Raw genomic sequence first — 69,305 nt, 5'->3', positions numbered from 1 at the left:
TTATTTGTTGCATTTTTTGTTGTTGTCCCTCTGTTTCTACCTTCTTGCTTTCTATGTAGTTAATCAACTACTGTTCTACTATTCCATTTTAATTCCTCTATTGACTTTTTATCTATACTTCTTTGTGTTACTTTCAGTAGTTATTGTAAACATTACAACATGCATCCCAAACTCACCAGAAACTGTCAATTTAACGTTATACCACTTCACATAAAATGTAAAAACCTCGTAACAGTGTAATTAATTGTATTAACCCTCCCTTCTTATCATTGTTATATATATTATACCTATATATATTATTAGTGCCAAAATAAAATGTTATTTTTGCTTTAAAGAGGCAGTTGTATTTTAAAAAAATTTAGATTAAAAACAAAAAAGAGTCTTTTACACATATGCAAATATTGATCATTTCCAGTGTTCTTTATCCCTTCTTTTGTATTTGAGATGCCCTTTAAGGCCATTTCCTTTCAGCCTGAAGAAATTCCTGTTTCATTTCTTGCAGTTCATTCTGCTTGGAACAAATTCCTTCAGCTTTCGTTTCCCTCAAAATATATTCTTAATTTTTTTCTATTATTAAAAAAAATACTTTCTCTGGATATAGATGTCTGTTTTTTATTTAATGTTATTTATTTTTTATTGGATATAGCATTCTGGTTGAATTTTTTTCTTCAAGCACTTTTTAAATGTCATTCCACTGTCTCTGGGTCTCCATTATATCTGTTGAGAAGTCAGCCATAATGCATACCATTATTTTCTGAAATGCCTTCCCCGCCACACACTGCTTTTAAGATTTTCTCTCTACCTTTGGTTCTCAGCAGTTTGACTTTGATGTGCCTGGGTGTAGTTTTCTTTGTGTTTTCCTATTTGTTGTTCATTGAGCTTCATACCTATAAAGTGATGGTTTTCACCATTGGGAACTTTTCAGCCATTATTTCTTCAAAATCTTTTTCTCCTCCTTTTCCTCCAATCCTTCTAAGACATCAATTACGCATATATAAGATCACTTGATATTGTCCCACCTGTCACTGAAGGCTATTCACTTTTTCCAATCTTCTTTTCTCCTTATTCTCTAATTTGGATAATTTATATTGATTTGTCTTTAAAATTCACTGACCTTTTCTTCTGCCGATTCCAAGCTACTGCTACTGTTAAGTTTATCCAGTGAATTTTTTATTTCTGTTATTGTATTTTACAGTTTTAGAATTTCATTTGGTTCTTTTTTATTGTTTTTATTTCTCCAATTTGGTTCTCCATCACTCATTTTAATAGGTTTTTTTTTTAATTTAAGTTCGTGAACATGATTATAATACCTTTTTCAAAGTTCCTGTCTGCAAATTTTCATCTGTTTCTATTTCCTGCTTTCTTTCCAGACCTTAGCTCACATGTTATTGCTTATTTTTGCGTATCTTATCATTTTTATTATGTATTGAACATTATGAATGGTATATTTTACAGAATCTGGACTCTGTTATCCCCTACAAAATATTGTTGATTTTTATTTTACCAGGCAGTTAAATTACTGGCTTATCTTGAACTCATGGAGGCTTGGTCTTATACTTTGTCGGGGTGGATCTGTTTTGATTTGTCCTTAGTCTTAGGATTAATCTTAGTCCTGTGACAACATCTTAGCACGCTAGTCATGCCATTCCTAGAGTTTCAGTGGAAATCCCAAAGTACTAGCCAAACCTATGTAACTTGGCAGGATTCAAACTCCAAACTCTGTCTCCCCTTTTGTAGGCAAGAGCTTAAATCTCTGCCCACATTTTTCAGCTTGCTAGCTTTTGCTTTCCACTAGAATCTTTGGCTGCTCCTCGGTGCAAGTTCAATTTAGGGATTAGTCAAAGATGTAAGGGGAGATTATACACAGATTTGTATGCATTTATGAGATGCATCTATAGGATTTGAGGGGAGATTATATGCAGCCACATCTGTGACTCCTTCCTCTCCAGCCACTCTTGTATCTCCTAATTCAATCTTTTGATACCTCTAGCCAATACGATGCCAGCTTTCAGTTTGAATTTTAGCATAGACTGGAGAATACCTTCAGAGGAAAAAAAAAAAAACTATACAAACTTGGATCTTACCCAGTGTGGTTCCCTTCTTTCAGGAGTCAAAGCCAGTGTCTGCAACCTTTTCGTCACTTTCTAGTGCCTTCAAATAGTTATTTTGTTAATGTTTTGACAAACATTTACAATTTACATATGTAGGAGGGTTAGTCCAATCCAAGCCGCTCTGCCATCACTAAAACTGGAAATCTGCTATGTATACTGTTTGGTAATTTGCTTTATTCACCTAACCATGTAGCTCGAACGAAAGTTTCCTTTATTGTTAGGATTTTCTTCTACGATATAATTTTTCAGATTCAAGCTTTTATTTTTTCCAAATAAACCTTACTACATTTGTGTCTGAATCATGGAAACTGCTTAAATACATAATTTTAGTTTTCTCAAGATTACAATAACAGTCCGGTTTGCGGCATCATGGACGTGGTGAGAAAATATTAGGTAACCTCTTGTGAAAATTCAGAACTTCACAAGGTATTCCACTGAGAGTTCAAATAACTTGTGTGATTTCTGTCTTCTGGCTGTACCTCAACTGATATACCAACCTTAGGGATATTCAAAAACTGTGACTCAGGTTCTAAGAGGACCCCCCTCAGAAAAAGGAAATGCTCTGTGCACCTTTCGGATTGGCTTCCTCGTGGGAGCTCTAGGTAAAGGTGTGGGAAGAAAAATTCGGCACAAATGGCAACCCTTTATCACACATCAGAGCTCACCATCACTTTGCATTTCAGACATACTCCGATTTACAAACACGGTAAAACAAGAGAGCTTGACAGGACGTTCTAAGTCTGTGGGGGACTCTTCATATGTAATACTGACTGATAAACACCTTATATATTCAAAGACAAACCGGGGTGCTGTTCTTAATACACTCTGCCAGCTCTCACCACTTAGAATAGAAAAAGATTTCAAGCATTAGTTAACAGGTCTGACAAGATTTATATTCAGGTTTTCTTTTTTTAATTCCAGAGTTTTCTAGGCAATTACATATCCTGGGGAAAAAAAAAAAATCTCTTTACACTTTTATGGCTGTGTGTTATTCACCATGGAGAGAAAACAGCTGAAATGAAATGACTACAAAATGAGGTTTCTCTGTAGTCATCAGAATGTGGAATGAAGCTTTTCTTGGATTATTCTGCTCTTGGCGTTCAGAAATGGAGCTGTAGTTGTCTTTACTCAAGACACCTGAGCCCCTGAATTAAGAATCTAAGCATACTGGAAAATACAAGATTCCCCGGGCCTCAAATCATTAGATACCCAGCACCAGACAGTGCAAGGATGCTACTGCAGTTCTTCATCTCTTGGATAGACATGATGACCGAAAATTTAAGTAATAAATTTGATAAAGTATGCCATGGTACTTACTCAAAGCCGTTTTAATAAAAAACTTCTATGTCGAGAGACAAAGGGCGTGTTTATTTTTATTTCAATCAACACAATTTCCCATAGCCACAAATGCTGAGGAGTGGCTTGGACTAAACACACCGCTACCCAGAGGTAAAGTAGATGAATTGCAAGTGAGAAAGTAATTTTATTTAAGGACGAATAAAACACCTTTAATTGGATTCATCAACCTTTAAGTTATCACGTCATCGATAAGGAAAAGCAGACACCTTTCTGGTGACCACTCGAGTAGCCTGTTCTCTGAATTTTTCAGGCACTGTAGTCAAAGCTCTTATAATTCTCAGAATTTTTCTCAGCCCGCCCTCAGGAAGAAGTTTGATTTTTATGTACAAGAATGATCTTTAAGTACTCACTCAGCAACAAGAAGCAGGCTGAAGTAAATAAGAGAGATGAAAAAATGATGCAAATAACATATTTCAGCCAAAGACAGAATGTTCTGAATAGGCAATTAGTGACATTTGAAAAGGAGGAGTAATGAAAATGATTGAAAATGAAGACCACTATAGGAAAGGCAAGGACAAGTGATTGGGTAAACAAGACCCTCAAATCAGTAAAATTAGATGAAAGTTGGGCTCACAGATGCAATAATTCCACATGAGTTATAAGAGAGAGAAAAAGAATCTGAGATGGTTGTGGATGAAGATGAGAGACAAACCTGGATGTTAGACAGTGGCCCAATGTAAATGCTGTACTGTCACAAAATAGTTTGCGTCAGTTCACGGTTCCTAAAAGAGATGGTCAGATGTAATTGAGAGAAGGGGCAGAGGAAAGATCTCATATGTTCCCAAGAAGTTTCTGAGGCCAGTGTGGGCCTACCGTGTATAGTGATATGGCTACCATATCTTCCGAGGGTCTGGAAGATTCCCTTCCTAAAATAGAAAGAGTATGGCATTTAAGAAATGCTTACTATGAATTGGGAGCTTTACATGGTATTTCACTCCGTTTTCTTTTTTAAACAAGTGTATTGTATTCATTTTTTAAATATCGAACTGAAGCTTGACTATCATTTATTAAGCTCTTACTGTGCGCAATGCACTGAACTAAACACTTAACAAGCATTATCTCATTTTATCTTTACGACAACCCTTCAAGTAGGTATTACGATCTGCAGTTTACATATAATACAAGTATTAGCTGGGATGACCCTTCCTTTTGAGATATATATAAGCTTGGTGTGAAGCTCCACTTATGAAAAACCTATGCTAGCCCCATGATTTCTAAAACTTTCCTAGGGACTTACTTTCTCATGGTTTCCCCTGCCTCTGAGCTCTTGCTGTTACAGAATGGGTTTAGCTTAGTGACTGTCTGATCGTTCCAGATTTTACCTTTTCCATTCCGTTCTACTCTAAACATTGGGCCATTCCCTTTACTTAATTCACACACAAACACACACACATACACACACATAAATCCAACCAAGCCAGTTGTGTTTACAGCAAATTTTACCAAAGGTTTGGAAAGACGGAGTAGGTCTACAAACAGAGTAACAGAACTAACTTGAGACTAATATTAGGTCTCTCTGTTCCTAGGGTCTTTTTGGCTGCCCCAATATTCTCTGTAGCCTCTGCCTTTCTTACTGGCTCCTCTTTCTCCTTCTCCTTCACTCCTTCTCATCAGGGCTAACAATAAATGAAGAGTTTCTCCTATGTTCTTATAGAAAATGGCCCTTCCTGTATTCTGCATTTCCTTTCCAGACCCTTTTCTGAAGCCTCTATTTTCATAGCCAAGTTATCCATCAGGGTATTTTCCCAAACAAAGAGATTCTGATACCAGCCAATAAGAAATACAGATGAGAGAATCGAGGCCCAAAGAAGCTTAGAAATTCGTCCCAGGTTAAGTGGATAGTAAGTGGCAGAATCAAGATTCATTCTCTACAACTGCACTGTCCAATATGGAAGCCACTAGCCTCATGTTGCTACTTAAATCTAAATCATATTTAAAGAAAATTAAAGAAAATTAAAACTTGAGTTCCTCACTCTCACTAGCCATATTTCAAGCTCATGTGGCTGGTGGCTATTGTACTAGGCAGCGCAGATACAGAACAGTTCTATCAGCCAAGTACTTCTGCAGATGCTGTACCGTCCCCAGACTCTGCCATCTCCTGCCTAGCTGCCACATTGGGGATGGTCACAGATCCATCTCATTCTTTTTATGTTGAACTGCCATTTATAAATGAGAAGAAACATGACACGTAGTTCCAAGTACGGAATCTATGAAAAATCAGCAGAGTTTCTCTGTCGTCTGTGCGAAGGCCACTTCTCCCTCTACACAGGTGTCTGGCCTTTCAGTGAAGAAATCACCAGACCGTGCCCTTCCCATGTTTCTGCTGGCCCTGGGGGACTATTGACACTGCTTATCTTCCGGAAACAAAGGCCTCGTTTCATAATCAAGGCACTGGCTGCTTTATGAACATGACAGAAACAGCAGGCCTTTTAAAGAGCGGTTGTGTTTCGGGGCTTCCACTCCCTTAGGTGATAAAGTACAACTGTCTCTGAGAGAAAGTGCGCTTCATGGTGCTGCATTGATAATGACGCGCCTACTCCCTGTACGGCTACCCGCTCTCAATCCTTTCTTCCGTTCTCTCGGTTCTCTTGAATTCTCTGGTTCCGTTATTCAAACTATGACCATTTCTTCATTTTGAGCTTGGATAGCAAGAAGGACGGTCCATCAAGATTGAATGGCTTTAAGCCAGTGGTTCTCAGCGTGGCTGCCCATTGCAATCACCTGGGGACCTTGGAAAAATCCCAGAGCTCAGGTCCCCCGAAGACCAATGATGGAATCTCTAGGGATGGGACCGTGTATCAGCTTTATTAGCAGTCCTCAGATGATTCTGGCGTGCAGCCGGGTCATCCGGCACCACTGAGTTTAGTGTAGTGACTACACGGTAGAGGTTTCAAACCTGGCTGTGCACGAGCATTGCCCCGGAAGCTTTGTAAAAATACAGATTCCCAGGCTCCTCAGCTACCAACTGAATCACAGTCTTGGGACCTGGAGTGTCAAGCTATTCATATTAGTCTAAAGAAGCACAAGAGATTCCAGCTTTGCAAACACTTGCCTAGGGCCAATTTCCACCCTATGGGGACCAGGGCAGAATTGCTCTGTGACATCAGTGTGCCTCCCTCCTGCGCTCTGGCCCTCTGACAGGCTTCCTGCTCCTCCCTAGCACTGCAAACACCTCAGCTCCACACCTGCTCTCGTGCTGGGCAAACACCCCCAGGGCCCCTTCTGCTTCCAGCACGTTTGGGTTTTATCTTTGCTCTCTAAAAAGGGAAAGTAAAATAAGGCTGTGTCTAGAAAATCCAGTTAGGGGATTCCTTTGGGGTTGGCCTTTTTGCTTTTCTTATTTTACTTTTTTTGCTTCAGGTTTGTTTTTTTTTTTCCTTGGCCCCCACCCCTTTTTCCGTTTGGTTTCTGGTTCCCGGCTTTTTGGTTTTTTTGCGTTTTTTCTTCAAAAATTTTTTGATTTTGATTGTCAATTTTGCAAAGTTTTTCCTTTTTTCTTATTTTGCCTTTTTTTGTTTTTTTTAAAGATCTGGGGTTTTTTACAGTCAAAAAAAAGTCCCTATTGTGACAATCAAATCAGTTCAGTGGCACTTCTTTGCATACAGAAGTGGTAAAGTAGAACTTAGGGAAATTATTTAAATTAGCAGAAGATGGACCCTGTGAGCTGTTTAATTAATGCATTGGGAATTAATGTCACTCCAATTTGAAATCAATTTTCTGAAGTAAGTGGAAAAGCCCACTGAAACTTTCTTCCACATATTTGTAGGAATTTTGTTCTAAAACACATATCAACAAAACAGAAGACCAAAGAAAATAGAAACAAATGTTATTTTTCTCCAAGGAGATTTCCATGAAGAAACCCAGCAGTTTCAGAGCTCATAGGCTGTGGGGCATTTATTAGAACTGCCCGTGGGTGGTTCTTCTCAGGCTCAACCACTGGAAGTGTTCAAATCTGCTAATGATTCAAAGATGCTCATCCGGGGACTCTGTAGAAAGAGGCAATGAGTATTGCCAGGCAGGGAGATTTTTCCTTCCTTCCTTTTGCTTAGATTTCCTGGGGTTATTTTATACAATAAAAATCTATTTTTAGGAAATAATAAATGTAAGTGTCCCAGCTCAATAGTGAATATTAGGAAATCTGTGTTTATTCAAGTGGAAATTAGAGAGGACCTTTCCATCTCTATTCAAAGACGGATTAGATGGCCCAACTAGTGCTCACTGCTTGGTTGGAATCCTCGTTATTGGGAGCTTTCTGCCACTTTAAATGTTTGAAGATAAATATTAATCCATGATAGACTACTTTCTCCATCACACAAACTTTTCCAGTTGCATATTCTTTTATGAATTCTTCAAGAATAAAGAAAGACTTCAAAATGGATCTTGAAAGTAGCTTAAGAAAGTAATCCAAACATTAGAAAATCTGTATGCAGGAAAATCTATAATGGTAAAAATTTGGAGACAAGTGTCCGCAGATAAAAGAATGGTCTAGCAAATTATAATACATCCATTTGAAAAAATATTTGAAGCCATTTTATTGGTTAATTATGAAAGACTGCAACCTGGAAGATGCATATCAAATACGTTTTTAAAAAGAAATATAGAATCAACGCCACAGTGATATACCCCTACATACTCACTAGGTTGGCTAGAATCAAAAAGACAGGTAATAACAAGTGTTGGCTAGGATGTGGAGAAATTTGAATACACATACGTTACTGAGGGGAATGTAAAATGGTATAACTGCCTTGGAAAACATTCCGGCACTTTCTCCAAAAGTTAAACATAGAATTACCGTGTGACCCAGCAGTTCCACTCCTGGATATATACCCAAAGTAACTGAAAACAGGTGTTTGCACAAATGCTTGTATGTGAATATTCACAGCAGCCCTATTCACCATAGCCCAAGGGTAGGAACAACCCAATGTCCATCATCTGCTGAACGGATAAACAAAATATGGTCTGTCCACACAATGAGATATTATTCAGCCATAAATAGGGATGAAGTTCTGGCATGTGGTAAAAATGTGGATGAACCTCAAAAGAAGCCAGACACAAAAGACCACATATTGAATTAATTTATTCATATGAAATGTCCAGAATAGGCAAATTTCTAGAGACAGAAAATCTCTAGGGCTGGAAGGGTTGGGGGGAAATGGGGAGTGACAACTAATGGGCACAGGGGTTCTTTTGAGGGTGATGAAAATGTTCTAAAATTGATTGTGGCGATGATTGCTCAATTTGTGAATATACTAAAAATGATTGAATTATATACTTCGAGTGGGTGAATTGTATGACATGTGAATTATATCTCGACAAAGTTGTTATTTAAAAACATCTAGTTATATGCACACTGTGACTAGAGAAAAGCATATGAACAGGAAAAAAATAAAATTTTAAAAGAATGTTTAATACGATCATGTAATTATAATGACAAAAATTAAAAATGAATCCAATTAATGTAGAACCATCAGTGCAGGAATTTCCAAGCTAGTTTTGTGAGTATTCCACATTGTCTTCAGTAATCATTTACTTTATTGGTTTCAAGCCAGATTTACAAGACTTGAGGTTTAGGATTGAGAGCAGGAGGCGACTCTCCCTAAACGAGAGATGTAGTATAATAGATCAGAAAAGTGACTGGCAAGCGCACAGTAGGTCTGCAGTAAGTATTAGCTGAGCATATATTTCTTGGGTTCTATCCTGAGCTCCCTTCTCTCTTCTCCCTACACCCTTCCTTGCATTTTCATTCTCTCCCATAACTTGACTCCTTCTGTAATAATGATTCCCAAATCTGTTTCCGGCACAGAGCTCTTTTCTGAGTTTCAGACTCCTATAGCTACCTACCCCTTGTTAATAATAAAGACAAAGTTTATTCGTAAATGGTGTTCATTGTTATTAAGCTCCCTTCCCTTTGAATCAGCACCTACAAGAATATGTTTGACTTTTTATTTGAGCCAATACAGGCTTGTTTACTTGAACACTCCACCTCAACACAAGTGTGACGCTCGAATAATAAAGTGGGAGAGGAACGTGTAAGCTGGGGAGGGAAAGTCAGTGTCTGCAGGACTGTCTTCTCGGAATTTCCACTTAGAATCCAAAGCAAGTACATATTCAAAGACAACCCCACCCTTCAACCCCTCTCTCCCTCCTACCACTGAGTCATGAAATATTAGTGCTGAGATAGTCGAGAAGAGGGTCAAACAAATGATCTCAAGGACCCTGACAAGAGGCCATAAATGTCCAAGAATAGAAGGAGATATATTTTGGTGATAAATAGCTACCTGGCACTATCTTAAGACTCCACATGCATAAATCCATTTAAACCTCACATCGACTCCAAGGTGAGTGCTAATAATGTTTACATTTTCAGATGGATTCAGGCAGGAATAGTAAGTTGCTCAAAGTTACACAGTTAGGGAGTCGAGGAACAAGAATTTGAATACATACAGACTCCAGAGATCAGGGTTCCTTCACCCCAGCACTAGTGACATTTGCAGCCAGATAATTCGGTACTGTGGAGGCTGCCCTGTGCACCATAGGATGTTTAGCAGCATCACTGGCCTCTACCCACTAGACGTCAAAAGCAACCCCCAAGTGATAACAATCAAAAATGTCTCCAACAGTGCTGACTGTCTCCTAGGTCGTAAAATCACCTCCAGTTGAGAACCACTGCTATCGATGGTTGGGGGAGGGGACCTAATTTAGAGATTAAATAAGTTGCCAATCAATGACAAGTATTACATAGCCCAATCTGTAGTCACACCTAGGATGACCTGATCACAACTATATTATGCTATATTGATCAACATGGCAGAAAAACAAAGAGCAAAGGGAAAGAAAGGAGGAACGAAAGAAAACAAATAAAATTACTCTTTTAGAATGATTTGCTTTTGTTTAAAGCAAAAGAAACAAAACAGAAATGGTCGCTAAAGACTGTTAAAGAAACAGACTGTTAAAGATTGTTAAAGAAAGAGTCCCTAATGTATTTAAATTTAACTCAGAGCAAGCAGGGATAGTCTATAAAGCAGTGTTTCCCAGATTCGGCTACATATTAGAATCACCTAGTGAGCTTTAAAAGTACTGACATCTGAGTCCCAGCCCCAAGAGATTCTAATTTATTTGGTCTGGGATGTGGCCTGGATTTAGGGTTTTTAAAAGCTCTCCAAGTGCTGCTAATATGAATCTAAAGCTAAGAACCATTGCTATAAACAAAGTAGTCTTGTCAATTATGCATATTAAATTAATATATCTGTTTAGCTTAATAGACAATGAAATGGTTACCTAATAACCTGAGTACATACATTATTCTCAACATTTATTGAACTACCGATCATCAAATTTATAGATGTTCATAGCATCCTATTGCCAGAAGGGAAAGTATTCTCTAGTTCCCAACCTTTAAGCCACCTTGTCTCCCATCATCACTTCGAATAGAAAAAAAGCAAAAAAAAAAAAAAAAAAGGAAAGGATATATTGGTTATTTCATAATTTTTCACAACATCGTATAAATGTGATGGAAGCATTTTTTTAAATTATTGGGTAAAATGTGGTTTGGAATGGTTTCAGGGCTCTAAACATTTTCTTTTAGAATATTCCAATATGTTTGATTAGGTGATTTTTTTAAAAAATTAAATTTGTACCTACTACCATGAATAATCTAGAACAAATGCATCAGTTTCCAATACGCGATTTATATAGAAGACAATTGAACATTGTAGGTTTTCATTAATACAGCCTTCAAACTATGGAAAATAACTATTCTCTCAACTAGTTTTCTATCAAAATGACCAGCAAATCTTGTCTAATGCAGACACGACACTGCCGTTTGCTCCTAATATACTTCCTTTCCTTCTCTGGAGAGTCTACACCTCCATGTAAGCAACAAAACAGTGTGGACTTTCTGATCATTTCTTAGTACTGATGACTAGTACTAATCACACTGAACAAAGATTTGTTCAGCAATTTACATTGATTCTCAAAAGATGATCGTTTCTCATACATTGATCTAAGTGTAGGTTATTTCTCACACACTATAAGGTTCTTCAGAATTAAAAGAAACCAAAAATTATGTCCCATTACAAGTTATCTTTCAATCACTACTCTGAAGATTAAGGAGCGGCTTTGCTTATTTTGATTTGTGGTTATTGCCTATTTTGTTGGGTATTTTTCTGGAATAAGGAGAAGGCTGGAAAGTGTAAAAAGTTTTCTAAGCCCCAGAAGTACATAAATACCTTCAAGAGTGGGGTAGAGTGCAATAAAATACGGTAGAAACGCTCTTCAAAAGAGTGCCTATATATCCATAACGACCAGTGTTGGAGTCTTACTTTAGACACCAGAACTAAAAGCAAATATCACTGACCCTGGGTACCAGAAATATCTGAATTTATATAACACCTAGATCCCCAGAGTTATGTGTAATTTAATTTAATTACATTTAATTCTATTTTAATTGCATACATTTCGTACTCGACTACAGTTAATTCTTTTGCAAAAAAAAAAAAAATGAATATAGGGAGCATAAACGCCTATTTCTTTTGAGTCTCCACAGCATCTGGCAACCTACTTGATATGTTTAAAATATGTCTTTTATGTTCAAAATATGTGCTATTTACTGGTTGGCTAAAGAGAAAAATCCTTGCATCACAGAAATTATAATTCTCTAATTTATTTTGTATAATTACTGCTTCTCCTCGTTCCATTGCTCTTTTCTAAACTGGAGGTAAATTTGGACCAGGATGAAGTCTATGAATGGAAAGGAAGAAATGACACAGAAAAAGAATGGAGCAGATGCAAGCGTGGGTTTTTTGATGACTATTGATTGCTTGACTCTGCTTTCAGTTCCCATTGATTTGTTGGGGTTGACTGGATTTACTGCTACTATGCTTTGTTTCTGAGAGCCAGTATTTTATTTTCCCTGCAGTACCATGTCCCTTGTGCATAGGTCATTCCCCTGAGACGTCAACATATCCAAGAAACAGCCAAGGGCTGAGGAATAAACCAAAACACCTCTGAGCAACCAAAATAGATGTGACCATGCCTCCACTGTCCAAGCACTTATATAAAGTGGAAGGGCCTTTGGAACTGTCTGTCCATAATTCTAGTAAACTCGATCGTGTGATTTTCTAACAAGGCATGTTAGAAGCAGCAAATGTGTTAGGAGTTTAGAAAAACAAGGCTGCCAAAAGCTAGGACACTGGCAACCATGAAAATGACACGTAATGGACTGCAAAAGATAAAAAGACCAAACAACAAAAAAAGAAAACCTGTTAAAAATTTAGGAATCAAAACTCAGAGGAGATCTAATCATGCCTTGTAAAGGCAAATAACCCTATTAGTGAACTGCATGTGAGGACATTGCTGTATTCCAGTGTGGGAGAGAAACTGACAAGTCATCGTGACAAACCTGAGACCTGGCTTTGTCCACACACGCACACACAAAAGAGTAAGATATGTTCAGGCAACTGTTGGAGAAAGCAAGAAAGTATGCAATGCATTTTAGAGAGCTTTCTAGTTAATATGGTTTTGTTGTTGTTGTTCTTGTGTTTAAATGAGTAAAGATTAGAGAAAATGATCCTTTAACTTTTCATCTTTTAATCAGTTAAAATTTTTTAACGAAAAATCAGATTCATAGTCATTTAAATATGCCACTTCCCTAACATGCCAGATACATTAGGCATTACTATACTTCAAACAAAGCATGAAATCTCTTTAGAAGTGTTGTGTTCTGTAAATATCACTATAATAGCACTAATGTGATTTAGGAAGGAGAGATGCAGAGAGAGAGTAAGATACAGAAAGACAGAGACTCCTGACTCTCCATGTCAGAGGTTATTACCATTCCATCTTTCTTGCCATTTTTTTCCCAGCCACATATGCTTTCGATTTTGACATAGTTATTAATGTGACACATAATTCATTCTGCTTTTATTTTACTTATCATTCATCAGACTTACTTTCCACGCACCTCTATAATCATCATAATTTTCATTCTGATGGCTGCCTGATAATCCATATTCCAAAATTGCTTCCATAAACAATACGGTAATAAATATCTATACATATATAACTGTTATGTCCTTTTATAGTTTTGAATCACTACTAAGAATAAATTCCCTGAAATGGAATTAGAAATGTACCTAAAGTAAGAAACATACCCGATGACTGAGCAGCTTTACGAGGTTGTGGTAAAAACAAGGTTGAAACACTAATCAAGGCGCTTCTCCCCAGATTAGCAGAAATCTAACCTTTGGAGACCTCTTCTTCTCACGCCTCTACATTGCCCAAGAACCTGCAGATCCATTCAGTCAAGTTCTTCACAGAGGGAAAACTAGACTGACCACCATCTGGTGGACACTTCATGATGGCTGCATTGCTTCAGTTACTCCTGTACTACGGCACAGACGACCCGGTGATCTGATGGGTGATGGCCATAGCTCTTACTCCGTGAGCACACATCGCCCATCTGTGAAGTGTTCCCACTGGGCATTATCATTCTTCTGTTAACAGATGAAGACAGAGAGGCTCTGAGAAGTAGTTACTTGACCAAGGTGTCACAACCAGTAAGAGACAAAGCCAGATCTTCCATTCCCTAGAACAGGCCTGTGTCCATTTCACCACGTGAGCTCATCGTGTCCAAACCCATGCCAATCAAAATATGGATGTATGGTTACACTCATGACATTTGATAACGTGTCACCACAGCACATGGCTGTGACATTAATGTACTTCCCATTGGCTTTTGAAAGTATTTCTCCAGCAATAACTATGTACAGCTGTGCCCTCTGCTGGACGAAAATGGGTACTATTTTGTGGAGCTTTACATAGACAGTGAGTTATAATCAATTCTAAGCAGAAATTTTCATTACGTGAATTATCAGTGATATTAACCAGATTTTTTCTTAAACTATGAGGACACTGTACAGTATACATAGGTGTGCTTCTATGTCATGACCTATAAAATATCTTGAGATAATGGGAAACATACCATAAGTGAAATTATTCTCTAAAAAACCCTTACACGTTGTTAGGCTCAAATGATATTAGCCAGTAAAAATTAATTGTATTATTTAGAGATTAACCTAATCCTGAATTTGTTGAAGATATAATTTAAAATACAATGTGAAATAGTGGGACGTGTAGTCTTGCAGTGTACAGACAGCACATTATTGAACTTCAGATAGTTACATTCATTTATATGTGATAAAATATGTTACTACAGCATGTGGCTGTGACATTAATGCACTTTCTGTTTGCTTTTGAAAGTTTTTCTCCATCAATAACTATATACAGCTGTGCCCTCTGCTGGACGAAAATGGGTACTATTTTGTGGACTTTCTTTACATTAGTGAGTTATCATCACATCTATTTAAGCAGAAATTTACCTTACTTGAATTGTGAGTAATATTTTATAAATTAGCTCTATCCCATACCAATCCTCTTTATAAGTTACTGATAAAGAATCTCATCTACTAAAGATTCAAAACACTGTTAAATATTAGCTTAGTACTGTTTAGTATTATCAGCTGATAGTGACTCATTACTTCTGAAAAAGTATCGTAATTTATATAATAATGTAAATATGGAGTAATCTTTGGGGAGTTTCCCGCCTCTCAAGAAAATGTATAATGAAGGCTTTTGTTATAGTATTTAAGTTTGCAACGATCCCAATGACCACAATTGTCCCATTTCATTGAACCAGTATTCCTATGTGGTATGCTATGTTTTGCTGACACAGAACTAAATAAGGAGTTTTATCATTGAGTGGAAGATGCTGAGAAGCAAATGAACACGTGTCACACGTGTTGTGAACACTGGGTTGGCCCAGATCTCCCTTCAATGAAGGCCTTGTGGCTCCAGCCTCAGAGAGCCACCTCACCCAAAGCCATGTCCTCTCCCAGAAGCCCATGTCCAGTGACTACGCTATATGGGAGAATAAAGTTCCCGCCATCTAAGCCCAACTTTGACAACTCAGGAGGGCCGGTCTAGCTCCTGAAATGCCTGTGGGGTCCGTGATAACAATTAGGCAATGTCCAAGTTCAGCTCTTCTCTGCGCAGGTGGTTTAGCACCACCTCCTTGACTCACGCGAGGGGACCTAACCCATTTCTCCACGGCACTCAGGGGGCAGAGGGATACCAGAAGGATCCAAAAAGCCCAGTAAGACCAGCTATGGCTTCCCACTCCTGTACACCTCGGAAGGGAACTTGAGGGGCCAGTATCATAGTCTGGGATGATTCTTTGCTACTTCCTGCTTTAGGTAATGGCCTCTGTAGATTTCTTTGCCATGGGATTTAAAGAAACTCTGCATCCTCTCAGCAGGCTTTTTGGCATCCCTGCATCAATCGCATCTCCAGCTGTTGGGACAAGCAGGAGCAGAGTTCTCCAGAGTATAAAAAAGAGGACACATCATGCTGTAGCCAGATGTGTCGTTTTCGCCATCTCTGTCTTCCCATCGCTCAGACACGCCTCTCCCACCCCCAGGATACACTGCTATGAGATTACTGTGGCATATGGCCTTATTAGACCATAAGATTTTTAGGGGCTTTGTTTAAAGGAATGGTTTTCAACTGTGGGCAATTTTGCCTTCCTGCCCAAGGAAGATCTGGCAATCTTTGCTAAACATCCTACAATGCACAGGGCGGCCCCCACGACGAAGAATTATCCAGCCCTAAATGTCAATAGTGTCAAGAGTGAGAAACCCTGATTTAAAGAGTTCCTCATCTGCAAGGACCTTTGAAAGTTTTGCTAAAATCCACATAAGGGTTATTTATAATTTGAGGTTAATGCCTGAGACAAATCAATTGAATACCAGACAAGAGAGTGAGGAATGGTCAGATTTATAAATTTCCACCAGATGGCGCCAAAACACAAGTAAAAATATCCAACCTTCTCTGGCCTCCATTTCAGAACCCAATTTCTCACCCCGGTCAGTTCTTTGTGGTAACAACGCCCATCCTTTTCAAAAGAGATGGTTACTTTTCCGGTGCTTAGTGTTCCCCACCACCACTATTTTCACACAAGTGAATTGAAATGATTAATGACTAAAACTCAGCCTAGCAGCTGAAAAGAACAGAAGCACCTTCTCAATCAGCTGGGGAGTTTCCACTCCCTGTGACATGAGAATCTGCTAGCTTCTTGCCCTACTCTTTAGCTAACCGTTAACTGGGTACCTGGCCAGCAGACAATTCCAAGACTCCATTCCCCTTAAGATAGCCCAGTGAGGAGCCTCTGGCCATTAGTGGGATTTAAGCAAAAGTTTTGTTGGAGATTCCTGAGTAGTACCCTTAAAGCAGCGCTTCTCAACTGGGGATGGGGCGGGGGGTGACTCTGACCCTAGGGGACATCTGGCAATGTCTGGGACATTTTTAATGGTCACAACTGGAGGATGCTACTAGCATCTAGTGGGTAGAACCCAGGGATGCTGCTCAACATCCTACAACGCAAAAGAGAGCCTCCAAAACAGAGATTATGCAGCTTCAAATGTGAATTGTGCCAAGATGGAGAAACCCTACCTTAGAGGGAAGGGCCAGGCCCTGGCTTCCCCTTTCTCTCTTCCCACTGGCTGAAAGGAAGGTGCAGTGATGTGCTACCTTGGGCCACGTGGGTCAAGGCAACAAACCAAGGAGCATGAAGCTACAAGATAGGTGGAATTTGAGTCCTTGGCCTGGTGGATCTCCCCTACGCTACCACCTGAGAGACAGAATATATACCACGCTCATAACATTACGGTACATGTACTCATAGTACTCCAGTAACTGCTCTACGGATCCACTCTTGGCTCGCTTTGTTCTGCCTTTCCTAGGGGCCCCCTCAGCTCTTTCTCCCTGGTATCTTACCCCTCTTCTTTTCTCTTTCCTTTGTCCCCTGAAGCAGTTTCTTCCCTAAGGCAGAGATTTCACCAGGCCCCAATTTATGTATCGGCTTCAGTTCATTCCTGACTTTTCCCAGAAGACACCACACTCCTACCATTCCTCACCCCACCCCCCATTCTAGCCATGGATATCTCTTTCCTCCCACATCCATTTTCCAAACAGTGGAGGGAGACTCTTGTCTAAAATAATTCCCCTCAATATACATGCACTTTCTGGCCCTTACCCTGCAAGATTTTCTTCATATAATTTACCACGATGTGTGGTTATATTATCTGTTTGTCTCTGCTCTAGTCAAGTGTTAACTTTATGAGGTCAAAAACTGTCTTGCTCACCACTGTATATCTGGCGATGAACTGTCCAATAGATACATATATAAATATATAATGCATGCCACACATATCATTTTAAATGTTCTAGTAGCCACGTTAATAAAGTAAAAAGATAAAGGTGAAGTTAATTTTAATCTTTTATTTAACCTAAACGGTCCTTTTCTAACATGTCATCACTATTTAAAAACGAGATATTTTATATTCTTTGTGTCATACTAATTCTTCAAAATCCACCGTGTAATTGACCCTTAAAGCACATCTCAGTTCAGCTACCGCAAGCTGCGAACATTACAAGCTGTGAACAGCCACATGTGGCTGGCGACCGCAATGGACAGTGTAGGTATAGAATAATACTTGAAGGTAGTAGGCACCAGCACATCTTTGTTAAAGTTAATTCTTCTGTACTGTTTGAGTTTTCTGTAGTATAGGAATAGCAGGGTAATAACGTCTGCCCCATTAATTTAGCCTAGTTATCTCTTATTGAGCATGTTTCGTTTTTCCCTTCTTGAAATAACTCCAATGAGCATCCAGTTTACATCTGTTACTCCTTGGAATAAATTCCCAGAAGTGAAAATTCTAAGACAAAGTTATGCCCCCTTTTAGGGCTCTTGCCATATTTTGTCTACTCCAGAAAAAAAATATGCCGCTTAGACTTTGAGTGGTTTATACGTATTAACTAATCCTCCGCCACGCAAACAGGGCGAGTATTATGGATGCTGATTGTGATGGTAAAAATGTTACTAGGCACTATTTGTCTGATGCGGATTACGATAGTAAAACTGTTACTAGGCACTGTTTATTTGTCTGCTCTCACTAAAGCACCAGGCACTGTGCACTAGGTATCATTATCCACATCTTATGGGCGAGAACCCAAGGCTAGGGGAGGTTGATAAACTAAGCGCTAGAATGGAACTCAAACTCAGATCTGAGTGACTATTTCCAAAGCCGCCGAGCCGTTTCCTCCTGAGCCACGACCATCCTCCGTTAAGAGAAGAGCAAAAAGTCAAGGAGCTGTTGTGGGGACAGAGGTCTTGCAGAAACGACCCTCGTCTTCCCGCCCCGCCACACCCGTCGGCGCAGACACCACCGCCCAACCTGGGAGGGGGGGGGTCCGTGTCCCCGCCCTGGTGCCACCAGCCGAGCTCTACCCCAAGTCCCCCGCCTCCGCTACCCACCGTCCCAAATTCCCACGCTCCGCCCAGGAGGCGGATCTTAATCCCGCGTGCGTCCCCTGAGTGGTGCAGAACGCGGTGCGGAAGTGGCGTAGGCCGCGTCGAGAGCGGGACTTCCGGCGCGTAGCTATCACGTGACCAGATCCGGCCGCCCACTTCTAGTCGCCCCGGCAACATCTCCCTCCCTCACGTGCCTTCTGTCTCCCCACCTTGGAATAGGTCCCTGCTAGCCCGCGACCCAGGACCTGCAAGCTACGCGCCCACGAGGTGACTCCGGGGACGGCCGGGTGTTCTTTGGGAAGTGAAGGTGGAGCCTGGAGGCCGCGGAGCCTGGCTTCCTCTGAGGCCCGGAGAGCCGAGGGTGTGGGTACCACGTTGTCGGAATTGTCATCCGGCGGCAAAAAGTGGGGCCAGAGGCCCAAGAGAGTCCTTAATCATTGCTGATTATTTGTGAGAAGGGACTGGTTCCACGGGCTCTCTGCTCTGCCGTATCAGAATCACTGGATGACTTTAAAAATTCTGATGCTTGGGCCTCCGTCCCAGTTATATTCGAATCTCCAGAAGTGGGGCCCAGGCATCGGTATTTTTGACATAGCTCCCCATGTGGTTCTTATGTGCCAGGAACATGCGATAAGCTAGGTCTGGAAGGTGAACTTCACCCATCCGGTCCAGTATCTAAACAGAAGGTCGCCCAAGGCGGCCTCATCCTTAGAGGGATGTTTAGGATATTGGCCCGTCTACTTAAGATTTGGGGTATTCTTTCTTTTCCCTCGCACTTGGACCTCCGTGGGAGGTTAGGGGTTTTGATGGAAGTTGTCTAGAGAGCATTTGCATCTGCGGTCTTTTATGGGCCTTACCTTTGGAGGTGGAGAATGGCTTTACCCACTTTTCTTTCTCAGTAATTGAGTTGAACCAGTAGCCAACGAACTACCTTTTAGCTTTGAAATCCAGAGAGTCCCTTAGTACAGATCAGGTGGTTCTGAACAACTTCATTTTTTTTCCGAGAATGATTTTTAAAGTTGTTTCACAGGCTGGGTTCTGTATTCAGCTGTTTTGCGCCTGAAGGCAGACGACATTACTGGAAAGTCCAGACAAAAGATTAATAACACCAAGAACACTTCTGGGGTTACTCACTCTCCGGGTTTCCATGAATCGCAGGGTAGCATAACCTTTAAAAATGCAATTTACACTTGTAACAGTCCCTTTGGGATGGCAATGCGAACGCAAAACTGTATGCTTTAAAAGATTGTTAGTAACTTCGGATAGGCGTGACTGAAGGCAGGTTCACAGTAAGGTGTGCAAATTCCCCATGTGTTTATTGCTGTGCTGGGAAGGTATACAAACTACAGCTCCAGAGAGGTTTTCGTCCTAAAACTTTTTCATTTTTTCAGATGGTGAAAGGTTATTGTGGTTTTTTAGAATCCACCGTTGAAGAATAGGGCGAGATGAGAAGGATGGGAGTGGAAATTGAACAAGCAAGGCTACAGTAGAGGTTGGAGAGTTTCCTAACTAGCTGCAGAAATCACGGAACTATTGCTGTACAGTAGGAAATCCGGCTACAGAACGGTGAAAAGAGTGAACGGGTGAAAAATGTATAACTTAGTTGCTCAGATGAGTTGAAAAAGTCTTTGGAAACAATGTATTTAAATGTCTGCTTTCTGAAAAGATTTGGAGCTTTATAGTCAGAGTTATTTGTGATTTTAGGGACGGTAGGGGTAGGAGGAGAGAGTTATCAGGAAACAATCTCAACAGCATCCAAGGGCAGGAAATATTAGCTATGATTTTTATGCTAGAAGGAAAACAGGAAATTTAAAAGAAATAGATTGCAGAATCCATGCCTACCAGTAATTGGTTAAATATCCAAATGAATGGGGCACAGTGAGTGCCATATGCATTCAGAAAAGAGAGATTAACATGGAATTACCGTGCATGTGTTTATAGAAGTAAAATTTGGAAAAAGGCGCCTGAAATCTCCTTGTGGTCTTAACTTCTTTAAACTGGTCATGGTTTTTGCTGGTAGCTTTTTAACTTGTATTACTGCCCGTTTAACCGTATTCCTTTATGGTCACACTAGGTTTTGCTGTATGAAAGATATACTTGCAGAGAAGCGATCCTTATCTGCTTCCTCTTTGAGTTGTATTATTATTATGTCCCTCTCAGTTATCCCAATTTTCAGCTATGCCATTGCCCGTTGTGTGCATGAGTCAGAGGTAACTTTGTTTCGCTTCTTATTGCAACATCCAGAAGAGAGTAAATTGGAGGTTGGAGCTGAGAGAATGAAAAGAAAATAAAACAGTTCGGGGGCTTCCTTTCCCATTGGTTTTAACAGTGGAGAGGTGCGGGCCTTCTAAACACACGGTAGGTTGCGCACTTGTGGGAGGCCCGTGTCCAGCCAAAAGGTGGAACTTGGACTTGAAGGTGGAAAAAGGCCCTTCAGACTTGACCCGTCTTTGATGTCCAGATCATTAAGCAGGAACCATGCAAAGCCACAGGAGGGAGCCCACGAGGGCATCAAGCCAGATGAACTTGCCAGCCTTATCATGCAGCTGCGGAGGGTGGGGGACAGGAAGCAGTGCTCTCAAAAAACTCTCATTTCGTCATTTATCTTAGTTGAGGAAGTTCCTACGGGTGTGTGCGTTATCGGAAGACATCTTCTCCGATAGGGTTGTTACTGCACTTACAGAGATTGCTAAGAACCGCATGTGACTCAATTTACGTTATTCACATTTCTCACCGTACTTTCGTTCATTTGACCAATCTCCAGCAGACCCCCTTCCTTCTACCTTGAAACTGTGTACTGAAGGCCTAATTAGATCCCCCAAATTATCTGATTGGCCCAGAGAACCAACTCGGTGGGAGCCTTAACAGGAAAGGTTCTTACAGGGCTTTAACCAGCATACTTTATTTAATGGCTGACTTTGTGTGTGTGTCCATGCAAAACTCAAAGCATGTGCGTTTTCATGTATTCCATTTTCCGAATTCTAGTGGAAAAGGAAAATGGAGAGGAAAATCCAGTTACATTATCATTTTGAAGGGAATTTGTGACTTTTTTATTTATCCGGTTGCTCTGACATATCCTAGATCTTATATTTATAAGAATATAAATATGCAATGAAAAGAAGTTATGCATCGTCACTGCCTTTCAACTAAGCACATTACTTATTTGTAGAATTCTTTTTAATAACTTGACAGAAATAGTCACAGTGGATCCATTGAAAACCACAAAGCTCCTGCCTGTCATCGTTCATATATATTTATGCATTTAAAAGCGTATCTCCCAGGATAAGCAGATTCGATGAAGAATCGGTGCGTTTTTTTTGCAAAAGGCTTTATGGGAAAATATATCACTGAAGACTCAGAAGCCCTGTTTTGCCTTTGGGCCTCGGCAGTGTTTAGCGAATGACCTCAATGCTGTTTTTTTCCTTCCTTCTCTACAGATTGAAGACAGACAATGAATTCAGCCACTGTACTTGCCTGGGCTCAGCTGGGTAGTGCTGTGGATCTCGGCCTGCCCTGACATTGCCAGTCTCTTTTCTTTCAGCTCCATCATCCATTAGGAAGACACTTGCCGCACAATCCACGAAGTGTGCCAGAAAAGAGTAGGAGGCTCTCCTAGGGAGGTGGGGAATGAAATACAAAATTAAAGACCACTGAAAGGACATCTAAGTCTGCTGTGACCGTAAGCTTTCTTTTCTTTGAGATCGTGCTGGTGTCACATGGTGGTGTTGCTCTAAGTCTAGAATTCATGTTGGCCTCTCAGAAACCCGGGCCTTTTTTTTTTTTATTAGGCCCTTAAGCATTGTGTGTGGAAAGAGGAACCAGCTTTGAAAAGCTTAACAAGACTCACCTTCCCTTGGGTGGTGATGCGGTAGCAGGAAAGGGTATGGCTTCCTTCTTCCAGGGAATCGACGCTCGGGACTCTCTCCTGCTTCCCGTCCTTGTTGGGTCACTGTCTAGCACATGGCAGCTAGTGGGGTCTCCATCAGAAATCATGGCACTGCATGTGACGTTCTAAGCGCTGTCGATCGATACAGTTTTGCGGGAGTTCAGGGGTTTTTTTCCTTAAGTTTTTATTTTTATTATTATTATTATTTTTTGTGCTTACAGCACCTGGTCTTCCTAGGTGGTCTCCCATCCAAGTACTAACCAGGCCTGACCCTGCTTAGCTTGCAAGGGTCAGACGGGATCGGGTACGTTCAGGGTGGCTTGGCCGTAGACTCTTAAGTCTTTAAATGTCTATGTAGATCTTTAAGAAATGGTCCAATTTGCTTTAAATCATGAACATGATTCTTTTATCCCAAGTATTAGGAATTGGTCACCAAGATTGCTGTTGGTCATAATCCCAGTTCTCTTGCTTCCACTAGTCCTGTTCCAAGTGTGAGAATCTCGAGGTTTCTCCACTGATTTCCAAGGGGAAAGCGAGGAACAATTAGGATGCTCAGCGTATTGAGGGCAGAGTCTGTACAGCTTAATGATATGTTAACGTGAAATAGCGGCGGACAAATGGCCCTCAGCTTGTTTTTCGTACTGACCGGGAGCTAAGGATGGTGTTTACATTTTTAAAGGTTTTTTTTCCCCCCTGTTTGGAAATTGTTCACTTCTCCTCCCCCAGCCCCTGGCTTTATTGAAATATAATAGACAATTAGTTGCTCATATTTTAAAAGTTTTTTTTTTAAGAGTATGAAGAATATGGGCCAGAGGCTGTATGTGGCCCAGAAGCCCCAAATGTTTACTGTTTAGCCCTTCACAGAAAAAATTGCTGGCATAAAATATCAGGAAATAAATCCTGGAAATAGGGAGCTAATAATAATTATAAAGTTCTAGGCAAGCTGCTCTCCTTTTAGGTTTGTTTTTCTATACTTTATCTTATTTGATTTTTGAGATATGATTATTCATTCTCGGGAACTGTTTTTAGTTGGCTATAGGATGTTAGGAATCTTAAAATTACTTAAAATGCAAAAGGATATAATACATAGTTTGGGGAACTTGAAGAGGGAAAATAAAGCCAAAGATGAAATGAGCATATTTGACATACAACTCCAGGACTGTAAACTTCCTGGGGGATGGCAACAGACTCTATTATAAGTGTCCCAGTGGCCAAGACAGTGCAGAAAGTGTAATCAGACTGAAATTGATGACATGGTTGCCCATATCCCATCATTAATATGAATTCATCTTTCCTTAACGACCTGGGTCTTCAAAGAGTCTAGTGCTTTAGCTGATTACTTGATATACTTTATAGATATACTTTATCTACTGGTTGATTTACTTTATACGGAGTTGGCACACTGGGCTGAAACAGAGCTGCTTCTGGTCCAAATGCTGGAATTGGCTTTGTTCAGTCATCTCAGCTCATTGTCCTGGCTTCTTGATTGCAGAAGTGCTCAGAGTGTGCCTTGTGAGATCTCTGAGGCAATGTAACATGGCAGCCCTTCTATCAAATTATTTGTTGAATCGAAGGCATAAATAAGTAACCGCTCCTCAAATTAGTGCTCCCTCCCCCTTTTAAATCACAGCCATTGACATTTGAGCAGCCTGGCGTACGTAATGGAGTACACTTGAACTTCTCAGACAGTTGCCTGCTTTGTCGCATCTGCCTACATTTCTCACTCTGCCGAGTGGAGCCTCTCATAAGGCATCTCATGCATTTTCAGAATATTGGTACTACTACTATTAAAGGCGGGCTGGTGTTTCCCAGTTATAAATAAAAACAGGATATTCTGCGGTCTACAGTAGCGTTCAATCACAATAACGTTTATTGCATATTTGAGGCTGTCAGGCTTTCCAGTTTGGGATAATTAATATTCACGTTAATCTGGTTCTAAGTACATTTATAAGGCATTGAAGTCTGAATTCAAAACTCTTCATCTCCAGAAGACACACAGATGTCTCCTAGCCTTTTCTAATTTATTTCTTATGCTACTTGTTAATCTCTAAAACAAATTTGATTAAGACGCACACGGAGTTCACTTTAATGTCATTGTGTGTTGCAGACTCAGAAAGCTATTCAGATTTTCAGTGACAGATGCAACCTGGTGGAGGCGAATTAGCCACTTAAAGGTCACACCTTACAGTTCAGCGCTCAAGTGTGGACTGATTTCTTCCATGATTTCATTTGTGTTTGTTTTACTTCTCTGGCTGGTCAGACCCTAGATTGTATTGACTGTTTTATATTTCTTCAGGAGCCTGTAAAGCACATAGCACTTAGCCAGATTTTCAGCTAATTGCTCATGTTTTAAACCTTCAAATTATAGTTTAAATGTAACGTACACTTAATTTGTATTTATATTTTCATTGCATTTGTTCACTTTTTTCTGTTTACATTCACTGCGTGTGTGTGTGTGTGTGTGTGTGTGTTCCCTAATTTAGAACAGTGTACAGGAAGTGTGAGCTATGTTTAAGATAAATTTACAGAAGGTCATGTCAGCCCTCTTGGAATGCCCTATTTGAAAGCTTATGTTTAAAAAGAATGTGAATGGTTCTCTTTAGGCTAAATCTTCAAACAAGTGGTCGTTTTAATATCTCAATTTTCAACATTAACCATAGCAAAACATCTGATACAGATTATAAAATAGGTCAAATTTATTGCTTAAGGCTTGAAGATCTTTAAATTCTACCCTGCAATTAAGGGAAGTTAGGAAAAATAGGACCCCTTCAGTGTCTGATTTCCAAAGTTTCAAACCCTTAGTAACTGCTCAGCATCACGGTGCGTAATAGGTTTCGTCTCACAGATGCTTAAATTGCCATGCATTTTAGGATATTATTTTCATTTAACTTTTTAGAGTACATTCTGGTGTAGGCTGGCATTTTAGTGGCTCTGAACTCCTCAACAGGAGGGAAGAATATTAAAAGTCTGTTTTTAAAAGGTTGTAAAAGGCGCAGCTGCAGATTGAACTTTCCCTGTAGGTATTTCCTGCCACGTGGGTAAATCACAGGCAGGTAGGCGGGGGCGGGGAGGAGTGAATCTGGGCAGAGCGAGGCTGTCGGGCAAGGGTGTTCTACATGCTGGCTTGGTGGAGCATCTCCATGGACCAGTTTCTCCTCCTGTAAAGACAGAGTGGTTAGACAGGGAGAGCGCGTTGTCACACGCTGGCTGCGGGACGGCTCATTGCAATCCAAGCCAAAATAAGGTCTGTTTGGGAGACTTAAAGTGCAGGGCACAACCCAGGCTGGAGAGATGCTACTGTAGGGAGGTTTCTCCGAGTCCAAGTCCTAAGGCAAGATGCAGTGACAGTTTCCAGTGCGTTGGGGAGAGGTACTGTATTGTGTTCAGGCCTTGGGGACATCCAGGGTTCATTTAAATAGGCAATGGCATGAGTTAAGGATTGGTAAGTAAAATAATAGTCGTCAATTTTAGTTCATGCTCTGTATGTTATTTTTTGTATGGTTCTCTTCGTGGACTTTACTTTCAATAGGGAAACAAGTTCTGTGAAATCTCTAGATGTCAGTGCGTTTTAAAGTCATGACCATTATGCTCGTGGGGGCATCATGGACGTCTTTCATGCCGATTTAAAAAAAATAGGGAAACCAGTAGTTGAAAACGGGAGTGTCCTTTGGGCCACTCAGTCATACCTAAGGGGAGCCCTCCTTTTCAGACCACAAGGTCATGCTCAGGTGCAGGGTCCCCTGGTGGTAAGTTATGTGAGGACCAGGCACAGTACTGGGAAGAGGTGGCCTCTGAGGAGCTGCTTTGCAAACCAGAAAATAGGCACCAGTATGACACAGCTGTACTGACCAGATGTTTGCACTGTGATGGTTCTTTCCTAGTTTCGGTGCCCATTTGGATTTTCACAGTCGGAGATGGAAGCAAAGGTAAGATTGTTTTCCTTAACTCATAAGAGAAAAAAGTAAATTTTAGTCTTTAAAGCCTCGGTGTTCTTGTTCCGTGATGGAGAAGACCAGAGAAAGACATCAGGAAATGAAAAGTAAAAGCACCAGCGGGCGCATAGCTCCCCATCTTTCGTCCGAGGCACTGGGGAGCGGGCTGGGCCGGCAGGCAGGGCGGGACGGCGGAACATCACACTCACTAGTCTGTGTGGTCCTTGGCGGGCCGTGGGTGACTTGGAACTAGGCGCCTAATTACAGTGGGTAGTTGCAGCCGAGATGATGGACGTTGGGTCCTCAGCTCTCCCTGCATCTTATCTAAAAATGAGCCACGTTTTAACGGCCATAACCTTAAATTAATTGTCCTGTGCGTACCTCATGTACGCGTACTTCAGAGCAAGTATGCGTACACTTGGTGACCATCATGGGCATGGACCTGTCATCTCTTCTTTGACCCAGTAGGACCCTACTGTAGAGTCGGGTTTGAGCAGATAGTAAGTCAGTCCGTGTCGATTAGGTGAGTATACACTTCTGCTGAGGGTGAACTGTAGCGTCTAGCCTCCCCCTCCCCTTATTTTGTAGGCGGCATCGTCGAAAACTACCGAGTCTTGGGCTTCCCATCCGGTATATGCAAGATACTGGCAGCATTACTATCAAGCGATGGCTTGGATGCGAAGCCACCAGAATGCCTATCAGAAGGCGGTGGCGGCCTATTTCAGCTTCCCATGGTACTTCCCTCCTGCAGCTCACTCCCAGAGCGCCTATGCCCAGGAGGGCCGATCGCCTCGGGCCTCCTCTGACCAGGACTCCGCGTCCCCTCACTGCGGTTACTCGCATCCTCCAAGGTCTGGGCAGCACCCGCACGTCGGCAGAGAAGACCAAGAGTCGGCCGAGGAGGACGAGGACGAGGAAGAGGAAGAGGAAGAGGAAGAGGAGGAGGAGGACGAGGAGGAGGAGGAGACGGAGAGCGATTCAGATGGCGGGGTGGAGTGCGACCTGAGCAACATGGAGATCACGGAGGAGCTCCGCCAGTTCTTTGCCGAGACCGAGAGGCACCGGGAAGAGCGGCGTAAGTGCGGGCCATGTCCAGCGCTTTCTGTCCTTGCTGGCCCCTTAACAGTTCTGTCTCCCCTGATCTGTGAAGCTGTCCTCTGACTCCTGGGTTGGGTACAGATAATATTCCAATCCGGTCCTAAGCCCGGAAAAGCTACGGCGATGTCGCACCTCAGTTGTCTTAGTTTCTGGAGCTGCTTTAACAAATGTAGCATTTTTTCTTTAGTTCTAGAACAAAGCTTTTCCTAATAGTGTCTCTGCCATTTAGTGAATGGTAGGGACTCCACCAGATGGAGAATGTGTGTGCGCATGCGTATGTGTGCAGGCACATGTTCCTTAACCTATAACAGCCCCTCAAGGCATTAAACCCATTTTACAGACCAAGAAGGTGAGCCTTGAGAAGGTTAATTGACTCGTTCCATGGTACACAGCTAGTGATTTGCTGTTAGGATTCAAACCAAGGTCTGCCTGACTCCAATTCCTGTGTTCCTTCCTCAAGCACAAGCTTAGGGATTGGGTTTTGTCCCTAAAATACTGTTGCCAGCCCACTGGTCACAGCTCAGACTTCCCTGCTGCTCCCAAGCTGCCAAATCTTCAATATTAAGGTCCCTTCAGAGTCGAGATCAGTGTGAACCTCAGTAGAATCACAAGGTGCCTCGTGCTTAAGCTTCCCGATTTGACCCTTTGTGGGGGCTCTCTGTCTGTGGGGTTAGAGAATTGTGATAATGATCTTATATCTTCAGTCAGAAAGCAGGAATTTTTTTAAATTTCTTACTTACTGCAAAGAACTAGAACTGCTTTTGGTGCCTTCGCTACCATTAAAATTACCAGACTGTTTACATTTTTTTTCCTTCAGGATATATTTTATTATTTATTATTATTATTATTATTATTATTATTATTAATTATAGGTTCTAAAAAGTATTCTTTTTTAATTTTTATTTTTTAAATTATTTTTTATGGTGACGAAATCCAATTGGTTAACGAAATCCAATTAAGTTACAGTTGTACACTTTAATGTAAGGCATATATATGTTTATACTGTGTGTTCACCTCCCATAGTTAGATTTCTTTCCGTCACCACATATTTGGCCCCCTTTACCCCATTTCCCTCTCCCCTCCCCTCTGGTAACCACTAGTCTATTGTCCATGTCCATGAGTCTGTTTGTTTGTCCTGTTCATTTGTTGCTTGTAGGTTTATATCCCACATATAAGTGATATCGTGATTTTCAGCTTTTTCTCTCTGGCTTATTTCCCTTAGCATGATTTTCTCGAGGTCCGCTGTTTACATTTTAAGAGTCTCTAACGGAGGTACAAATGCTTTTCTCGCTATTATAACCAGTAGGCAGTCTCAATATTGTTTGTATTGAGTTCTAATTATATGATATTTTACCTATAATTTTCTAGTAAACAGAAACATAGGAAACTAGGAACGGATGAGTTTCACTTGCATCTTGAATGATCCATATTTTTATAATGATGGGCCAGCATTTATTGATCCCCGCTGCGGGCCAGGAACTGAGCAATGGCTTCTTATAAATTGTCACCCCCTTTAGTGTCTTTTCCCTGACTCTTCACTAAACTACTCATTCAGGTTTTTTTACTTCCCTTCTTTTGATTAAACTTCATTTCTTTGATGTGCATTAGAAAAAGTATATCCAACAAGTATTTTTAAAACAATACTTTGTGTTACATATAGAAAATGTTTTCTTAATCTCCAGAAACAAATTTTACCTTTTTTCAAAATACATACAAAATAACCATTAGTCTGGGGTGTAACAGAAGAGTAAGCATTGGACCACGTCCAAAAGTACTTGGAGTACTGTTTGTTACTTTCGAGAAAGAAAATATGATGGATATAGGGCTTACTTCTACTTTCCTTCCTTACCAGAAGATAGGATAATGTGTTTTTCTCCCAAGAGATTGATACTTTTATGATAGAAGTGGTAACTAAGGATAGGAGCAAACCCCAGCCATCATCACTGTTACAGGTTGAGTTGTGTTCTTTAAAAAAGATATTTTGCCATCCTAATCCCCCGGATCTCAGGATGTGGCCTTTTTTGGAGATAAGGTCTTTATAGAGATAAGCAAGGTAAAATGAGGTCATTGGGGTGGGCTTCGATCCTATGTTACCGATGTCTCTGTGTCCCAAAAAGGGGAAATTTGGGACACAGAGACACACACCCAGGGAGAACGCCACGTGAGGATGGGAGTGCTACTGTCACAAGCCAGGAAACCACCAGAAGCTAGGAGAGGCCTGGACGGGTCCTTCCCTAGAGCCTTCGAGGGGCACGGCCCTGCCAACACCTTGGTCTCGGACTTCTGGCCTCCAGACTGGGAGACAATACATTTCTGTTGTTCGGAACCCTCCAGTTTGGGGTACTTGTTACAGCCACCGCAGGAAACCAGTTCAGCCTCCCTACGAGAATTATCTTTGCTCCCAAATGCAGTCTGTGAGACTTAAAGTGAACTGGACAGGTCTTACCACCTCTATGAAGAAAATGTGGTATGTACTTGTTTTCCCGTGTTCTAGACAGCAAACCAACAAAAAAGAGACTTTTATGAAAACCTTTGCAACTGTCGTCTTTAACCTTACTCGCCAGTATTTACATTATCGTCAGTAACATCATACAGAGGCAGCTGTGGCGGAGCCGCTCAGATCACAGGGTTCCAGCCCTTCACCAGCAGGAGGTTTTTATCCTCTTGCGAGCCACCTGCCCTAACCGTTCTGCACCTCAGTCTCCTCACCTGTGAAATGGGGGTCCTACTTAATGGGGTGGTAATTATAAAGATTAAATAAGATAATAAGAAAAGTTATAGAACACTTCTCAGTTCAAAGTCAGTGCCCAAGAAATGTTAGTTGTCATAGTTACTTGCTGAGAACTCATCTTCGATTGCGGGTTATTAACCGTCAACTGGTTTTTCTCTGATAACTATTTGTCCTGGTTAGCGTTTGAGATTCTACACGTCTTTGATAAAGATGTTCTGTGACTTTAGAAAGAGTCATATTTCTGCTCTGGACAGCACTTATCACACTCTTAAATCGGTTCAGAACACGTAAAACATAAAAGAATTTAGGTTTTGGTGTCTGTCAAATTCAGTCATTAGCACAATCTCACCCAGGTAGTCACAGCTTTTATTCTGTTCAAAGGACAGTCTTGCTTGATCTAACTTACTGTAGCAAAATACTTGGGCTGAAAAGCCGAACCCACTTCCACATTACTAATAACGGCACTGAGCTCATCAGGCTTCCGCTTCTTTGTGCGTTTTAGAATGTGCAGTTGTAGCAAAGTTCAAAACTACTTGTCCCAGCCTCTCCGCCATGCTTTTGTGTCCCACAGTCTGGCCTGAAAGCGTTATGAGGTCCCTGGGGATGTGAGAATTGTCTGGCGAGGGTGAGAACAGGCCGTGGTGCCAGAGCCTTACTCTATTAGAAGACGCCGCCGGGGCCCGACCCTGCACCACCAGTAACAAAATAATGGGGAACAGACGGCTCCCCAGCATTTTTTTTCGCCACTCTTGGTGGTGGGTAGGATAACTACGTATTCCTCTGAGCAGTAGTGAATGCTGGAATTCAGATGTAAGTAATTTGAATACCCAGGGTGCTTTCTGGTCTGTTACCTTTACGGAAATGTCTGTGGAGGTTTAGATGCATACACAGCTGGGAAATGTTTAACAAGGAGGTAAGGGACCTGAGCTGTGTGAATACTTGGTCAAAGCTGTTTTGTTTTGCTCTTTGAACCACTAGAAGGTACTTCTTCAATAAGGGCAGATTCTACTTTGAATATGAACCATGTAGGGAACACAGAGTTTTATAAAATATTACTAGCAACGGAAAACGTAGCTAAAGTTGAAAGATTTAGCTTTTTAGTATTATGCACTTCTGCAGAAACATGTTATACACACAGTTCATCATCATCTGAGTCTTATTGACTATTTTCTTAAGATAAAATCCTTCAGACCAGACAGCATGTTCTTGCTTGTGATTACTACTCTTCCAGATAATCTCCAATTTAACATATTTCAATGATTAAAAAAAAAATTAAGGAGGGCGAAAAATTCCTTTTGTGCCATGGGAACAGGCATGGCTTCAATTATGTTATATGTCATCACTTCCTAATGAAATATTTCCGTTATTTAAAACTTCCGTAGTGACATTGCTTATGGGAAAGTAGACAGTTGTGAAGTTTAAAAGGTCAGCTGTGTTTTCAATTACTTCTTAGGAAAAATGTTTATCGTTAGGTTAAGAAAAGTATCCGTTTTAAGGCATAAATAACCATCGACTAAGACTGCAAGATTACAGCCCCTAATACAGGGAAAATGAGCGCGAGTCATCATTCTCAAACGAGAAGAAGGCCCTCCGAAACAAACACTGTCACCATTGTCACAGCCTTGGGCCACTCAGGTGTTTACCACCTGTGTTTGGGGGGTAGATGTTGGGTCAAAACGGGCCTAGTTACAAAGAGCAAATCCAGGTGGGGACAGGAGATCGAATCAAATTTAAAACGATACCTAGATGAGCCGTCTGTGGTGTGGTCCGTGGTTACTTTAGCCAGTGAACTCAGGAATGAGAGAGAAAGAAAGGGCTAAGTCCACCCCCGCGTAGCCCTCGAAGTCCTGTTCTTACCAAAGGCGTTTTTGTACACTCGATGGAAGACGTGCTCAATTGTGTTGTGTCTACAGAAGGTTAGACGCTGTCAGCCTACTGGAACCCCAGCTCGTTCTCCCTCAGGTCACCCTCTGTGGAAAGCCTAGAGGATATAGTGAAAGTTACAGCCCAGTGTTTATTGAGTCATTTTGGTGTAGTCAGGGAGATTCAAGCGTGGAATCCTACTGATCGAGCCCAGTTCCACTCTCTGTGTGTTTTGAATAGTCCAGATGTTCAGACACATATAAAACCAGTCCGTGAAAGGCTGTGGAAACGTGGAAGGAAGGGATGGAAATGCGCTTTTATTCTAAACATGGAAATGGTGACTGCCCACTGACTTCGAGATTACATTTGTCATGGAGTGAGGGATGTGGGGTGACGATGGAAGACCCGTCAGCCATGGCCCCCGGTCTGCGCCTGTGTGCCGGGTATGTTGCTGGCTAGCCAGAAATGAGGCATTTCTGATATAAATCGTCTGCGCTTTCACTTGGTTGTGCTGAGATTGTTAATTCTGTCAACGTAGCAGAGAATATAATCAGAAAGACATGCTAATCCTAGAAAAATCAGGAAGAATAACATTCTTCAACACTCATTCATCTTAGTACTTTGTCTTCCAAAATGTCTCTGCCTTTGTTCTAACTCCGTGGAAGACTGAAAGCAGGTTTTCCCGCTATGTCAAGTTCTCTAAAGTCCAAGTCACTCCCCATGATTTTTTTTCCCCCTTTATGGCCTATAAGTCTATATTGACAACATCATGTAAATGTATAGACTGAGCCAAAAAATATCGAGGTTGTGTATCCTGACCCCAGGTGGAATCCAGTAGCGTGTCTCCTTAATAGTATAATACTGGTTTTCTCGTTTTAACCTTATATGCATATTAACCCGTATGTCAGTTTCCTAAGACTGCTATAACAAATTACCATAAACCGCGTGGCTTAGAACAACAGAACGTGATTCTGGGGGCTGGAAGTGCAAAACCAACGTGTTGGCAGGACCATGCTTCCTCCAGAGGCTCTAGGGCTTTGCTGCTTCCAGTGTCGGCTGGCTCCTGGCGTTTGCTGGCTTGCGGCAGCGTAGCTCCAATCTCTGCCTGCAGGTTTATACGGTTTCTCTCTATGTCTCTACGTGTCCTTCCCTGTCTCACATGAGGATAGCTGTCATTGGATTTAGGGTTCACCCTAATCCGTTATGGTCTCATCAGATCCTTCCCTTAATGACACCTGCAAAGACCCTATTTCCAAAAAAAAAAGTCACATTCTGAGGTTCCGAGTAGATGTGAACCCAACCCACTCCAACCCTATTTTAGAGCTGGAATCTAAGAAGATATTCTGGTTTGTATTAAAACAAATTCCCATGACCAAATATCCTACCAGAAAAAAGCACTTGGTCACATCGAGTCGCACAGCTGTTTTCAATAAAAATGACCAACCCCTCACGACAAGGCACCTGTTCAGTGATGTCTGAAGCGTGATCCCCTCTGCTTCGCTCAGCTGAATCTCCGTCTAGTTGGATGAGCCCTCACCTTGTTTGACAGGGCGAAAAACTGCCAGTGATTGAGAATTCTTCCCTTCAGTGGGAGGAAGGAAGAGTAAGTAAGTGGATGCCTTCAGTTGAGTACGTTCCACCCTCAGGCTTGCTCGGTCCCCTAGGTCAGTGAACAGCCAGGCTGAAGGTATTTGCTTTTAAGCCGACTGGTTTTCAAATCTGCAGTCTAGCCTTAGAATGTTGTTTTATTTTGTTTTCTCTTCTTTTAATTGTGTGAGTAAGTGCAGGTGAAGTGACTGCAGTGTGAGGGTACAAGATCAGACCCCAACTCATCGGAGCGCTCCCCTCCTTTCGCCCCCAGCCCGTCCACCCGCCATGGAGGCTCTCAGGACTCTCCTGAAGGGAGCCTCCGCCCAGTACGTCTTGTGGTCGTAGCATCTGTTTCTTTATCCCTGGGTTGTTTTCATTTTTCTTTTAACAGCATCTGGAAGAAACAGTTGTTTACAAAAAGTAATGTATGGCCTTCGAGCTTTCAACAGTCATTTCCAAAGCACCCGCTTTGTGTCAGGCACGGTGTCCTCCTGGGGGTGAGGCTGGGGCTGGGGTGAATAAAGGCGACAGAGCTCCACGGTGACTCTTGCGGGCCTGTCCTTGCACTAGGCGGTCTTTCAGTGCAGGGGACAGGCTTCCTGCCCCTTAAATCTGTTTTGGACAACTACCCACCATGTAGGAAACTGGGAAACCACCTAACCTTTTGCCAGGCAGGGAGGGGACAGGGTTGGGCCTTAAATTTTCATGAGGAAGACCGGATGGGGAAAGAGACAGAACTAGAGAAGTGAGCAGAGGGCTGTGTCTTTTATTCTTACACTGTGGGAACTTTGTTAACATCTAAAACCCAGCGATGGTAGCCCATGAGCACACAGCGAGCGCGAACTTGGAAAATGGCATAGGCTTCGTGGATGGCCAGCTGGGGTTGCTTTGTATTAACAGAGTGTGTCATCCACAGGTGTCAACAGTAAGAGAAAATGTCTCCTGGCGTGCAATTATGAGACCAATTTAATATCTGTAAGATAGTTTTCGTCAGAAGGGTAACAGCAAGACGTATAATTATAACCACGTTAAATTATAAGGAAAAGAAAAATAAAGATGCGAGAGTGAAAAGGTTACATTCATATATCCAAATGGTAGACAACAACAGATTCCCGTGTTCATTAAAACTTCTAAACTCAGAGACTCAGATTTAGACAGGAAGTTTAACATCGATTATGTCACTGAATCTGTTGGAAAAGCTGATGATAACCTTAGGACAAATTTGAGAGTGAAAGGACCGTGATCTGGAAACCTCTGCCCTCGACATGCGGACACTCTGAGGCCCCAGCAGCCCCCCCCCCGCACGTGGGACCATGTCCTCCGGGCCAACAGCGAAAGGAGAGCCCCAGGACTGGTGATGTCATGGGTGTGACTGTGTCGTCCCTGGCTAATGAGGAAATGCCAAGCCTTCAGAAGAGTATTCTTTGGAGGGCGCGGCAGGGGGAGGGGACAGTAGAATTTAAACACCCATGAGGACTAAACACCTTACATCCTTGTGTTCCAGACTTGGCAGAAAGACCAAAAATGAGAAACAAATGCTTGTTGACCTCCCATTCATTTGCATATGAGGTCAATATTTTGCTTTAGGTCTGCGTTTCACAGTAAGTCAATTCTATCTTTTCCATGGATAAGGTAACAGTTACATGGCATTATTTTGACAGCCATTTGGCATATCCGTATATTGCTTCCTTATGTGAAAATGAACTGCAGATGTGCCAAGACAGAAATGGCCACATACATTTTTAATAATGTTTCCAAGTTTATAAAAGTCCTTCCTCCAGCTCCAAGGTGTTAACTTATGAAGAACAGGATTTATGAGCGTGACTATGCATAGCCACATAAATATCTTTCTGTTCACACTTGATTTGCTCACTTTTGTGGTCCCCTCCATACTAAGCTTGCTTTCTACTACTATTTTTTTTTTTTAAGAAGGAAACAAAGATTTATATCCTCGTTTTATCCCCTACAACTATCTTCACTCGTTAGTAACATCTCTCTTGATAGCAATAGTAGCTACAGATGTGTGCATTTTACTATCGGTTTCTCTTGTTCTTAACAGTGGGTTATAAAAATCTAGGTAGGCTAAATTTTACGTTCTTCAGCATTGTCAATATTTCGTTTCTTATTTACATAAGAACAAAAATTATTTCAGTACTTTTATAATAAAAACAATAGGAGAGAATAAATTGAATAAATATTTCTTGCTTTACAAGAACCCGTTTAAATGAGCAGGACTGAAAGCATGTAACGATAGCACGTGGAACCGAGCCTAAGGTGACCTGCGGAGTGACGGGAAAGTCACATTCCGACACACGGTTCAGCTTTGTTAATGGAGCGGGAAGATCAGACGTCAGAGGTTTCGCGTCCGTTTGCAGCCTTGCCCTTGCTCAGCCCTTTAACGTTCGGCAAGGGTTGACTCGCTCGGTGTGGGTTGTGTTTTGGATGTGTGGAAGGGTCACTCACTCACTCACTGTCGCGGCCATTCCCCGGTCACCAGTGCTTGCTCTTTTCCAGATTATCTCAAATCAGCAGCTCTTCCCAAAGGGCTGAGTTCGTCCCCCAGCACCTTGTTTGTGCTGGGAGGTCCTGCCTCCTGCAACACCAGCCTTTCCAGCAGGCGTTGTGTTTTCCTGCGGGCCTGGTGCTGTGTTTAAAACCGAGTGAGCACCATGGGCCATTCCTCGCTGGGCAGAAGAAGGGAGGAAGTCAGCTGGTGTCATTTTCTCCCGAATCTTCAGGGCTCCTTCCAGAGGTTGGATGGTTGGGGGTGACATGTTTCCTCGTGGCTTTTTGCCATTTGTATCGGTGTATAACCTAAATAAGTGAGCGATGAGCTTCATAACTAAGCGGATAAGAACATGCGGGCCAGGCCTTAGAATCTAGTGAGCAGCTCAGCTGCCATGGCCGGGCCCAGGGAAAGCTGTGGGACGTGGGGGCCGCCCGTGGCACATCGGGCAGCATGGATGTCACCCCGGTTCACCGTTGTTGGCTCGTTCTCAGGGCGGCAGCAGCAGCTGGACGAGGCGCGCCTGGAGGACTACGTGAACGCCGACCACGACCTGTACTACAGCACCCGCCGCTCCGTGGAGCCCCCCTCTGAGCGGCCCGGCGAGCGGCGCCAGGCCGAGATGAAGCGCTTGTACGGGGACAGCGCCGCCAAGATCCAGGCCATGGAGGCCGCCGTGCAGCTGAGCTTTGACAAGTACTGTGACCGAAAGCGGCCCAAATACTGGCCGGTCATTCCGCTGAAGTTCTGAGCCCCGGGTCCCCAGCCATCACTCCCTCCCTTTGGGATTCGCTCTCTTCCATTTCCTCCTGTGCGTTTTCTCGGGGAAAGGGGACTCTTTACGCTGAGAAATCAGCCATGTTCACCAAAGTCCGAGGGGCCCATCACTGGGGGTGGATGTCATAGGTCAGCCACTTTGAAGCGGCAAGCGCGTGCAGTCACCAACATGAGAGATTTAACATAAAATGATCATCTCATGTATGACACTGCTTTTTACATTAACCGCGGCATTCAGGTCATTAAAGTTCTCACGGATCCCATTTAGTCGTTTGTCTTTTCCTCTATGTGTAACCCCACTGAATGAGGCAGACGCCATAAATGAGTCGGATGCGCTCTCCCACTCCAACTCCCTCAGCCCGCTCCGAGAATGACCCAGGCACATGGCGAGGCGAATGCCACTTCTCTCCCACGTGCTGTAGAGGGTCAGAGGTCATATTTTTCAGCTTTGCAGGCCACACTGTGTCACGACTCCTCAGTTCCACCCTTGCATCGTGAAAGCAGCTGGAGACGGTAAGTAAACAGATGGGCGTGACCGTGTTCCAATAAGACTTTATAAAACCAGGTCCTGGGCCAGATGCGGCCTATGGGCCTTGTTGACCCCCGCTCTAACGGAATGAAAATACCTGTCTGACCTTCGCGTTATCTCGGTAACCCTACAGGCCTTGAACGTCAGGCAGATCTGAGAGCAAAGAACAGTAATTCCCAAACCTGCTCACCTCTGCAGTCTCCTCTTGTAGAAAGGGTACAATCGAACTCATACTTTGTATATATAGCGAATAGCGTTTTGATAAGAGAATACGTTGCTGAGAATGAAAATCTAAGAATTGATGGAATCGTCCATTTAAAAAAGCCAGCTGCCTTTTAAATAAGTTATTACAGTGCGTTGCCAGGGTGAGCCTTGTTGCCCTGAGAAGATTAGCACATCCATCAGAGGTTGGTGAAAAGATTTAATATTGACATGTTTCTCCCTAAGAACACTGAGCTCCACATTGCAGCTCCTGCCCTGTGATAAATGCATTCCTTTCGTGAGCCCCGGGTGCTTATTTTTCCCAGCTCTCGTTTTATTACTGGAGTTGCAATTTGTGCTTGGGTATTGCAGACAAAAATCAGAATTGACTTCCCCTGAGGTGACACGTGACTAAACTTTCAAATCTTTAGTAGTGCTCTTTTTTAATTTTAAACTCATATGCCTAAATAGAGAATAGATGTGACTCAGGCACAAATACAAACTAAAGCCTCTAATTGCATCAGCTTCTTAGAGTGAAGTGTTTCTCTTTACAAAAAGCTCTCTTACCTTTCCCCAAAGAAACCACCATGCCGGTCCCGCTCCTGCTGGCTCTGTGACTGCAGACCGTGGGAGTTAACTTTCACCTCTCAGTTGCTTCTGTGTTCCCTGCTCTTGACGTGGGTATTAGTGATTCCCCCGCATGAAGTCCTTGCGAGGGCCACACTGAGTCAGTGCCTATAAAACACAGTGCCGGCCACACGAGAAATATTCAATACGTGTTGATGTTTATTCCCTGTCTTTAAAAATTGCCACAGAGCCAGTGAAAATCCTAGGTACGAAACTTCTTCCAAATATGGAGAAATCTTTCCCTGTCAGCTCTTTAGATGATGCTCTGGCTTCTCACATCTCATTCCCCTGTCCTTCCTCCCAGATGGCTCATGGATAATTTGTGATATGAGGGACCTATGATTTGTTCATTTATTCAGCAAATTTTTGACTCCTTTCCATTCCACTTAGCTAAATCATAGTTTCTGCCCCCAGGGACCTGGCATTCTAGGAGGAGAGGCAGGCAGGTGTGCAGTGATGATAATTGCAATACATGCACCGCCAGAGGCTCGCACAGGAGCTACGGGAGCTTGAGAGAGAGAGATGAGGGTGGGGCTTCTCGGCCTCAGCACTATTGACATTTGGGACCAGATCGTGTAGTTCTTAAAAAATACATACCATGGATGCATACATAAAATCGAGAAACTTGCATGCAAATGACACACACACACCAGCTTCAGAATAATGATTAGTTCTGAGCAGGGAGAGATGCGAGTGCCACTCATAAGGGGTTTTTCTGTCTCTGATGTTTAATTTCTTTATAACAGAAAGGCTATGGTAGGAACCCAGCTTTGATAGAGACCCCCACATTCATCAATCTTCATTCTGACGTAAAATAGTATATTTTTCACTTCATTTCTAGGGTTAACTGTTAACATGAAACATTAATTTATCAAACATTTATATAGGGACTACTATGGGCCATATACTGCTCTAGTAGTTTTACAAATATTAATTTCTTTAGCAATCAACCCATGACAGACCTATGAAGTAACTATTATGGGGACACAACCTGTTTTCCAAAACACTTAGGTCAGGTGCATTTCGGAATTCAGATGTTGTACTTTTAATTCCGTGCAGGGCAGGTTTTGTCATCAAATCCTTAGAGTCAAGTCAGGTTTGGCTGCCAAATAAATTATTTTAAACAAAATAAAAACAACAACCCCCAGTTTTCAGAGCTTTGGGGATTTCAGAAAAGGGGCGTAGAAATTTTAATCCAATTTTGTAGAAGAGGAAACCAAAGCACAGAAATTAACCAACTATTGTTCTCTTTCCGTGATGAGAGGGAGTGTCAAACCCAGATATTCCGACTCCTAAACGCCCCACTTTTTAGCTGCTTCGTCCTGCCAAATTCAGCCTCTACAACCATACTGACAATATACGTAAAGCACGATGTATGCAAAGCACAGCGAAGAATCAAGCCTGTCACAGCCTGCAGGATTCCAGTGTGCTCCATGCCGGAGCTTGGGGTTAGGTTTTAGTCCTAGCTCAGTTCAGTAGTGTGTGACTCTGGATAATGCATTCGCACTCTTCATCTGAATTTTAGAACTGAGGCTGTAGCAGCAAGGAGAGGGGACACACTTAGGATGTTGAGGAAATAGACATTTTGTGGCTTGGCGATTTGGGACAGGTGAGGAAAAATCTAGGATGGCTCAGGATTCTGTCTTGGATGGTGGTTCTGGTCATTGAGGTAAAGAAAACAATGAGAAACCTGTTGGGGAAGAAGGATAATTAATTGTATTTGGGACACAGTGAGTTTGCAAAGCTCATAGGACGTCTAGTGGCATCCTGTAAGTTGCTGGAGATTTGGGTTTGCAACTTTGTGGAGAGGGTCTGCATCCAAAATACAGACTTTAATGTTTGTAGCCTTAGGAATATGGGAAAAGGGACCATTTATAGACTAGGGAAAATGGACCCGTGACAGTGGGCCCTGAAGAACAATGACTTCAAAACACAGGTGAAGAGGAGTCTGAGGGGAACCAAGAAGAAAATGGCAAAGACAAAGAGGAGGAGATCCAGGAGCCAGAGATGTCTCAAAAGGGAAAATGGTAAGTGAGACAACCAGACAGTATAGCTTCTACTATGCCTTCTATTTCTGCATTAGGAAGTTGACTTCACCAGCAGTGAAATATTTTTGCAAATATGTATATATTGATATAGATAGATACTGAGATCCATATATCGCAAATATATTGCAAATATTTGTATATAACTTTATATATATATAAAATATGTATATAATATATATGTAAACATATTTAACATTAGATAAATATATATAATATATATATATATGTAACAGAATCTAATTAAGTACCAATTTACAGGAAGTTCAGGGAGCAGACTAACATGTTAAAACACTGAAGATAGAATCAGCCAAATCTAGAATGAGGGAAATTTCATAGGACAGAAAACGCAGTTTTTTCAACAAATAGACTTTTAAAAAGTGTGTGGGAGAAGAGGTGATGGCAGAGAGGAGGGACTTTTCTGAGCTGTAATGTGTAGACTTTGTATGGGTCTGAATGTGAACAAGTTAATTATTAAAATTGGGGGGAATTTGAATATGGACTGAGTATTAGAGGATATTGAAGAATTACTAGATTTGTTAAGTATAATAGCTGTTTTGTGTTGTGTTTTTTAAAAAGTTCTTATCTGTTAAAGACACTGAACTCTTAGAGTTGAACTCATATGCTGTCTTGGATGTCCAGCAGGGGTCCTCAATCCCCAGGCCGCACGGACTGGTACCTGTCCGTGGCCTGTTAGGAACCAGGCCACACAGCAGAAGGTGAGCGTCAGGCTAGCCAGCGAAGTTTCATCTGTATTTGCAGCCGCTCCCCAGCGCTGGCATCACCGCCTCAGCTCCACCTCAGATCATCAGGCATTAGATTCTCATAAGAGCACCAGTCCCTGTGCCAAAAAGGTTGAGGAACGCTACTTTAAAGTCTTCCGGTGGCAGAGCATGAGAAGGGTGACAGTTGAAACAAGATCAGCAAAATATTGAGAATTGTCGAAGCTGGGAGAAGGATACATAGAGTTTCAATATGCTTTTTTCTCTAGCTTTAAGTTTGAAAATTCCATAGCAAAGTTTTAGAAAATGAAATGGAATTCGAAGGTAAGAGTTTAATAGTATTGTCACCGAAAGGTCTGGTTAACAGTATTGTTATAGATCTGGTAAATTAAAAACAGAAAAGTAGACTTTAGCCTGACAATCTAGAAACCATTGTAATCTCAAGGATCTTAGAGCAACCTCAGTGGATAGGTGGGGAATGAAACCAAATACTACATCAAAATCTAAGATACTGAGGGGGACAAAAAAGGATGGAGCGTGTCTAAGGGACACAGGAGCCAATCTGAAAGAGCTCCCAGTGACCAAACTGGAACAATTTCAGCGACGAAATATATAACGTAGTATTGGGTTATAACCCAAAGTATAAAAGAAATATAAGTCCATACTGATAAGTGAATAATAAATGGAAAGAAGAGACAAATCTTCCTTATAGATGAGTTGTAAATAACACCTGTAGATCTTGCCTCCTCTAGGAGGCGGACCATATCCTCCCTCCTCACTGCGTAGGGGCTAAAATAGTAACTCACTTCTAAAGAACAGAGTTTAGAAAGGGGAAAAGAACTTTCAGTGGAAAGACCTGGCAGACACCACATGATCTCGGGGTTAACATCACCAGTGATAAATTCTGTGGGTACCATGTGCTACCGAATGTAATCTGATGTGATGAGAAGGGCGCTTCACCTCTGGTCATCTCAAACCTATAACCCCAGTCTAATTATGAGAAAAACATCAGATAAACCTAAGTTGAGGGACCGTGTACAAAATACCTGACCAGTACTCTTTCAAACCGTCAAGGTCGTGAAAAGCAAGGAAAGCTAGAAACTCACAAAAGGCACTAAGGAGACGTGATGACTAATTGCAGTGTGGGATCCTGGATTGAATCCTGAAACAGAAAAAGGGCATTAGTGGGAAAACTGTGAGATCCAGATAGTCTATAGTTTTATTTAATAGAAATGTGCCAATATTAACTTCTTAGTTTTGACAAATGTACCATAGTTATGTGAAACGTTAACAATATGGGAAACTGGACAAAGGTGTATAAGAACTCTGTACGACCTTTACTTTTCTATAAATCTAAAATAATTCTAAAATAAGAGGCGTTTTAAAATAAAACGGAAATTCAGTATTGATTTTTGCTCATTGTATTTATATGTAATTCTAATGCCACCTTTATAAGGAGGAAGATATATTTTAATTTTGCTAAAGAAAATTTACAAAGCCTTTTTTCTTCTTTTGAGTGCTGTGGAATCTGACACCTCGGATACCAGGATGAGAAGACCAAAGGTGAGTGGGTAAGGCTCTGACGTTCGTTGGGAACCCAGTGTGTCACGTGCTGGACAGTTTTCACATATTACCTGCCTTGTTTCTCCCAACAACCCGATGAAGCCTGATCTCCAATTTTCTGATCAGCAAATGGGTTCAAAGTAAGAAGAAATAACAAGCCTAGTGTCTGGGGCTTGGGTGCAAATGGGGAGCGACTGCTGATGGATGCAGGCTTTCCTTTTGAGGTGATGAAAATATTTCAAAACTAGATAGAAGTGGGGGTTATAGAACACTGTGAATGTACTAAATGTCACTGATTTGTTCGCTTTTAAACGGTTACTTTTGTATTACATGAATTTCAGCTCCATTAAAGAAAATGTAATAAGTAAAAAATATAATAAAATAAGATTTGAGAAGCTATGGTTTAGGCACAGGAGAAAAACCTGGAGAGGTGGGCAGAAATCATGTGATATGTAATATTTCTCAATTTTTATTTTTTGGCCAAAGAACAGTTGTTCCACAATAGATACTAGCACATGACAGAACACTAATACTCTCCATAGGACCCAGTTTGAGAAACACTTTTTCATTGAATGAAGGAAGTATCATTTTTAAAAAGTAACAACGTAGCGTGGCTTTGGAAATTGACAGAATGAAAGGATCAGAGACCCATTTGAGAAGAAGCCGTGTATGGGCTCGGTCTGTTCCTAAGAATGGATAGATTTGGCAACATGCGGATGGCACAGACACACACACCAGGTAGGGCGGCCGGCAAAAGGCAGAAAATATGGTTGTGTATTGGAAACAGAACGTAGACCCATCTGCCAGACTCCCAGGGTCCCCAGACCTGGCTGCACGTTAGAATCACTTGGATCCTGCTCCAGCCAATTAAATCAGAGTCGCCGGCAGCAGGGGCCTCGGCACCGTGAGTTGAAAACTCCAGGTAATCCTAACGTGCAGCCAGGGCTGAGCTGTTCTCAAATACGGTGTAGGGAAGTGGTGTTATCCACTACATCTCAAACTTTAGCATGTGTAACGATCACCTGGGGCGTTTGCTAAAGCACAGATTCCTGATTCAGGAGTTTGGAGCGAGGCCCATGAACTTGCATTTCTATTAAGCTCTCAGGTGGTGCTGATGCTGCCGGCTCACGGACTTTTAAGTTGAGTAGCACTGATGCAAGCAACGTGATAACAACAGTGAAGGGACAGTAAAGGACAGTTTGCAAATGGTTTCCTTGTTTCAAATATAATCCACGAAAGTGGATTCAAGCGTTTGAATGGGAGACAACTTGGTGGTGTTAGGGCAGCCGTGCCACGACTTGCAAATATCCCACAGCTCTTCATCCTCCATAGCGGGTACACCGTGATGGGGAGAAGGTCGTGAAGCCCTGGGCTAGAATAATGGGTTTGTGAAGGGGGGTGACGACCCAGCCGTGTGGGAAAGGGCCGGTTTATAAATAGTCCTCCCTGCTGGACTATGAACTCTAAGCAACTGCAAGGTCTTTACAAAGGCCTGGACTGAACAAAGCCATTTTTCAGGAAGACGTTTGCAGTATCTATTTGAAGGCGATTACAGTGATGAGAATTAATGGGGCTTGACTAGAGAAGTGGCAGTGGAACTGGAGAGAAAAGACGGCTGTGAGAGATGGGGTAGAAATAGCAACTCCATCCTTCCAGGTGCTCAAGCAACTCTTCTCTTTCGGTCCTCTGACCGATCCATTAGAGATCCGGTTGGCGCTAACTACTTCCCACACTCCCACTGCTGCCTCCGTTTCCAGAGCACACCATCTCTCACCTGGATTCATTCAGTGGCCTCCTAACTGCCTTGGCCTCCTACAATCTATTCTCAAAACAGCTCGTACACAGATGCTTTTGAACCATAAGCCGGATCCCATCACTCCTCTGCTCCCCTCTCCTTTACACTAACGGCTGAAGTCCTGACAGTTGCCTTAAGGCATGGCAAGATCTGGTCCCCTGTAATCTTTCTGACATCGGTTCAGTATACTTGCCCACTCTCTCATTTCGCTCCAGCCCCACTGATCTAACTCTTTCTAGGACCTCGCTACTCAAAGTGCAGTCCGTAGACCAGCAGCATCTGCATCAACTGGGAGGGAGCTCATTAGAAATACAGTGTCTCGAATTCCACCCCAGATCTGCTGAGTCGGAATCTGCATCTTAACAAGACCCCCAGGGGATTCCTCTACATCAATAGAATGGAGGCGGTGATCCAGAGCAGCCTGGCACACTGCACCCAGGATTTTGCATTTTTCAATTTAAAATTGCAATCCTCTCCAGCAGGAGGGCACTCCTTAACCTCTCTGTTGGCTTCATTTTCCCCATAGCACTTATCACAACCTGAAAATGGTGGCCTCTAGGGAGTAGAATCAGCTGTGGAATGATAGAGTTGAGACCACGACTTTTTTTTTTAATCTAAATCTTGCATCATTATTTATTTGACTTTTAAAGTATATGCACGTATACCTTCTATTTATTTGTTGAGATGAAAAACTACCAGAGACTAGTTCCACTCATAAGGAGCTTGGGAGGCGCCCCTCCATCCTAACAAGTAAAAAGCTAAACGGAATGAAAAATCAACAACTCTTCTAGGATCTTTAAGAAGGGAGGATGCAGAGTAAACTGCTGCCCCCAAGACTGGAGAGCAGGGAACATAAGGAGTCACAGCTTACCACAGCGGAGGCTCATGAGCCGAAACCACCGTGGGAACCAGTGCTGAGACAGGAAACGTGAACTGTAATTGACAAACTGCTGGAGGCCCAGCGTAGACAACTCTGAGAGTTAAAAACACAGGGGGTCCCAGTCATAGGAGGGGCCTCAACAATATTGTGAGATTTATCTCCAAGAGCTTGACCAGATTCCCACGGTAAATATTGGAGAAAAATCTCCTCCAGTTTCCAGCAGGGAGAGGGGAAATGGGACCATTTTGAAATATGCCAGAGCACTGTGTTTTTCTTAATGAGGCCTAGCCCCAGGGGAAACTAGTTAACCAGAGCCTAACCTGCTGGGGATTATCAGAGCCTAGCCGACATGGGGATAGGAAACACCCAACTCCAACCATCCTGTATCACCTAAAGGGGGAGCGAAAAAATGAAAAGCACTTGTGAAGTTTGGAGTCCAGAGACACAAGCTCACTAAAAGATGGAGACCTAATCATAGGACTATAGAAGGCTTCCCTTTCCCGCACCTGACCCACCACATTGCTAAAGGCCTATTTATAGCAGTTCCTTTTACCTGGTACATTGTGTCTGGCTAGCAAGAAAAAAATTACAAGGCATACGAATAGCAAAAATCACAGTTTGAAGAAACAACCATCGGAACCAGACGTAGCAGGGAAGTTGAAATTATCAGAGCCAGAATTTAAAACAACTGTGATTAACATGCTTAAGGCTCCAATGGATAAAGTAGACAACATGAAAGAACAGATGAGCAATGTAAACGGAGATGGAAATCCTAAGAGCCACAAAGAAATGCTAGAGATCAAAAACACTAACAGAAATGAAGACTGCCTTTGACGAGCTTATTAGCAGACTGAACCCAGCTGAGGAAAATCATCTCTGAGCTGGAGGATATATCAGTAGAATCCTTAAACACCAAAATGCAGAGAACAAAGACTAGAAAAAAGTAGAACATAATATCCAAAGACTGGGACAACTACAAAAGGTGTAACAGAGGAGAAGAGAGGAAGGAACAGAAGAAATATTTAAAACAATGACCGAGATTTTCCCCCAAATTAATGTCAGATACCAAGCAGATCCAGGAAACTCGGAGGAACCAAGCACGATAAATGCCAAAAACAAACAAACAAAACCCCCTACACCTTGGCATATCATTTCAAATTATAGAAAATCAATGATAAAGAAAAAATCCTGAAGGAAGCCAGAGGAGAAAACATCTATAGAGGAACAAAGGTGAGAATTACATCCGAATTCTCAGAACCACGCAAGTGAGAGCGGAGTGAATATTTAAAGTGCTGAGAAGAAAAAAAAACAAAAAACAAAAAACACCAACTTAGAATGCTGTACCTGGTGAAATTATCTTTCAAATGTCAAGGAAAAATAAAGACTTTCTCAAGCAAACCAAAATTGAGGGACTTTGTTGCCAGTAGACCTGCCTTGCACGAAATGTTAACAGAAGTTCTTTAGAGAGAAGGAAAATAATACAGGTCGGAAACTCAGGTCTACATAAAGGAAGAGGAGCAAAGAAGGAATAAATGAAGGTAAAATAAAAACTTGTTTTTCTTATTCTTTTTCTTCATTTCAAAGTTTGGTTATTTTAATGCAATTGTATCGTTCAAGGTAGTATGGATATGTTAAGTAATTCATTTCTATCCTGAAGAAAACACTAACAGCTTCTTATGTAATTTTGTCAAATTCGAACATGACTGGTGGTTTCTTAAAAAAAAAAAAAAATTTTCTTTACATATCTTGATAAGATTTTTTTTCTGGAACATTTTTTTTAAACCTTCAAGTAGTTTGGAAACATTTGCCTGTTTGCTCATTCCTCTGGGCACAGCATTTCAGAGCACTTATTCCACCTGAACTGAAAATCTCCACTCTCCCAGCAAGTGGTAGGAGGTGGAGGTGATCACAGAGAAATGAGGAGCCAGCAAGCTTTGTAAACTACTTCTAATTCCCTTCATTAGTATGCTGCAGTCCACCCCAGCTTCTGCAAGGTCAGACATGCACAAGTACTTGGCTAACAAAGCAGGATTCTAACTAGTGTAAAAAAGAGATTTTAAATAAAATAGAATCTCGGTAGGAAAGAGAAATTAGGCTATGATTTACATCCCCACTCTTGCTTGAAGATATCTGTGTATACAAGTCCAAGGGGGACTTATGGAGTTGTTCTGCCCTAAGTAAAAACTGGCAATGTTTGAGTATATTCGTTTTGCAAAGTTACAGGTAAGGTTCTTTGGGGAGTGCTGTAGCACATCCCACAACATGGATGGTGATTAGCGATACAGTCATTTAGGTCAAAGGGATGAGACCTAACCATAGGCTAAAAAAGAATTCTGAAATACGGTCATTTGAAAACTTTAGCTAATTATAAAGTAGGAAATAAAACCTATCATTTAACAATGTCTTTTTAGTCTGTGAGATATCTCTTTTGGAAGCTAAATTCCAGTTTGGGTCTTACTTTAAATTTTCTTTTCACTTCTTATTTTACTTTAAAATTTTTTCTTAAATATTTTTATTGAGATATAATCTATGTATGACATTGCATTAGTTTTAGGTGTGCGGCATATTGATTTGGTATATGCATATACTGCAAAATGATCACCACAGTAAGTTTAGTTAACATCCAGCACTACACAGTTACAATTTTTTTTCTTGTGACCAGAACTTTTAAGGAAACTCTCTTAGCAACTTTCAGATATACGATACAGATTGTTAAGTGTAGTTACCATGCTGGACACTACATCCCCAGGGCTTCTTTATCTTGTAACTGGAAGTTTTTGCTTTTTGACCACATTTACCCATTTTGCCCACCGCCAACTCCCTGTCTCTGGTAACCACCAATCAGTTCTCTGTAGCTATGATGTTTTGGTTGTTACATTTCATATATAAGTGAGGTCATGCGGTATTTGTCCTTCTCTGTCTGACTTATTGGCTTAGCACAATGCCCTCAAGGTCCACCCATGTTGCAAATGGCAGGATTTCCTTTTTGTGGCAGAATAATAAGAATAATATGCCATTGTATATTTATATGACATATTCTTATCCATTCGTCTGTTGATGGACACATATGTTGTTTTCATGTTTTGACTGTTGTGAAAAATGGTGCAGTGAACATGGCAGTGCAGATATCTGTTCAAGATCCTGTTTTCATTTCCTTTGGATATATCCCCAAAAGTGGGATTGCTGGATTATGTAGTTCTATTTTTAAATATAGTGAAATATAGTTCTCTTTTTAATGTTTTGAGAAACATCTATATCATTTTCCATAGTAGTTGTACCAATTAATATTCCCACCAACCATTCACAGGGGTACTTATTCTCTGCATCCTCGCCAATACTTGTCATTCCTTGTCTTTTCGATAATAGCCATTATGAATGATGTAAGGTGATATCTCATTGTGCTTTTGATTTGTATTTCATGATGACTAGTGATGTCCAGCACCTTTTCATCTACCTGATGGTCACTTGTATGTCTTCTTTGGGAAAATGTTCCAAGTCTTTGCCTATTTTTTAATCACATTTTTTTTCTTTTGAGTTGTATGAGTTCTTTATATATTTTGGATATTAACCCCTTATCAGATATATGATCTGCAAATATTTTCTCTCATTCCGTAGATTGCCTTTTCATTTCACTGATGGTTTCTTTTGCTGTGCAGAAGCTTTTTAGTTTGATGTACCCATACTTATTGATTTTTACTTTTGTTGCCTTTGGTTTTGGTGTCGAATCCAAAAAAAATCATTGCCAAGACCAATGTCAAGGAACTTACTGCCTATGTTTTCTTCTAGGAGTTTTATGGTTTCAATCTTACATCCAAGTGTTTAACACATCGTCAGCTGATTTTTGTGTATGGTATAAGGTTATTTTACTTGTAGTTTTTACTTTTTATTTTACTTATTCCTAATTGATCTAACAGATAAGTTTTTTGAAAATAATAATAGCAACAATGTATTTAATTATATATGCTTGTGTATATGTCTTAGATATGTGCATATCTATGTGTGTATATATATGTTATGCTTATGTATGCTTATATATAAGAGAAATGAATGACAGCAATGGTCCAAGGAACAAGAGGGAGGAATTGAGAATATTTTGTTATGATAAGGTTCTCATACTACCTGCGAAACGGTATGGTGTTATTTGAAAGTAGACTTGGATAAGTTGTGAATGTATATTGCAAACCGTAGAGCAACTACTGAAAAAAGTTTTAAAAGTATAATTGACATACTAAAAAAGGAGAGAAAATGAAATTACATAAAATGCTTAATTAAAACCACAGAAGGCAGGAAAAAAAATGGAAACTAAAAATAGGAACAAAGAAAAGAGAGAGGTACAAATTACTAATATCAGAAACGAAAGAGGGCACATCACTATAGGGCCCACGGAAATTAAAGGGATAATAAAGGAATGCAGTTGACCCTTGAACAGCACAGGTTTGAACTGCACAGTTCCACTTAGATATGGGTTTCTTTCAATTGACCTGTGCAGTTCAAACCCACATTGTTCAAATTCAGCTGTACTATGAACAACTCTATGCCCACAAATTTGATAACCTAGATGAAATGGACTAATTCCTTGAAAGACACAATCTTCCAAAGCCCACACAAAAAGAAATAGATGGTCCAAACAGGCCTATAGCTACTAAAGGAATTGAATCGATAATTAATAACCTTCTGAAACAGCACCAGGCCAGATGAGTTCACTGGTGAATTCCAGCAAACATTAAAAGAAATCATACGAAGTCTTCACAGTCTCTTTCAGAGAATAGAAACAGAAGGAATACTTCCTAACTCATTCTGTGAGTCCACATTGCTCTGATACCAAAACCAATGACACTACAAGAAAAGAAAAAATACAGACCAATATCTCTTATGAACATATATGCAAAAACCCTCAACAAAGAAGATATACAGATGGGAAATAGGCATATGAAAAGACACTCCACATCATATGTCATCAGGGAAATGCAAATTAAAATAGCAATGCTATACCACTAAACACCTATTAGAGTGGCCAAAACCCAGAACGCCAACACCACCAAATGCTGGCAAGGATGTAGAGCAACAAGAACTCTCATTCATTGCTGGTGGGAATGCAAAATGATATAGTCACTTTGGAAGACAGTTTGAAAACTTCTTACAAAACTAAGCATATTCTTACTCTACAATCCAGCAATCATACTCCTTGGTATTTACCTAAAGGAGTTGACAACTCATGTCTACACAAAAACCTGCACACAGATATTTATAGCAGCTGTATTCATAATTGCTAAAGCTTGGAAGCAACCAAGATGCCCAATCAGTAGTTCAATGGGTAAATAAACTGTGGTACAGCCAGACAATGGAATGTTATTCAGTGCTAAGAAGAACTGAGCTACCTAGCCATGAAAAGGCATGGAGGAAACTTAAATGCATATTACTAAGTGAAAGAAGCGCATCTGAAAAGTTATATACTGTAGGATTCCAACTATGTCCTTCTGGAAAAAACAACACAATAATAAGATCAGTGGTTGCTGGGGTTGGGAAGGGGGATAAATAGAGCAGAGAGGATTTTTAGGGCAGTGAAAATACTCTGTGTGATATTATGATGGATCTATATCATACATTTGTCCAAACTCATAGACTGCATAATACCAAGAGTGAACCCTAAGTAAACTATGGACTTTGGGTGATTATGATGTGTCAGTGTAGGTTTACCTTTGATTAAAAAAAAAAAATGTACCACTCTGGTGAGTGATGTTCATAATGGGGGAAGCTATGCATGTGTGGGGGCAGGGAGTATATGGGAAATTTCTATACCTTTCTCTTAATTTTATTGTAAACCTAAAACTGCTCTTAAAAAAAAATAAAAGCTTTTTAAAAAGACTGCCAGAGAATGGACCCCAAGCTGAGGATCCCTTATTTCAGCAGAAGCTAGAAAAGGGACAGTCCCACCACTATGCCACTGCTCTGGCTTTATTGGGCTCATACATTGAGTGCCATGGCAACAAAGAAGAAACAGCCTGTAGGCTCAGTGAATGTCAACCTTAAGCTTACAAAACTATGAGATAAGGAGGTTAGTCAGATGCTGAATGTCCATGTCCAGTGAACTATAGAAGTAAAAGGAATATGCATAGTTGGTTGGATGTCTGAAGGAGTGTGTGCCTCATCAGTGCTGTAAACAGATATTTTCAGTCCTCCTTCCAGACAGCATAGGACTACCCTTGAGGGTACCCAACTCACGTGACTTGCTTTGGCCAATGAGATAAAAGCAGAATCTTTTAAGAGCCTGTGCACAACTTGTCCTTCTTTTTATTAAGCCCCAGTAGTGCCAGCATTTGGACGATATGAGGCCCTGGATGGTGAGCCCCATCAGGCTGCGTGGCCAAGAATGTGGAGGGCAGCATCCAGTTGCCCATGTGGTAAAGTAGTCCCACAAGGGACATGTAATATGCGCAAGAAATAAACCTTTGCTGTTTAAAGCCACTGATATTTTAGGGTCGATCCCACAGCCCAGCCTAGCTTCTCCTGACTGATGCAGAGAGGGACTGCTGAAAGAGTCAACAGGGGTGAGACGGAGTCAGCGGTCACAGCAAGGCCATCTCCTCTGTGAGGAAATCATAAGTCCAGTGTATACGATGCGCACTCTTGCTGAAGGGCCGCAAGTAGCCCACAGACATGTTTTATTTGGCAAGGATAGTATTTGTTTAAAGTTTAAACCTGAGAGATGGGGGCTTATTCTTTTAGCTGTAGTTCCCACTGCTCCCTATTACTTAAAGCACTTTCACTTGATTCACGTACTTGATCGAGTAGCTCCTGAAGGCAGTTGGGTTTGCAACCCCTGGTGGTCCAGGCATCTAACCCACTGACAGAAGGTAGAATAGGCATTACCATTCTCACCTAATAGACAAGAAAACAGGCCGTGAGGGGTCAGGAGTCTTCAACAGTCACACAGCAAGTCAGTGGCGGAGCTGGGGCCTGAACCTGAGGGACTCCTGCTGCCTCCCGGAGACAGCTGCCTTCTGCTACTGCAGTCATCCTAGGAGGCTAATCCATTGATTGTATATTCCATTGTCTAATCAGCCCACACACTGCCTGAATTTATCACCAAGCAAATTCCCATTTGTTTTTAACAGAAAAATGGCACCATCCTGAAATGCCTTGAACCAAACTGTGCAGTCTCAACAAACAGCTTGCTTTTCAAATGCATATGCAAATCCAAATCTTTCTTTCAGCCAAGCCATCACAGCTCATTTTCTCTAATTCTGAACTTTCTCATGATAAAGATAGCCAAGCGGAGGAAAGTAAAGAAATGACCACAAGCAAATATCTCCAGGATACACTATTAAGTACAAAAAGCAAAGTGCAGAAGAGTGTGTATGGAATGATCCCATTTGTATAAATGAAGAAAAAAGAAACATATTTACATGTGTTATATGTATTTATATTTATATATGCAAAAATGTCTCTAAGGATATGTGTGAAATGTTGCGGTTGTATCTGGAGAGCAGAATGGGAGTCAGGAGTCGGAGGTCCTGTCGGTGCCCAGGCACTCATGCCCTGCCAACCCCAACCACTGCCCTCTGTGACTTGGGCCCGAAGGCTCCCTCTGGCCACAGAGCCTTCTCAGCCCATGCTCTGGACAGGTAGAAGTACCTGAGAATTAACACCCCCCCCCAGGAGCAACCCTCAGTCAGTGACTGACAGGAATTGGTGGAGAAATGCACCGAGTCCATTACCTGTTGGGCAGGATGATTCTGAGATCATCAGTGTGTGCTCTGCACTGATTCCCAGAGTTCCCTGCACCCCTCGATTCCCAGGTGCCTACAGTGTGGACATGCTCTTTTCTGGCTGCCTTCCTTTCTTGTCTCATTTTCTCACTCCCTTACCCTTCTAAAAAAATTCTAAACCCTGCCTCAAGGCTTGTTTCTGGAGGAACAATGCTGTCTAATACAACTTTCTTCAGTGATGGAAATGTTTGATGTCTGCACTGTCCAATGCAATAGCCAGTAGCCACATGTGACGTTTACATTTAACTTAAAATAAAATTGAAAATGCAGTTTCTCAGTTACACTGGCTACATTTCAGGTGCTCTCCAGCCACATGGGTGGCACCGAATGGAACACTTCCATCATCACACGAAGTTTGGTTGGACAGTAGTGTTTGAGGTCGGCGTTGGATGAAACGAGTATATATTTGGACCATATGCATCAAGAAGAAAGCAGGTGTTTTTAAAGGGGGAAAGGATACGAGCTCACCTCTGCGACTCCCTCTGGCATCAGTGTATGGAGTCTGTGTGTGAATCCTGATTCTGACTCGAGTATTCTCCTAAATCTAACCTAAGCCTTAACCCTTCCCATTCTCAGCTATGCGGAAGGCTGCCGCAGGCCCTTATGGCATGTTTATGCAAATAAGAGCAAGGTGCCCCTCCCTCCTGGTGGATGCCACATCATGCCACTGCACACTGACCTCAGCAGTGCCACCAAACAGGACAATGAACAAAGCAAAAGAGAGGTTCTTCATTGCTCTACTTTCTGCATTTCAACCCTTCCATTGGTAGTGAGCGCAGACTATGTCAGGACTTGAATCTGTAAGTTGGCAGAGGGCCATAGGATAAATACCAGGAACAACAATTAAAAAAAAAAATAACTAGTAATACTACAAGTCAAAAATATGATCTTACCACATTAATATTAACTTTAAAATAGCTCAGATATTCTACCAAAAGAATTAATGGCGGTCTCATCTGGTTTTTTGTTTTTTGTTTTTTATATGACTGGATGATGGCCTGGTTATGTGATTATGCCCGTTTAAGGAGAAATAGGGATTTCTCTAGTCTGTTTAACTGTAGCAATACTACTTGTGAGGATGATAAAATTCATGGCCACGTACAATATCTGAATATTGTATAATTCCATCTACATAAAATGTCCAGACTAGGTAAATCCATAGAGACAGAGAGTAGACTGGTGGTTGCTAGGGGCTGAGGAGATTGAGGGGAAGGAGACTGTTGATGAGTATGAGATTTCTTTTTGGGATGATGAAAAGGTTTAAAAATTGATAGTGGTGATGGTTGCACAAGTCTGCGAATAGACTAAAACCACAGAATTATACAATCTAGATAGGGATTGTATGGTATATAAATTACGTCTCAATACAGCTGTTATTAATAAGGCTAAGAAATATAAAGAAGGTCTTATCTACAGTGAGGACATTTTACACTACATCTCTCTAACTCTAATCTTTGAACATCTCAATGTTTTTTCTTAGTTTCTACCAAATGTAGATAACAGCCTCCCGATCCTCTGTGTTAAGAGCTTTGCTCTTTGCAGGTGAGCTTTAACTCTCAGGCTGCTCTTACTCACAGTATAACAATTTGCACAAATTCAAGAGGTTGTATAACCCAGTTCTACCATTTTTTTCTGTTGGGCATCATAGCACTGGAGACAGTCCCTGCCATCTTGAACACTTTTCAACTTCTACACTTCCTTTTCATGTCCTTTCTGTGAAACAGACATTACTTATTAATCCTGTAGTGACTCGGATAATATTGTCATTGTCTCGACTTAAGCTAGTGTGCCTTGTCTTCCTGATTTAGATATCCCCTTTCAGGGAAATCAGTAACTTTGGAGGACCTGAAATGTCATCTCTCTTGACTTGTGAATGTAAAGATTTGCTGTTGGAACCTCTTGACTTATTTGACAGCTCTCTTTCCTACCCCAGGAGGAGTCCTTTATCTTTTCAGTCTTTATTGTTTGAGTGTTTACTAAGTGTCAGGTGCTGGGAATATAAAACCAAGCTTCTGCCCTCAAGAAGCTGCAGTCTACCTGGGCATACAGATGAGTGTGATGAGAAAATATTCTCCTTTGTAACCCTACCCCTGCTCAATCGTTCATTAACTCAGGGAAGGGATGAGATCCAGAAATGGAGAAAATAAGAGTTAGCTTTGGGTTTTTGAGTTCCAAAGACCTCACACTCAAGAGGGATAAATGGAACTCATAAGTGCAAATACCATAGGTGTTGGAGAATATAAAATGAAACAATGCTTTGTCATTCTCTCTCAACTACTACTCCCACCAGACAATGATTCCCTGGGGGGGGAGGATGGCTGTCAGAGGGGCAGTTATTCATGCACAGAAACATTTGGGGTCCTATATCCACTCCCCCAGAAGAGCCTAGGGCAAGGAGAGGACAGAAAGAAGCTGCGGAAGACACCATAGGGTGTCCTGAACCCCGATACTGTTCAGATATTAGGCAACAGTTCACTGAGCTCCAGGAAATGGATCGATCACAGTATTCCTGCCCTTTGCCAGTGGGTGGGTTAGGGAGTTACCATGTGACCCAGTTCTTCCCAAGGAGTTAAAAAGAAGGGTTTTGAAAAGGTTTTTCCTCCCTGAGAGAAAGGAGGACCACTCCTTCCTGCTTTAGATGCGGTCATGAGAGAATGTGATACTAGGGCCACAGCAAGTATTTTATGACTAAGGGAAGCCAAGAGAGTGGCGGAGAATTAGCCTACTCCCAAACTTGCATTGTGAGATGATTTAATCCATACTTTTAAGCCACTTGACTGGCAGTCAAAAGTGTTCTAATTAATACAGACCCGACATAAGATATTCTACCAAAAGAGTAATGGTTATCTCATCTGTGTGTGTGTGTGTGTGTGTGTGTGTGTGTGTGTGTGTGTGTGTGTGTGTGTATCACCTCCTTGGCAACAACAACACCCTAGAGAAAATATGGCCCCATGGTCTCTGGCAAAGGGGTCTCAGGCAGCCAGTCATGGATATGACAGGGTGTTCCCCATGGCTCTGAGGGTGGCAGAAGTGGACAGTGTCTTAAGGAGCTCTAGAGAAGTTCCCATAGGAAACTTCCCTTAAAAAAATTTATACACACACACACATACATACACACACATATATATACATACATATATATAAAAGATCGCCACATTGCACAAATTTGTTTACAATTCAACAGAGCCCAGTGAATACTCTGTTGTGGGTTGGCACTGGTTCTAAGGCCCAGTGTTTGGGAACAACACATGGAGGACATGTCCCAGTGATCAATTTTTGGTTCATTGTGACTGATTGCCTGTTGTCTTCCAATAGCCAATGTCCCTTCTTCCATGGTAATAGAAACCCTGATTTTTAGCTGGACATATGGAAAGACTATATTTCCCAACATCCCTTGCATTTAGGCGTGGCCACATGACTACATTCTGCCTAATGAGATATAAACAAAAGAGTTCCATGTCTGCTTCCAGGTACCTCCCTTAAAGGACAGCTGGCACATGCCATTGTACAGTTTTCTTCTTCATCACTTCCTCTCCTGCTGCCCAGAATTCTGATGTGGTGGCTGGGGTCCTGACGTTTATCTTAGACCATAGATGAAAGGTCTCACCCTGGGGATGGTGGTGCAGTGAGATGAAAGGAGTGTGGGTCCTTGAGGACTTTGTGAAGCACAACAGCCACGCCAGCTCTGGACTGCCCTGTCCTGACTTTTTCATGAGAGAAGTAAATTTCTATCTTCTTAAGCTACTACGATTTGGAATCTTTGTTACCTCCAGTTACACCTAATTCTTTCTGCTATGCTCCTCCGCCAGCCATACTGTGAGAAAGCCCTTTGTCAGGACACTCAGGATCTGGGCTATTCAAATGGAGGACAGCCATTGCAACTTCTCCACATCATTGACACATCCTCTGCCTACCTTAGTCACATTTATAATAACTTGCTTTGTCTGACTTTTCTATTTCCTTACATGTCATCAGTTTTTTTTTTATTTTCTGTTAGGACTGTTTCATGAGATGTCTCAAGCTTTTTTTTTAAAAAAAAAAAAAGGTACAATAGAAATAGAAATAGTTCTCCATAGAAACAACACAAGTAGCAGAGACTCATTATAATTATGCAAGAAGTGAAAAGCAAGGGGATGTAAGAATCAAGTTTCTAAAAAGAAACCATAAAAGACATTACTGTTCTCTTGTCTATGGCTCCTTCCGCTTTCCCCGGAGTAAATGGCACTCCCTGTGCAAGTCTGTCCTTATGGCGTACATGAACATCTGTTATTTCTGTTTTAGAATATAGTATGTCTCTTTAGGTTACCAAAGGCCATTGTTGCCCAAGTTATGAACACAAGAGTATTAATCTATCACAAGCACTTTCCAGTACACAGCACTTCTCTGTCATCTTTCCAGAAAAGCAGTTTTGCGTACTAGTTGGAAAAGCAGATTTCTGATGCAACGTTCTATATTCTGTATTTAGTCTTTTTTCATATAAGGAAACAAATGTCCTGAGCAAATATACCCACAAGATACCCATTCCACAAATCAGGCATTGTTTGAGTCTTTCATAGTAATTTGGTAGGTTATGTAAAGAACCTAAGGAAGTCAATCAGTCCATAGAAATAATAATTTGTGGGGTTTAAGAGCCTAATAAATTGCAATCCTCTTTCCACCCAAGTTCAGGATGAATCGAGAAATGAATTCATGAGTCCAACCAATGGAGATAGAAATATCGACTTTGTTACTGACGAGATGATTGAAGAACATGACCTTAACTACATGGCCAAATTGCATTCCCAATCCATTCCCACTGACTTGAACTTAACTGTGGGCTCCTGTTTCTGGGGCAGTACCCACCCTATAAGCTCTGCTCGTAGTGGAGAGAAAGCCAGAATAGATCTTCTGTGTGGGCTGGCAAATCTGGAAGAGAAATAACTCTAGAAACTCTGAGCCAAGCATGCTCATCTCCCTCTACCAAATTCCCCAATGTCCCACTCCTTCTCTGGGGAGAGGTTAGTAGAGCAGTGGGGGCATGGCGAGAAGCTGAACTTGTCTACAATGTCCTTTCCCTCCTACAGCAGACCCTGTTCCTGCCCCGCCTCCATATATCAGGACTTACCACTTAAGGCCGACTGCTGTTTGCATTTACTATACCCTGTATCGTAGAATCACATATAAGATTCCAGGTTTATTAAATGGCTACAGAGTCTTCCATTGTGTGGATGCTGAATAATATACTTAACCAGTATTTCCTTATTATTGGACAATTAAGTTCTTGTTTTTCAATGCAAGCCATGTATATCCTTAAACAGACATCTTTTTCCATTTGTCTCTATAGTACAAATTCCTAGAGGTGGAATTGCTGGATCAAAGAGCATGTCCAGCTGGAATTTTCACAAATATTGCCAAAGTGCTCTGTAGAGAGATCACTCGAAATTGCCCTCCCCCAACAGTGGTGAGGGTGCCTATTTCTCTCCCTTGCCAGTAGTAGCTATTAAAGAATTGTTGGATCTTTGCCAATCTGATATTTTTTTAAATGTATTTTTTTGATATTTTCATTTGCATTTTTAAAAATATAATGAAACTAAGCATTTTGTCACTATTTATTGGCCAGTGGGATTTCTCGATCTGACAACTGCTTGTTTGTGTCCTGTCCCATTTTTCTGTTAGGTTCTTTTTCCTATTGATTTATAAAAACTTTTGGTAACTTTAGGAAATCAGTCATTGCATCTATGTTACAAAGTTTTCAGTAGTACATATTGTCTTTTAACTCTTTTTCACTAGTTTTCACTAGTATGCGTTGTCTTTTATGGTAATTTTCCCTGCAGGAGCTTTTTTATTTTTAGTGAAATTTATTAATCTTTTCTTGCATATCTTAGTTTTGTGTCCTGCATAGAAAGGCTGTCCCCATGATTATAAATTAATTCCCCCAAATTTTAGTGTTAAATTTTTCGTGATTTATTTTTTAAATATATCTTTGGTCCATCTGGTGAAAGAGGAAACATAGAGATTTCATCTTATTTTCTCCAAGTGACTAGATAGATATTCCAAAAACATTTATTGAATAATTCATCTTTTCTTGTTTTGATTTGATATGTGACTTCATAATATTTTAAATTCTCATATGGATTTGGATCTATTTCAGAACTCTCCGTTCTGTTTTTCTGCTCGCTCTATTCTTGGTGCAGACACCCAACTGTTTTCATTATCGTTGCTTTATAATATATTTTACTATTTAGTAAAGCTAATAACCACTCCTTACCCATTAATCATTTCCCCCCCGAGTCCTCCTAGCCATTCTCACATGTTTATTTAAGTCAGTAACTGTGATTGAGCACCTAGTAAGCGCCAAGCAGTGGTCTAGGCACTAGAAATACAACAGTGAACAGAACAGGGAAAACTCTGCCCACGTGGTACGTACATTCCAGCTGTGAGAGAGAGAGATAAACAAATTAAGTCAGTCAAATATACACAGTGTCAAAAGGTGGTAAATGACATGGAGAAAGACAAAATAGGGAAACGAGATAGGAAGTGAGAGTCCAAAACCAGGTGGTCATGGCAGGCCTCATTGAGAACATGGTGGTTGAGGTGAGGGAATGAACTGCGTAGACACAGGAGCAACACGTGCCAAGGCCCTGAGGTAGGAAGCCAAGATCCCTGGAGCAGAATAAAGGAGAGAAAAGGAGATAAAGTCAGAGAAGTAACAGGAAGCGATCAAGGACGGCCTTGCGGGCAAATGAAACTATCTGGGCTGTTTGTCTGGCTGAGGTGGGAAGCCAATGGAGCATACTGAGCACAGGTGCATTATGAGCTGACTCAAAGTTCCAAAAATTGAATCTATAGGTATTTTGTTTGGGATCACATTGAAATCTTACATTAACTTATAGAGGATGACCTCTTTATAATCCCGTATCCTTTTATCCAAACATAAGCTTTGTGACAATATTATAAATGCATAAACTGACAAATCGATTTACTTCCACAAATGTATTCTAGAGATACTGTCACGTATGTGCAAAGTGACTTAGGTACAAGCCTTGTTTCAGATGGCAAAAGATTGAAAAGAATGCAGACATCCAGACATCTGCCAATATGGGGCTGGCTAAGTAAATTTTGATGCATGCATGTGGTGGTATAATACCCCACTACAAAAAGAATAAAGAGAATCTTTATGTACTGATTTGGAGTGATCTAGATATAATAAGAATAAAAGTAGGTACAGTGTAGTATGTATAGTATGTTACCATTTGGGTAAAAAAAAAAGGAAATATATACATTATGTATGAATTTGCTTTGGTAGGGGTAAAATATCTATGAGACTACACAAGGAACTGATAATAGTAGTTATCACTAGGGAGGACAGGGATACAAATTGAATTTTTCACTGTATACCCTTTTCTGTCTTTGGACTATTGAGCCATGCGAATATATTACCCATTCAAAAAACAAATAAATATAAATTTTAATGAAATAAAGTATGCCTTTATATTAGAGCCATTTTGGAAACGTATTTGACGATGGCTCAAATAGAATTAGTAGAGACCTAAATCATATGCAATGACCTATATGATGTATCTTTACATGTCCAGTTGTAATAAATACACAGACGAATGTGAGGCTAAATATACAATGTGCTCATTTCTCTGCCAAAAGAAAAAGCATTTGGAAGAGCGGGGAAAGGGCACAAAAGGCAGTTTGCACGTTATCGCAGTGCAAGAGAGCTAGGAGAGCTCAATATTGGCCCGCCAATTACAGACTTAGGCCCATGGTGAATAAGTGGGTTGTATAGTGTATTAAGAGATGATGAAAGCTACCAATAAAAGAAAAATGAATCCATAAGAGGTATCGAGTGTAGGGTGAATATCTAAGATGAAAGAGGGTATACAGATCTGAATTGGGTGGTTAGCAAGGCTCACTGAGAAGGTGACATTTGGGGAAAGATGTAAAGATGGGGAGGGAGCATCCATGCTGGTGTCGGAGAGAAGAGCCTTCCAGGCAAAGGGAACAGCCAGTGCAAAAGCCCTGAGGCAGAAGTTTTCCTGGCCTATTAAAAGGACAGCAAAGGGGCCAGTGCAGCAATAGTAGATAAATGGGAGAAGCACAGGTGGTAAGAAGGAGGCAGCAGATGCCACAGGGCTTTGTCAGCTCTGCTAAAGACACCGTCTCAATGAGATGGGAATCCACTGGAGAATATTGAGTAGAAGCGTGAAATTTGTTCTTACATGTTAAAAGCATCCCTCTGGCTGCTGTGTGGCGAACAGGCTACAGGGAATCAAGGGTAGAAGCAGGGAGGCCAGTGGCAGGATGATTCCGTCACTCGTATCACTCCCTGAAGCATATTCTTAGAGCTATTCAAAGTGGATGCATGTGAAGAACCTATATCCAAACAGAACCGAGTCTTTAAAAGCTAATTTATTTCTCATCATAAGACGAACACAAACTGCAGGAAACTTGAGAAAAACAGAAAAATATGCATAAGAAAAAAATTTACCAATATTATCCCTTCCAGATGCAAGTGCTGTTGACATTTTGGTGCATTTCCCTCCATCCATGTGGTTTTACACAGCAAGGTTCATAATCGGCATGTACATTGGTATCCTGCTTGATCTCAACCTAATAGAATAAGCATTTTACCACTAAAAGAATTATTTATTCTGGTGGAAGCTTAATATTCTAACTTATGACCATATAAAATTTAACTCAAACAGGCCACTAAATAATGTATCGGTGAAGATTTTTATGCATAAATTTTGCTCCTCATTTTAAGTTTGCTTTCCACAGGACAGATTAGGAGGTGGAATTAGCAAGTCTAACACAGAATGTATTTTAGGTTTTGATACCCACTGTCAAGTTGTTCTCCAACAAGGTGGTGCCTATATAAATTCCCATAAGTTTACTAAAGTCGTAAGCAACCTTGAAGAAAAAAATATCCTTCATCAGCATCATCCTCTTAAAGATTTCTTTTTAAAATGAGAAAGTATCAGAATTTCACACATCATGTGCATAGCAGAAAGGGTGAAAAATAAGATTCTGAGTATGAAAGAGTCATTAGAGTTTTTAGACCAAAGCTGCAGTTAAATTATGATACAGCTCGAGGAGTACATATGAAACCAAGTACACGCTGGGTATGCTTTGTAGGCTTTGAAGTAGTCATTACTAAATATATGTGGTTGCTAAGAGACTAAAGTGGGGACTAAGAATTACATTTAACACATTCTCTTTAAATTGAGTTATTCCAGGACTGGCCTTCTCATCTTTCTAAATGGTATAACATGGAGACATTTGTGACAAATTGGTGTTCAACCAGAAGGAGAGAAATATGTAGAAAGATGAGATAAGAGATAGGAAGATGTGGATTCTAGAACAATTCATTCCTTCCTTACTCCAGGTCAATCACTTGACCCTTCAAGTCAAGTAAAGTGGGACTAATATTGCCTGTTTTGTCTCATCTACCTCACAAAGCTTTTATGAAGATCAAATATGCTAATAAATGACAAAGTGATATACAATCATAGGGTCTTATTACCATATGGAAGTCTCAGGCGAGCTGCTTTGGGTACTGGTATATAATGAGATGCTTTAATTCTTCTCGCTGGGTGTGTCCTGTATTCGATTATAGCAGATTCAACAATCTGCTTTTGGGGAAATCCGTTCAAAAAGGAAAGCATGTAATGAGCCCCCAATGAGACTGCAGTTTCCTCAAGGGCAAGGATTATATCTCATTCACCCATGTGAATGAGTGTCCAAAACCCCCTGGGTTAGGAGGAAACAGGATTATACACTCCCGCTTTGTCTTCTTTCTTAATGATGTACTATAGATAAGGGCAAGGTGGAGGCCCACGTAGGAATTTCTTTTCTTTCCTGCCTCTGAGCCTACCTTACCCCCATCTCGCTAGTCCAGTCCCCCCCAGAGCTGCCAGGCAAGCTACTCCCTCAAGTCTCAGGAAATCATCTCTTCTAGCACTTTCTCCAGTGCCATCATCTAGTCCTCAACCTTCATTAGCACCCAGTACACTTTGTTACAACACCGTCTCACTGGATGCTATTATGCTCCTCTCCCGCACAGACTGGCCAGGTTCCACGGGCTTGCCCTGCTGTCTTATCTCCTTTGTACGTGCCTTGAAACCAGGGATAGGCTCGACACATATTCTTTGACTAAAGGAATGGATGAGTTTTCAAGGGCCCATGTCACAAAAGGAGGCAAATGCCTCCCTGATAAAAATGAAGCCTTTATGTACTTCGGTTTCAGAAACAATGATAAACCAATCTCTCTGCAAAGATGTATTACTATATATTTAAATGTGCTTATGCATACATATAACCAGTATTCTCTTGGTAACACAAAACGCTGAGAATAATAAGTTGAGGTTACTGAGGCCTGATACTAATCATTCCAAGGTCTTATATTTAAATGGAATTGGAGTATACTCAGAAGAGCAAGGGATTTTTAAATCTGGTCCTCCTAAATCCTCTACCAGAAATCTAATTCAGTGGCTCTCAGTCGTCTGATGATTCTATAGTAATGGAAATGCTAATAAATACCGATGTCTGTGAACTACCCCCAGAGATTCAGATTTAATTCATTTGTGGAAGAACTTGGGCATCTGTACATTTTAAAAGCTCCCCAGGGAATTCTAATGTGCAGCCAGGCTGAGAACCACTGCTCTGAAGTGTCCAGGGTTGAGATGACTGATCTAGCTAATTCATCCTCAAAGCTGAACACACTGGACTTCCTGAACATCTGCATAAAGTCTCTTGCTCTCTCTCACGCTCTCATTCTCTTATTCCCTTGCTCTCTCACTCTTTCTTTTACTTATCCAATAAATTGCTTTGGAATGACTGTGCTGTTTTTCAGTCAATCAGGCAAGAACTCAGATCCTGATGGTTCACATTGAAGTGACCTGGGATCTTTAAAGCTCAGGACATACTGGTGTAAGTCAGGGATGATGAAAGGACGAGACAGTGTCATTGGGTTCCCTTTCCTTCTTCAGCTCTTGTTATGTGGGTGGCCTTGTTGATGTAAGGGGACAAAAGAATCCTAGAGAAAACATCGATATACCAAGATTTACCAGACTTTTATAAGGTTTCACTCTTGGAATCAGGAATAGAGTGGGTGGGATACCATCTGACTCCCACGTGGTGGGCACCACATGGCCAATAAGTATCCTAAGATTCTCTGAGCCAGGCAGTTCTTGCCTTTTTATTATGAGTCCCAGGATCCTAAAGAGTCATGACTTGGGTTGGGGTAGAGTGCAGACTGAGGTATCTCAATATCAGCGACACAGAAGTACTCTTTATATAAGGTCATCCTTGCATGCAGTGAGTCGATCATGGTACTTCTTTAAAAGCCAGTGTCTGATTATAAGTTCCGGGAGAGCTGGGTTCCTATTTCCCATCTCTCACTGCCTCTAACAGAGAGATGGTCCCCCCCTCCCTGCCCCAGCAGATGCTCAACGAGTGTTTACAGAAGAAATGCCCTCCAGCTCCTCGATATTTCAATATTTCAATAAACCACTGAAGCTGTTGCTCATTCGCAACATCAAAAATGGTTAATGTAGACACGTGAGCCCTGAGGTTTCTTCCATTGGCCTTCTTAGAGCGTAAGATATGAACCACAGAGCCCAAGAGACAGGACTGAAATAACACAAGCACCTCCCTGGTGCCATGTTGCTCTGGGGAGGGACTGCGCTGTCCTGGGGCATCGCAGAAGAATTTGGGCTGCGGGCCCCCAGGATCCCTACACCGATTATCTCCTTGGCAACCAGCATGTCAGCGGAATTCGGATGAACATTACATCTAAAGCTCTGAGCTCAACAGTTCTCCCAGAGTTGCATTATCCTGAGAGTGGATTCAACTGGTACTCCACTCGACTTGATTGCTACAATCAGGGCCCCAACCATCATGAGGATGAAGTAATCCAGTCAGAGCATTATCACTCTCAGAAAAAAATCAAATGGAAAAATTGTACTGTGCCTTTTATCTCAGTGTGTTGGTTCCATTTTTTCCTGTTATTTCTTTTATTATTTGTTACCTCATATAACCAAGATTTTTATGCTAAAAGAAAGGCTTACAAGAGAATGCTGTTTCTACTGCCTATGAAAGTGGAAGAAGCTGATCCTAAGGTATCTGCTGGAAGAAAGCCCTATTTCTATTTTCATTGGCAGTGTCTCAAACCAAGAGGATTTCTCAGGGTCATGATGGTGGCCTTCTTGCCCTCCATAAAATCAGCTGATTCTCAAACTGATATATTTCATGTAATTCCATGAAATAGATACATTTCACGGAACCTTTTCCTACCACACCATTTCTTGCTAATGCTGGAACAGGCCATTCCCCTGACAGATAACATGACATTTAATTACACTGGACAGCCTGACTCGAAGCCACATGTGCCAGGCCGAGCCATGAGAGCACCAGTAAAGGCCTCTCGACATCCACACTCATTTCTGAATTTGATATTGCACTAACTTTTCAGCTCCCTTCTTTTTTTTTGAGTTGGATTTGGTTTTACTCGTCTGCCAGAAATAAGCCAGCATTTTTGCAGGGTAGGAGGCTGTAGACTTTTAGGAAACTCTGCCATGGTGAGTTTTAGGAAAACTGTCAGACAGAGCAATGCATTGTTTTCATTCTGTCTGATACTAAATTTAATTCTCAGATTTTAGACTATTGAATCAGCCTAAATTAAACAGAGACCTATATAGGTTTGCAGGCATTGCTAATTTCAATAATAGTGCCGTTTAGCAAACATCCCTTCCTTATGAACTAGGCATTCATGTGCATGAAAGTCCTACCCTGTGGGCAGGAGCTCCGGACAGGAAGTCAAGATGCCCAGGTTCTAGCCTTGACCCTGCCACTCGCTGCTGGGCTATTTTGGGCAGACATTTTTCAGAACCTCCTTTTCTCTTTCTTCTTTAACTTTCCTTGAACCTTCACTTCTTTACTCTAAAGTTATGTGGTAGGCTGCATGATCTATCTCAAGTCGCTTCCACCATCTGCAATTCTAAATAGATACAAATTTCCAAAAACTCACTTGGCCAAATTTTACAAAATGAAAAAAAAGAAAAGATGATAGAAAAGATGAAAAAGAATCAAACAATTCCAGGCTTCCTTCATTTTGCTATTCTGCTATTTGAGTTCTCTGTTATTTTTCTCCTCGTCATTTGGTGGGAAAAATAGAAGATTAAAAAAAAAAAAGGACACAAATGGAAAGCAGAGGCACAGGAAAGGAAGAGGCAGAGAGGAAGAGCCAAACAGTGCAGTGACAGAAGCAGCGCCCCCGGGCCTGCTGTTCCCCTCTTCTGCTGGTAGCCTGGCGAACTGTGACAAAGCACAACCATACGAGATGGTGTGAGTTGACCCAGCACCATTTCCCACCCTTAGAGGCCGTAATATAACTCAACTTTGACAGACGCAGAATCCCTTTGTACATGAAGAATGGCAACCTCAGGCTTAGGAACTCACAGGGAGATGGGGAGAGAAGTTGTTAGAGAAAAATAATCTCTGGGAGCAGATAAATCCAAAATTGTATGGGAGGGACAGCATGCCCTGGGGGCAGTAGGAGAGCAAGGGGACCTGTATGGGCCGGTGGGGATAGGGAGGATGAAGGGAGAGGTAGGATTTGATTGAACTTAAGGGTTGGGTAGTAGGAATATGTACAGACAGCGAAGAAGGAGAAGAACCTTCTAGATCCATCTACTCTCCTGACTGCTCCATTAAGTGGCAGGGGCCTTTGGGGGATAGTGTCCCTACTTTTCTTCAGATGCTCAGTTATCATTTTAAATCAACCCACACATATGTGTCATTAGTGAAAAAATTAGCACTTTTCTTTAGAAAGGACCATTTGTCCAACACATTGAACATTCCTATTTCCTATCGATGTGGGACTAATTTCCTGAAAATTTTTATTACTCTTTCCATTAAGACTTTATTCTGCAAAGAATTTCACCAGGCTCAATTGATAGATTCATTCTCTCGTCTGGGGCATTACATTGTTATTTGAAAGATGTTCTACCAAAATGTGGGTGATTTATTACCTCTCTTTTCTATTCCTCTATCTCTGGAAATCTATGTTTAGGTAGGAAAGCTAGGGGGCACAGAAGAGAGAAAATAAACTCTCATTTTTGTTGTTGGTTCAGTTTCACTCACTATAAGAATCAGACCCTCAGAATCAGACGGCAAACAAATGGTCTGGTGCCTGCTCTGGGTGCCTGTTTTTAAAAGCTGCTCAATGTCTAGATTTCACACACACACACACACACACACACACACACACACACACACACACACACACACACACACCATGTGCATATACACCAGGAAACTGTGGTTGGAAAAAGATCAAAAGCAAATTTCTAAATGCTATAGCTTCTTGTATGTGTAAACTAAAAAAGGTGTACCAGTTAAGACAACCCACAGAACAGGAGGAAATATTTGCAGATCATTTATCTAATAAAACACTTAGGTCCAGAATATATGAAGAACTCTTACAAATTAATAAGAAGAAGACAAACAGCCCAATTGAAAAAATGGATTTGAATAATCATTTCTTCAAAGAAGATACACAAATGGCCAATTAGCAATGAAAGATGTTCAACACCATTAGCTGTGAGGGATATGCAAATCCAAACCACAACCAGATACCACTTTACATCCAGTAGGATGGCTGTAATCAAAAAGATAGACAATAATAAGTATTGGTAAAAATGTGGACAAAATGAAACGTTCATATACTGCTGGTTGGAAGGTAAAACTGTGAAGCCGCTTTAGAAAACAGTCTGGCAGTTCCTCAAAAAGTTAAACAGTTATCATACTACCCAACAATTCCGCTGCTAGGTGTACACCCAAGAGAAATGCAAACGTATGTCCACATATAAACTTGTACATGAATGTCCATTGCAGCATTATTCATAATAGCCAAAAAGTGGAAATAACCTAAATGTCCATCCACTGATAAATGGTTAAATAAATGTGGTCTATCCACATTTGGTGGAATATTACTTAGCCATAAAAAGAGAAATAGTAACACGTGCTACAACATGGATGTATCTTGAAAACATTACACTGAGTGAAAGAAGGCAGTCACAAAAGGTCACATGTTGTATGATTCCATGTACATTTGACCCTTGAACAATATGGGTTTGAACTGCGTGGCTCCGTTTACATGTGGATTTTTTAAATAAATATATTGGAGAATTTTTTTGAGATTTCCTTACTACCACATCGATTACACTAGGTTACCATAAAGCAATCATGTTGCCACTTCTTAGTTATCAATGTACGGATCATTCTACCTGTAAATAAATATGAATTTCTCACATTATCTTCTTTTCATTTTTGATGTCTAGTGTTAGTAATACCTATGACATCTACAAGTGTTTTGCATAATATAAGACAATATTGATGTAGGTACTGACAGACGGACAGATGATTTATCTTGTAAACATATGATGTAAACTTACGGTATCGATAAATATAGCACAGAACTGTAAATGTATTTTCTCTCCGTGATTTTCTTAACAACATTTTCTTTTCTCTAGCTTACTTATTATAGGAATACAGTATATACTACACATAAGATACTAAATGTGATAGTCAGCTATTTATGTTATCAGTAAGGCTTACTGTCAACCATAGGCTACTAGCACTTATGTTTTGGGGGAGTCAAAAGTTATATGTGGATTTCTTGGGGGGGTCGACGCACCTAACCCTCATATTGTTCAAGGGTCAACTGTATATGAAATATTCAGAGCAGGTGAATCTCTGGAGACAGAAAGTAGATTAGTGGTTGTGTAGGGTGGGAGAGACTTGGGGGACAATTGGAAGTGACTGCTATTTGGTCTAGGGTTTTTTTAAAGGTGACAGAAATGTTATGAAATGAATTGTGTCGATGGTTGCTATTTAAAAAAAATAGCACCACTGAAAAAAAATCCCAAAACTTCGTCCCACTTTTGCTGGCAGGTGTGAAAAATG

At 41.2% G+C, this 69,305-nt stretch overlaps 1 protein-coding gene and 1 pseudogene across 20 annotated transcripts; one reads left to right on the top strand and one right to left on the bottom strand.

Moving 5' to 3' along the window:
* The first annotated feature begins 18,966 nt into the window (after positions 1-18,966).
* On the top strand, positions 18,967-53,620 carry GEMIN8 (gem nuclear organelle associated protein 8). 20 transcript variants are annotated; one of them, XM_023532293.1, is made up of 12 exons: positions 18,967-19,104; positions 20,229-20,420; positions 22,275-22,516; positions 22,626-22,718; positions 22,945-23,027; positions 26,605-26,649; positions 27,244-27,730; positions 36,938-37,139; positions 37,675-37,733; positions 40,514-40,604; positions 42,862-42,907; positions 45,229-47,131. In XM_023532293.1, exons 6-12 carry the CDS (start codon positions 26,638-26,640, stop codon positions 45,259-45,261), a joined length of 930 nt encoding a protein of 309 aa, XP_023388061.1. In that variant the 5' UTR covers positions 18,967-19,104; positions 20,229-20,420; positions 22,275-22,516; positions 22,626-22,718; positions 22,945-23,027; positions 26,605-26,637; the 3' UTR covers positions 45,262-47,131. The 20 variants fall into 20 exon arrangements, 16 of the variants coding, with proteins under 16 accessions (XP_023388061.1, XP_011361247.2, XP_011361246.2 ...); XM_011362945.2 differs by lacking the exon at positions 20,229-20,420 and having other exon boundaries at positions 22,379-22,516; XM_011362944.2 differs by lacking the exon at positions 20,229-20,420.
* On the bottom strand, positions 22,936-23,055 carry LOC111741704 (annotated as a pseudogene).
* Positions 53,621-69,305: the final 15,685 nt, after the last annotated feature.

Source organism: Pteropus vampyrus, unplaced genomic scaffold (genome assembly GCF_000151845.1).
Source record: "Pteropus vampyrus isolate Shadow unplaced genomic scaffold, Pvam_2.0 Scaffold81, whole genome shotgun sequence".
In the NCBI taxonomy this organism is placed as follows: domain Eukaryota; kingdom Metazoa; phylum Chordata; class Mammalia; order Chiroptera; family Pteropodidae; genus Pteropus; species Pteropus vampyrus.
The sequence above is the reverse complement of the archived record's forward strand: the minus strand, read 5'-3'. Positions and strand labels throughout refer to the sequence as shown.

What these genes read in the sequence shown, in the direction of transcription:
- GEMIN8 (XM_023532291.1), top strand. An exon ending in GAGGCACCGGGAAGAGCGGC is followed by an intron (nt 27,731 to 36,937) that starts GTAAGTGCGGGC and finishes GCTCGTTCTCAG; the next exon opens with GGCGGCAGCAGCAGCTGGAC. An exon ending in CGTGAAAGCAGCTGGAGACG is followed by an intron (nt 37,734 to 40,513) that starts GTAAGTAAACAG and finishes TTCAAAACACAG; the next exon opens with GTGAAGAGGAGTCTGAGGGG.